The 72,089-nt window shown below is 37.8% G+C and overlaps 2 protein-coding genes and 3 pseudogenes across 2 annotated transcripts; all 5 read right to left on the bottom strand.

Moving 5' to 3' along the window:
• Positions 1–9,479: 9,479 nt before the first annotated feature.
• Positions 9,480–10,406, bottom strand: OR5H43 (olfactory receptor family 5 subfamily H member 43). Its single transcript, NM_001391768.1, has one exon. It carries the CDS (start codon positions 10,404–10,406, stop codon positions 9,480–9,482), a length of 927 nt encoding a protein of 308 aa, NP_001378697.1.
• OR5CZ1P (olfactory receptor family 5 subfamily CZ member 1, pseudogene) lies at positions 25,557–26,262 on the bottom strand (annotated as a pseudogene).
• OR5H47P (olfactory receptor family 5 subfamily H member 47, pseudogene) lies at positions 33,194–34,041 on the bottom strand (annotated as a pseudogene).
• Positions 39,928–40,857, bottom strand: OR5H40 (olfactory receptor family 5 subfamily H member 40). The gene has a single exon (NM_001391769.1). The coding sequence runs from the start codon at positions 40,855–40,857 to the stop codon at positions 39,928–39,930; it is 930 nt and encodes a 309-aa protein (NP_001378698.1).
• On the bottom strand, positions 63,918–64,845 carry OR5H45P (olfactory receptor family 5 subfamily H member 45, pseudogene; annotated as a pseudogene).

Genomic DNA, 72,089 nt, shown 5'->3' on the forward strand with positions numbered 1-72,089 from the left:
ATGTTGTCCTCCTCACGCAAACCGCAGCTCACATCCAGCCCTGGGCATAACTCCCCACTTTAAGCTGAAATCTGATGAGAAATCTTAGGCAAAGGTCAAGGGAGGAGCAAAGGAAAAGCAGAGCAAAGGACCACAGTGAGAGGAGGCCCAGATCAGAGCTTCCCAAACTTTCATGCCTGTGAATCACCTGGAGATCTTTTCTTTTTTTCTTCTCCCCAAAGGCCCCCAGTGCATAGTTGTATATGTTCTAGTTATATGGCCTAGTTTGCTATGTAGGGTGCCGCCTCAGCATGGCTTGATGAGTGGCACTAGATCCTTGCCCAGGATCTGAACTGGCGAAACCCCGGGCCACCTATGCAGAGCACATGAATTTAACCACTTGGCCATGTGGCTGGCCCCTGGAGATCTTGTTAAAATGCAGATTCTCTTTCACAGGTCTGGGTGGGGCCTGAGGTTCTTCATTTCTAACAAGCTGATGCCTGTGGACACATGGTATCCACAGGGCCTTCTTCATTGGAGGACCTAGATTATCAGACAGCTAGATAACTGGAGAAGCCTGATGTAGTCAGTGGAGCTGGCATGCCAAGAGAGAAGCAGGAGGAACCAGATGGGGCCAGGGAGACCAGCCTGGGTGGGATCACATGGGGTCAAGATGCCAGGTCAGGGCCTTTGTTCTTTACTCCAAATTAGAGAGAAGCTGCTAAGGGATTTTGAACATGATGGTAATGTGTTCAGATTTGCCTTTAAGCATTAACAGAGAGGTTGACAACAAACATTCATTCAGAAAACTAATTACATTCATTATGTCAAAATAGTATAATATGAAAAGTGACATTTTTATTTGATATCTTAAGTGCAACAAAATGTTTATCATTCACTTGGGATGTCATTGGCAGGTAGGGGGAAAAGCAAAGGGCATAGATTTTGGTAGACTCATTAATCAATTATCTTGTGTTCCTAGAATTTTGCTAGTGAAAGCCAAAAAGAGGAAGAAAAAACAACATAGATAAAAGAGAAGTCACTGTGAAAACCTCAGCAGATGAGTGGAGTAAGTGGTGTGATGTGCAGAGGTAGCTTCAACATAACCTAAACTTGACTCTAATTTACTGCCCCATTCAATTCTGTGTCATTATCTCCTAACTCATTTGTTTCCCTTTCTATGAGTACAGAGGTCTGTATTGCTGCTTATAGCATGAGCAGTCTTTTCAATTTTAATCATTTTAATAGGTGGGTTGTGATATCTCATTTGCATTCCCCAATGATGAATTATATTGAGGATATTTTTGTGTCCCTGTTTGACATCTGTATATCTTGTTTAGTGAAGTGTCTTTACAAATCTTCTGTGTATTTTTTAAATTGAGTATATATTTCCTTATTATTGAGTTTTGAGAATTTTCCATATATCCTGGATACAAGGCTTTCATCAGATACATGATTTGCAAACATTTTCTCAATGATCTTGATCTTCTTTTCCTCTCACAAGATATCATACTCATCCATTATGCTGACTGGACCTAGTGAGCAACTACCACAGACTTATCAGTAGACATTTACATGCCAGAAGGTGAGAAATAAATCCAGCAAAAATCTGAGGCCCATTGATCTCAGTGAAATTTCTAGGGGTCCAGTGATGTGAGTCATATGGAGACATCACTTCTAAGGTGAAGGACAAGTTGTTGCATCTAGCCCCTCTTGCAACCCAGAAAGACAAAATGTCTTGTGGCCCCTTTGGTTTTTGGAAGCAGCATCATCCTCATTTGGGTGTATTACTCCAACTTATTAAATGTCTGAATAGAACAGCTGCTAGACTTGAGTGTGGCTCAATATAGGAGAAGGATTTGCCAAAGGTCTAAGCTATTGTGCAAGCTTCACTGCAACTTGAGCCATAGGATCCAGCAGAAAAAATGGTGCTCAAAGTGGTTTCGGCTGATAGGGATGCTGTTTGGAGCCTTTGGCAGGCCTCTATAGGTCAATCACAGACAAGACCCTTAGGTTTTGAAAAAACTGCTCTATGTTTGAGAAACAGCTGTTGGCCTGCTACTGGACCTTAGTAGAGACTGAATGCTTAATCTCAGGCCACCAATTTCCCATTTGACCAGAGGTGCTTTTCATGAAGTGGGTGTTATCTGACCTATCAAGCCATAAAGTTGGGAGTGCACAACCACACCATCATCAAATGGAAGTAGTATATACACACTCTAGCCTGAACAGGGGAAGAAGCCACCAGTAAGTTACATGAAGAAGTGGCCTAAATGCCCATGGTCCCCACACCTGTTCTACTGGCTTCTCTATCCCAGCCTGCACTTATGACCTCATGGGGGTTCTAGATAATCCATACACAGAGGAAGAGATGACCTGGGCCTGGTTTACCAATGGTTCTGCAGGAAATGCAGACATTTGAAAGTGGACAATTATAGCATTACTACCAGTCTCTGGGACATACCAGAAGGATAGTGGTGAAGGAAAAATCTCCCCAATGGGCAGAACTTTGAGCAGTGCATGTGTTTGTTCACTTGCCGAGAAGGATAAATGACCAGATGTGTAATTATGTAATGGTTCATGAGCTTTGGCCAAGGATTTGCCTAGAAGGTCAGGGAATTAGAAGCAATATTACTGGAAAATTGATGATAAGGAAATTTGTAGAAGAGGTATGGGGAGAGATCCCCCTAATTGGGCAAAAAACATGAGATATTTGTGTCCCATGTGAAAGCACCCCATGTGACCTCAGCAATGGAGGATTTTAGTAATCAAAGTGGATAGGATGACCCATTCTATGGGCACCAGTCAACCTCTTTCTTCAACCACCCCATCATCACCAAATGGGCTCATGAAAAAAGGGGCTATGGTGGCAGGAATGGAGGTTATCCCTGGGCTTAGTGACACTGACTTCCACTCATCATGGCTGACTTCGCTAAGGCCATGGTGAGTGCCTAGTATGCAAGCTACAGAAACCAACCCTGAATCCCTGTTATATCACCATTCATTGGGTGATCAGCCAGCTGGTGGCAAGTTGATTACATTGGACAGATTCCGATGTAATGGAAGGGCTGTGTTTATTCTTACTAGAATAGAAACTTACTCTGGATATAGATTTGCAATCCTGCATTCAATGCTTCTGCCAAAACTCTATCTGGGGACTTACAAAATTTCTTGTCCACTGTCATGGTGCACTGTGTGCTGTCCACACAGCATTGCTTCTAATCAAGGAACTCGCTGCCCAGTAAATAAAGTGCAGCAATGGTCCCATGCTTATAGAATTCACTTGTCTTACAATTTTCCCCAACATCCTTATACAGGTGGTTTCTTGGACAATGTAACGCCCCTTTGAAACTCAGTTATAGCACCACCTAGATGGCGTTGTCATGCAGGACTAGGCAAGGTTTTACAGAAGGCTGTATATTTTCTGAATCAGCATCCAGTGCGTAGTTTCTCCCAGAGCTAGGATTCATGGTTGTAAGAATCAAGTGGTGAAAATGGGGGTGGCACCACTCACTATTACCCCTAGTGATCCACTAACATAATTTTTGCTTCCTGTTCTCGTGGCCTTTATGCTCTGCTGGCATAGAGGTCAAAGATCCAGAGGGAGGAAGCCTTCCACCAGTACACATAGCAATGATTCCATTGAGCAGGAAGTTAAGACTGCCTCTGGGCCACTTTGTTCTCCTCATTTCTCTGAATCATCATGCAAAGAAGAAGTTACTGTGCTGGCTGATGTGACTGATCCTGACTACCAAGAAGAAATTGAATTACTCCTACATGATGGAGATAAGGACAAGTATGTCTGAAATTCAGGTCATTTAGGTCCTTGTAATGAAAGTGAATGGAAACCTCAACAAACCAAGCCAGGCAAAACTTCTAATGGCCTGGGCACTTCAGGAATGAAGATAAAGAAAAATGACCAGATACCAAACTGACCAACAGAGGTGCTTGCTGAAGGCAAAGGGAATATGGAAGAGATAGTGGAAGGAGGTAGCTACAAATACAAGCTACAACCACATGACCCGTTACAGAAATGAGGACTGTAATTGCTGTGATTACTTACTGTTAAGTTTAGTAAGAATACATTTGTGTGTGTGTACATATATATGTGTGTGTGTATGTATATTTATGTGTGCATACATATATACTTAACAAATATCTTTATTTTCTTTCTACTCATGTACTCTTATTGTGTAACATAAAATGTATTGACATATAATAATTAAGTACTGTTAATTTTATGTCATACAATTTAAGTTATAAAACATCAATGAGAAGAGTAAACATCACTCAAGGATTTTACCTTCTCCTCTGTGGAAGGGTTTATTGCATCTTTGGCTGTATACAGCATAGTTGTATCATGTTAGTTGGACTTATGACCATCCTATTGTCTTCTTTGGAGTTGAAGTATGGTTTAGGGAATTGTGTGTGGGTGCCACTGTGACAATGGGTGGACTTGTGATGGTTCTTCTTGTGTGTCAACTTGACTCAGCTATGGATGTCGAGATGCCTGGTTAAGCATTATTTCTGGTTGTGTCTGTGAGGGTGTTTCTGGAAAAGACTGGAATTAAATTAGTAGACTAAGAAAAATAGTTGTTCCCCCTTAAGGCTGGTGAGCATCATCTAATCTGCCAAAGGCCTGAATGGAACAAAAAGGCAGAGAAAGGTTGAATTTGCTCTCTGCCTGACTGGTTGATCTATGACATTGATCTTCTCTGACCTTGGGCTCTTGTGGTTCTCAGGCCTTCAGACTTGCTGAAATATGTGCCATCAGCTCTCCTGTTCTCAGGCCTTAAAACTACTCCATTGGCTTTCCTGGGTCTTTACCTTGCAGAGAGCAGATCGTGGGATTACTCAGTCTCCATAATCATGTGTGCCAATATCTTATAATAAGTATCTTTAGATATAGATAGAGAGATTGATATAGATTTATCTATATGTTTGTGTGTGTGTGTGTGTGTGTATGTGTGTATATCTTATTGATTCTGTACTCTGGACAACCCTGACTAGTACAAACACTGGTTGTACATTCAGTGAACTTCTTTCTTTATCTTGAAATGTACATAGAAGTATCATGATGCAACTGTTAGCTGTTACCCTCCAATAAATCTGACTTAGAAGGTACCTTCTCAGGAGAGGTATCATCGTATCATGACAGCATGAGGATTATCTTGGATATGAAATTTCTTTGAGAATGATGGTCCAAAAGTTGATCCAGCTTGATAATTAAATTTTCTAATAAACATATGTGTCTCTCATTAACTTTATTGACATAAGACAATGGGATTTTGGTTGACTATCATAACTGTCAATCATGAAATAATTCAATCAAAGAATAATTCACTTTAAGTGTATGATACTTGTTATTGTCGTAAAAGAAACTTAAGGATGTGAGCTGGTGTGGAGCAGCCATCTCAGACCAAGTAATCTCCTGGGCTCATTACAAGTTTGAAAAAGAACGATTTGCTCTTACTGCAAAAGATAAAAAGAGTACTAAGACTTCTAAATTGTAACATAAAAAAGCCTGTAGGCCAAAAATAGGTCGTGTGCAAGGCCATTTGTGTCTTAAAAGAATAAGTAAACTCTGAATGTTGCAAATGATAGGGCATTCCTATCCTCTTCAAGGAGGTCTGGAAATGCATTGTGGAAGCTGTAATATTTGAGATAGGCCTTGAAGAAAGGATAGTATTTCAACTGAAAAAGAAGATGGGGGCTCTTGCCATTCCTATTCAACACAGTACTAGAGATTTTGGCCAGAGCAATTAGGCAAGAAAAAGAAATAAAAGGACTCCAAATAGGAAAGGAGGAAAGGAAACTCTCACCATTTGCAGATGACATGATTCTATATATAGAAAATCCTAAAGAATTCATCAGAATTTCTGACAAATTGGAAAACTATTAGAAATAATCAACAACTACAGCAAAGTTTCAGGGTACAAAAAAACTTACAAAAATCACTTGCATTTCTATACTCTAATAATGAACTAACAAAGTGAATTCAAGAATACAATCCCATTTACAATCGCAGCAAAAAGAATAAAGTATCTAGGAATATATACAACCAAAGAGGTGAAAGACCTATACACTGAAAACTATGATGTTACTGAAATAAATTGAAGAAGAAATAAAGAAATGGAAAGATATTCTGTGTTTGTGGATTGGAAGACTAAACACAGTTAAAATGTCAATATTACCTAAAGCAGTCTACAGATTCAATGCCATCCCAATCAGAATCGCAGTGACATTCTTCATAGAAATAGAACAAAGAATCCTAAAATTTATATGGGACGATGAAAGACCTTGAATAGCCAAAGCAATCCTGAGAAAAAAAGACAAAGCTGGAGGCATCACAATCCCTGACTTCGAAATGTACTACAAAGCTATAGTAATCAGAACAGTAAGATACTGGCACAAAAGCAGACACATAGATCCATGGCACAGAAATGAAAGCCCAGAAATAAAACTACACATCTATGAACAGTTAATCTTCGACAAAGGAGCCAAGAATATACAATGGAGAAAGGAAAATCTCTTCAATAAATGATGTTGGGAAAAGTGGACAGTCACATGCAAAAGAATGAAAGAATGCCATTATTTTGTACCATACATAAAAAGTAACTCAAAATGGATTAAAGACTTGAATGTAAGACCCAAAACCAATAAAACCCCTAGAAGAAAATATAGGCAGTACACACTTGGACATCAGTGTTGGCAGCATCTTTTTGAATACCATGTCTACTCAGGCAAGGGAAACAAAAGAAAAAATTAACAAATGGAACTATATCAGACTAAAAACTTCTGTAAGGCAAAGGAAACCATGAACAAAATGAAAAGACAACCCACCAATTGGGAGAAAATAGTTGTAGATCATATATCTGACAAGGGGTTAATTTCCAAAACATGTGACGATCTCATACAACTCAGCAACAAAAAAATATCCAATCAAAAAATGGGCAGAGGATATGAACAGACATCTTTCAAAGAAGATATACAGATGGCCAATAGGCACATGAAAATATGTTCAACATCACTAATTATCAGGGAAATGCAAATCAAACTACAGTGAGATATAACCTTACACCTGTCAGAATGGCTATAATTACCAAGATAAAAGATAACAAGTATTAGAGAGGATGTGGAGAAAAGGGAACCCTTATACACTGCTGGTGGGAATGCAAACTGGTGCAACCACTATGGAAAATAGTATGGAGATTTCTCAAAAAATTAAAAATAGAAATACTGTATGATGCAGCTATCCCACAGTGGAATACTACTTGGCCATAAAAAAGACAAAATTGTCCCTTTTGTAGCAACGTGGATGAATCTCGAAGATAGGATGTTAAGCGAAATGAACCAGACAGAGAAAGACAAATACTCCAGTGATTTCGCTCATCTGTGGAAGATAAACACACACACACGGATAAAGAAAACAGACTAGTGGTTGCCAGAAGGGAAGGGGGTTGGAAGGTGGGTGAAATGGGTAAAGGGGCACACATATATGGTGACAGATAAAAATTAGACTACTGGTGGTGAGCATGATGCAGTCTACACAGAAACTGATATATAATAATGTGCACCTGAAATTACACAATGTTTTAAACCATTAGACCTCAATAAAATAATTGAAAAAAAGAATAAATAAACTACTGAAGCTTCAAATGAGGGTGCAATCCTGTCCTCTTGAAAGTAATCTGGAAATGCATCGTGGAAGCTGTAATAGTTGAGAAATCCTTTAAGAAAGGATAGCATTACAATTGTAAAGGAAGATGGGGGCATTTAGGAGAAAGAGGGGGTGCATTTTTGTGGAGAGAACTGTCTTAACAAAAGTATGTACCAGAGAAGATGGTGTTTCCTGAAGGCTTCCAGTCGCTCCCTTTGGTATCGCACTGCATTAGGAGAAATGTAGAAGAGGAGATCTCAGAGTTTAACCAAGGTTTTATTGGAAAGAACTTCAAATAATGCCAGGAAGCAACTGTAGGGTAAAGTATATACATATATTTGTTTATATATATATATATGTGTTCATGTATATGTATTTTTATATATGTGTGTTTATGTATGTGTAGATATGTTTATATATCATGTAATATGAACATACACTTGAACAAATAAACATGAAGAAATGCATATATGTGTATGTATATACACACCGATCTAGATACATATATCATGTATGCATATAATCTGTTAGCAATGACAAACATTAAAAGTTTATCAAGAGGAATATGATTTAATCAGACTTCTCTTTATGAAGAGCAATCTGGCAGCAACGTTGGGGAAGTAAGAGTATCCGCAAGATGTAGGAGATAAGTTGCTAGAGTTTCGAAGTTCACAGGAGCTTTAGTTCTCAGGGTGAGGGCCTGAGTGGTATCGGCAGGAATGTGTGTGAAAACAGTGATGAGAGAGGAAGGGCAGGGGTGGACCTGAAGATGGTCGCTCATTATGCTCCCAGCATAAAATGTGATGGAGGACTTTTAGGGCACAAAACATCCAAACTCTTGCTCACTTTCATGTCTTCCCCAGACAGTCACTGGGCACTATGACATCATATGCTCCTAACATTATTTGAACTTTGGTAGCATGCATTTTGAGCCCTCACATTGTCAACAGCACGTTCCAATAACCTTTATACATTTCTGATTTCTTTATCTTATTAGTTTCCTTTTTTAAAAATTCTCAGAAGATTGAGACTAGTTCCTTCCTGTTCTCCCACTTCTTTTCCCACTCTATGTACATCCCAATTAAATTCTGCAATCTCATCTCTTAGCTTTTGAATCAGTGAAGCATTGCAGACTGTCCTACAAAATACAAGCAGCTGGAAAGTGCCTTTCAAGAAATCGTAGACAGTGAGAGGCAACTCCTCCTTCTTGTTAGTCTTGGAAGCACACTGGTATAAGAGCATCCTCTTACAGTTTGACCTGAACTTCACTGTCTTAACTCTCTTCTCATTTTTTTCTTCATTGTTTGTCCATTTCTTTTTATTTCTCAGTGTGATCTGTGAGTTAAATCCCTAGACAAAGTGAAATGTACCATGTACCAATTAAAGTGGAATCAAAGACCTTTGATGGCTAACAGAATTCCTGGGATTTGCCTGCACTTACTCAAACACTAACCTGCCTCCACTGTGGAGTTAAATATGATATGAGTCTCCAGGCTGCACAGCTGTATTCCTATCAAAGACATCGTGATCAAGTCCTATAGAGGAACTACATTATTTTAGTGCTTAAGACATTTATGAAGCCATAGTGAAAACAGACAGGCATGTAAAATATTTTGTTTTCCTCTTTAATTATTTTAATACACGATTAAAATTCTATGTTTTTGAATAACAGACACAAATATATTGAAGTGTTAATTAGGTACTCCCACTTGAATTCATTAAAATACTAGGACAGTTATAACTGCAAAAAACTTTGCACTCTAACCAAAACAGAGCCACATCTAATCTGCACAGTTGTATGACTGTTTTAAGAAGAAGAGAACAGATATTAGTATGTGACCTAAACATTTCTCTTTAACATTTTTTCAAGTGAGTCTGTGACTTTCTCATTTCTTAGGCTGTAGATAATTGGATTTAACAAAGGAATGATGACAGTATAAAATAGAGAGTCCATCATATCTTGGTCATCTGCTTGTGCAGATCCAGGGCGCACATACATGAAGAAAAGAGGACCATAATATAAAGAGACAGATAAGAGATGGGCTCCACAGGTGGAGAAGGCTTTCTTGAAGCCTCGTACAGACTTTCTTTTCAAGATTGTAAAGAGAAAAAGCATATAAGAGACAAGAACTGTCAGACTGGTGAACACCTGTATTAACCCAGAGAAAATAAAAATGATCAGAACATTAATTGAAGGGTCAGTACAGGAAATTTTAAACAATGGCATGATATCACAGTAAAAGTGATGTATTATGTTAGAACTACAGAAAGTTAATCTGAGTAAAAAAAATACATGAAATGCGGAATAAATAAGGCCACACACAAATAATGTGACTAACAGTCGGATGCATAGTGTATTAGTCATAATCACTGGATAAAGTAATGGATTGCATATGGCCACATAGCGATCATACGCCATTGCTGCCAAAAGAAAACATTCTGTGGTTGCACTGAATGCAAAGGAAAAAAATTGTATCATGCATTCAGAGAGAGATATCTTACCCTTGACAAAGAAGCTGACCAGCATCTTGGGGGTCACTGTGGATGATATCCAAGCATCCGTGAAGGCTAAACTCCCAAGGAGTAAGTACATGGGGATGTGAAGGTGAGGGTCATTGCAGATGAGTGCAATTAGTCCAAGGTTTCCCACAATGGTGATGAGATATATCACCAAGAACACCAGAAACAGGGGGATTTGCCACTCCAGTTGATATGCAAGTCCTGTGAGAACAAACTCTGTCAGCAATGTTGCATTTTTAGTATCCATATTGTTACTAGATGGCCCCTGAAATGAAATGCAGTAAATGTAAAAAGAACATTCACTAAGATTGTATAAAAAGGAAACTGGAGAAAAGTAGTTGAAATAAAATTAGTCAATTATTCAGTAATTTCATTAACTACTTCTATAATACATGGAAACTAATTTGGGGAATGATGTAATTGAAAATGTAATTATTTCAGTTGAAAAAATGTCAGGGTGAAATGGCCCATAGCCTACTGGTTACGTTTGTTGTGCTCCGCCTCAGCTGCCATCATTTGGTTCTGGGATGCACACCTACACTGCTCACCAATGGCCCTGCTGTGGTGGCAACCCACATAAAAAACAGAGGAAGATTGGCATGGATGCTAGCTCAGGGTGAATCCTCCTCTGCAAAAAAAGAAAAAAAAGTCAGAAATTAACAGATTTAGAAAAAAAGAAGACATTCTAAACATGAGCTAAATTTATGGGATACTTGAGTGTGTTATGGAAATTCTGTGTCTGGGATCTGGATGATGGTCTAGGGAAATGAAGTCTGAATTATTGTAAAATCAATTTAATGACATGTGAAGGATCTTGAACTTTATTCTTAGGGCAATAGGCAAGCACTGAAAACTTGTAAGACAAGGAATGGCATCATAATATGTTTTTTAAATTAAATATTTGGGAGTGTAGAAAATACTCTGCAAGGAGGGAAAACTAGAGTCAGGGATACTAATTAGGAAGCTGTTACTCTTGTCCAGTTGTTCCCAAACCAGATTGCAAATCGGAATAGTCTGGGGAACTTTTTATACTAAATATAGATGGTGAGATATCACTGTAGAAATTGAATCAGTGTGCCAAGAAGGAAGTCTAATAATCTGCATTTCAGAATTGCCTCCCTTGGTTCCAATGCATGAGAAGTTTTTAGTCCATGTGTGATATGATATTGGGAATGATGAGGAGGACAAAGAGATCAAAATAAATCATAATGTGGAGTTACTAGGACTCGGTGACGTATTAGCTCTGACAGGGATGGTGAGTGAAGGAAAGAGGAGACCCTTGGTGACTGCTAGATGGTCATCAAAAATTGAGTTTGAAAACTCCAATGAATTGGCCACTTTGTGGAGAGAGCATCCTCTGAACATCCAGATGAGATGTATTTAGTAGTATGAAGCTACTAGAGCTTAATAGCAACAGTGACTTAGGAATTACTGGGGTAGCTGAGGCATACTTATGGATGACCTATCCGTTGGAGAGTGTCTATAAAGTAAGGAGAAGAACAGCATGGAAAGAAACTTGAGGAAGTTATATTAAAGAGGTTGTAAGGGAGTGCATGTAATTTTTAGATGGCTAAAAACTGATCCTCTTTTCTACTAAGTCTTGATCTCAGGCAAAGGTTACCACTCACTCTAGAAGTCAAAGTGCTAGAAACTGACTTTCCCATCTGCCTTGCACTTAGAGTGGGGGACTTGACCTAGTTGACCAGTCAAACTCACCTACCCTGTATTTAGAATATGGAGACAAGGAGACAAAGAGACAAGGAAAAAAGAGAATTTTGGTTGCAAATTCAGCCAAGGCAGCAATATCTACACCCCAGCACATGCATCCTGCATCTGCACCAACCGCACCGTCAGCATGAGCTGTGCCATCCAGAGTTAAGCAGCAGTGACAGCAGCTCCTATTGAGCTAGTGTAGGGATTTAATTTTGGCTGTTGACTGACTGTATTTCTTCTTCCTGCTCCTGCTCATTTTTCAGCTAATACCTCCAATCTCCCTGGAATTTCTATGTTAGAGTCAATTTCCATTCAACTAAGTGATTTCCTCTTGCAACCAAGTGCCATGGCTCCAACCAAAGAGAAATAAGGGAGAGACCAGTAAAGGATACTGAAAAGAAGGACCAGAGGAGCAGGCAGGGAACTGGACAGCTGAGTGTTGCAGACTTGGAGAAAGAAAAGATGCTCAAGGTCATAATGAAGTACAGTGCTGATTGTGAAAATGAGTGCTGTGGTAGAAAAAGGAGCAAATAGGGGTCATTGAGGGTAGGAAATAAGAGAATTTTAGCATCTTTAGTGAGAGCAGATTCTATTTTATGATGGAGTTGAGGCCAAGGAATAATGAGAAGTGAATGGGAAACACGGTGCACAACATGATGGGAATGTTTTTGACTTCTCCAAGAAATGTGGAGAACCGTTAGCATGTGTCCACTGCCTGTAAACAAAAGTAATTTTTTTTTCTGTAGAGTGTCTTAATAAAAGTTTCCAAAAAAGAGGAGAGGAGAGGAAGAAGAGAAAGGGAACAGTAAATGTAGCAAGGGGAAATTTAGGTTAGTGAAGAAGAAAGAGTTGACGAAAGTAGGAAGAGAACAAGAGAGACACAGATGGATAACTGTGGGAAAGACAAGCCTGTGACGACAGTGGAAGTATCTGAGAAAGGCCAAGGGGAGGAAAGGGAGGCTCAGAGATTGGGGGTGAATGTTTGTCTTAACTCTGGTTTTCATAAAACATTGTCAGTATTGGGAATCCTTTCTTTTAGTCAAGATTTCAAGTTTATTTTCCTAAAGAATTTGTGTATGAAATATATTTTCATTTTACATTTTACCTTAGAAACTTTGCAACGTTCATAAATAGACTAGCAGCGCTTGAAAGTTCTTTCAATATTTAAAAGCTGCTTTATCTTTCTTATTACTTTCATTAGAACTGTCTTTCTCTAGAAACCCTGCTGGTTTTACCTGAGAGCACTTTCTTCTCCACTAGCTTTTTTAGTAAAATAAAATTGAGCCAAAGACTGAAACTTAATTCAATGATATAAATAATTCCAGTTGTTAAATGTATTTTTCTTTGGAATGGGCTTCCTTCTGTGTAACCCCAAATCAGTAAATAGTCGAAAATTCTCAAATTCAATATGCATATGGGTCTTATTAAGTAATAAAGGTGGAAAGAACAGTGGAGGAACATTTTCTGCCTGTTTCCTCCTTTATACTTATTTAGAATACTCAGTGAAATTATTGTCAGAAGTGAATGAATGGATACAGGAGTTAATTTGTAGATGAATTACCTTAAAAGTAGAATCAGAGAATGTGATTAATTAAAAATAATGGATCTTTTAATAAGAATAACCAGACAGATTTCTTACATAGGAAACATATGACATGCTATTTAAATCCAGTTTAAATTGATTAACATTCTAGTTCTCCAAAACTTATCTTATGAAGTCATTATAGTTATATTATAAAGACAATAAATTGTTAAGGGGAACAATTCAGTCCTAAAGATATATTGCTTCTCTAACTTAGTCACAAAAATAAGATAATTCACTAACTGTTGTACATTTTTCACCTGCCCTTTTGGCATCTTGTAAATCAACCTAATTTTATTATAAATTATAAAGTACTTTGACTGTTTTATATAAAAATACTGAATGTTATAAAATTCATATTTCTCTTACCCATGTCTTGTAAGTAATTGTGGAGATTCTTTTACAGTTAGGCCTTCTAAGGTAGAAAAATATACAATAGCGCAAGAATGACAATAACATAGGTAGCAGCTCTTTGCATGCTAATTCACTCTGGATCTTTCATTCCCAAGATCATGAAAATGTTGTTTATATTAATTTGCTTTGAACATGAGTCAACCAATTATACAACTGTGTGCTTAAGCCAGAAGAGGAAGGAGTGAAGAAATAAAATTCCCCTGATAGCACCCAAGGATTCCCTTTAGGACGTAGCTAAGCTTTTCTTCTGGGTAGTGTAGATTTTAACATGGATGAGAAGTCCAAGTTATCCCACAAGGCATTACAGACTCTGAAATAATAAACATCAAGTCATTGTAGACAGTGCTGGTTTTAATGATTGAAATTGCACTTTATGCCACTACTTTCCACCAGAGAAGACACTTTTGACATAGTTATGCAAACTCTAGTTTATCTACAGATTTTGATGCTCTGAGTACTTTGATTGGTATGGTCTTGTCTGAGCTGATCATGCATGATTTTAATGAGGCCAGAGTTCTAGATTCCCTTCAGGAGCCGACCCCAAGAAAGTTGTCCTCCTCATGCAAGCTGCAGCTCATGTTCAGACCTGGACCTAACTCCCCACTTTGAGCAGAAGTCTGATGAGAAATCTTACTAGGCAAAGCTCAGGGAGGAGCAAAGGAAAAACTGCAAAGGACCAGAGTGGGAGGAGGCCTAGATCAGATCATTCCAAACTTTAATACCGGTGAATATCCTGAAGATCTTGTTAAAAATGCAGATTCTGTTTCACAGGTTGACTGGGACCAGAGGGTCTTCATTTTTAACAAGGTAATGCCTGTGGCCACCTGCCAGTTACAGGGCCTTCTTCATTGGAAGGCCTAGATTATCAGAGAGCTGGGTCACTGGAGGAGCTCAACATGGTAAACGTAGTTGACATGCCAGGGGAGAGCAGGAGGAGCCGTATGGGGCCAGGGATGCCAGCATGAATTGGATCACATGGGATCTGGAGGCCAGATTGGGACCTTTGTGCTTTAACCCAACTTAAAAAGAAAGCTATTGAGGGATGTTGAACATGGTGCTAAGGTGTTCAGATTTGCCTTTAAGTATTAATAGAGTGGTTGACAAGGAATATTCCTTCAGAAGACTAATTATGTTATTTATGTCAAAATAGTATAAAATGAAAATATCAATATTTAATATCTGAAAAGTAACAAAATGTTTATCATCCACTTGAGACTTGATTCACAGCTGAGGAAAGCAAAGGGCATATCTTTTGATAGACTCATTAATCAATTACCTTACATCATTATTATGCTAGTGAAAATCTAAAAATATGAGAAAAACTGTACATTCATGAGCAGCATAATGATATTTCAGTCACTGATGGACTGCATATAGTACAGTGGTTTAATTAGACTAGTACCCTATAGCCTAGGTGTGTAGTAGGCTGTGCCATCTAGGTTTGTATAAGTACAATCTGTCATGTTTGAATAATGGCAAAATTGTCTCCAACTTATTTCTCAGAACATATCCCACTTGTTAAGTGGCCCATGGCTGTAGATAAAAGAGAACATAAAAGAAAACTCTTTAAATGGGCAAAAATATGAAACAAGTTGTGTTCCATATGAATATTCACTAAAGGGAACCTCAGCAGGGGAGAAGTTTAGTAATAAAGTGGATAGGATGACTGGTTCAGTGGAGACCCATCAACCTCACTCACCAGTCATACCCGTCATCACCAATGAGCTCATGAACAAAGAAGCCATGGTGGCAGGGATGAAGGTTATGCATGGACTCAGTAACAGGGACTTCAACTCACCATGGCCAACTTGGCTATGGCTATTGCTGATTACTCAATCTGCTAGCAGCAGTGACCAACACTGAGACCCCAATATGACATCATTTCATTGGGGTGGCCAGCTAGCTACCTGGTGGCAGGTTGTTTACATTGGAAATTTCCAATGTAATGGAAAAGGAAATGTTTTGTTCTTACTGGAGAATGAGGGGGATACAAGATTGCCTTGGTCTTACTGAATTCTTTATCCATTGTCATAATATTCCAGGCTGCATTGATTCTGATCAAGGAATTCACTTCACAGTAAACGAAGTGTGACAGTGGGCCCCTGCTTATGGAATTCAGTAGTCTTGCCATGTTCCCCCCCCATTCCAAAGCAGCTGGTTTGATAGATCCAGGGAATGGCTTTCTTAAAGACTCAGTTATAGGGGCCAGCCCTGTGACCAAGTGATTAAGTTTGCATGCTCTGCTTCGGTAGTCCAGAGCTTCACTGGTTTGGATCCTGGGCACAGACATGGTATTGCTTGTCAGGCCATGCTGAGGTGGTGTCTCACCTAGCACAACCAGAAGGACCTAGATCTAGTGTAGAAAATTATCTACTGGGGGGCTTTGGGGAAAAGAAGAAGAAAAAATAAAAGAAGATTGGCAACAAATGTTAGCTCAGGTGCCAACCTTTAAGGGACAAAAAAAGACTCATTTATAGCACTGACTAGATGGCAATACCTTGAAAAGCTAGAATAAGGCTTACCAGAGGATGTGTATTTCTGAACCAGCTTCCAGTATATGGTACTGTTTCCCCTATTGCCAGAATTTACAAGTCCAGGAATCAAGGGATGGTGATGAGAGTGGCACCAGTCCACTATTACTCCTAGTGACTGACTATCAAAATGTTTGCCTCCTGTTCCCATGACCTTATGTGCTGCTGGCCTTGAGATCTTACTTCCAGAGGGAAGAATGCTTTCACCAGGAGACATAACAATGATCCCATTGAGGTGAAAATTTAGATTGCCACTCAGTCACTTTGGGCTCTACATTCATTTGAATCATCAAAGAAGGTAGTTACTTTGAAGGCTAGGGTGATTGGTTCTTTCCCCAAGGGGAAAATGGACTAATAGTCCACAATGGAGGTTAGAAAGAATATGTATGTAATACAGGTGATCTCTTAGGGCTTCTCTAAATGTTACCATGTCCTGTGATTAAGGTCAATGAATAACTTCAACAAACCAATCACGACAGCAAATCTATTGGCCCACTCTTGAGGAATGAAGGTTTGGGTCACCCCACCAGGGAAAAATCAATGACTAGCTGAGGTGCTTGATGAAGGCAAAAGGAATACAGAATTGGTAGTGGAAGAAGGTAATTAAAAGTGCCAGCTATGGGTGAGTGGCATCAGCATCATGGTGGAGTGAGCTCTCCCTGTAAACTCTCCCTTCAAGGATACAGTGAAAAGGACATTCATATTCCAATAGAGGACATTCACACAACACAGAAGACGTCTGAGAGACCCATGCAGCCATACATCAGAAGGTGGAGTTGCTGGAACCCTCACCCTGTCCCCTGAGGGAGTGGAATGAGACAAGAAGGAAAATGACAAGTACCCAGAAATCAATTTTGAAGACATAGAATTCTATAACTTAAATGACAGAGAATTCAAAATAGCGATCATTTAAAAACTCAATGATTTAAAAGAGAATGTACATAGACAATTCAACGAGTCCAGGAGCTACTTCACAAAAGAGATTGAAACTATAAAGAAGAACCAATCAGAAATATTGGCGATGAAAAACACGATGGATGAGATAAAGCAAAATATTGGATTCCCTGAATGGTAGAGCTGAGATCATGGAGGAACAAATCAGCAACACTGAGGGCAGAAATATAGAAATGCTTCAGATGGAGGAGAAGAGAGAAATAAGACTAAAAAGAAAGGAAGAAAGTCTCCAAGAAATATCCTAATCAGTTAGGAAATGCAACATAAAGGTTGTAAGTATTCAAGAAGGAGAAGAGAGGAGAATGCAGCAAAAAGGTTGTTCGAAGAAATAATAGTGGAGAACTTCCCAAACCTGGGGAAGAAGATGGAAATTCACGTGAAAGAGGCCATCAGATCTCCTATGTTGATGGAAAAAGACCTACTGCAAGGTATATAGTAGTGGAGCTGGTAAAAGTTAATGAAAAAGAAAAAATACTAAGGGCAGCAAGGCAGAAGAAAATAACTTAGAAAGGAACCCTTATCAGACTTTCAGCAGATTTCTCAGTGGAAACGTTACAGGCTAGGAAAGAGTAGAATGATATATTCAAATCTTTGAAAGACAAACACTTTGAGCCAAGAATACTCTATCCAGCAAAAATATCCTTCAGATGTGATGGAGAAATAAAAACTTTCCCAGATAAACAAAAGCTAAGGGAGTTCATCGCCACAAGACTCTCCCTATAAGAAATCTTCAAGAAGGCCCTCATACCTGAAAAAAAAAGAAGAAAGGGTTACAAAGCCCTGAGTAAGGAGATAAATATATAGGCAAAATCATAAAATTGTAGCTATCCATCAGAATAGTTTACCAAATACTCAAGTAAAACATTAAAGATAAAGGCAAGGAAAACACCAAAAACAAAGATAATATTGTCATTTTAACCACAAATTCACAACACAATATGGAATAAGATGTGATAAAAGCAACTTAGGAGGAGAAGAGTAAAGGGACTGAATCGGCTTAGTCAAAGGAAATAAGAAGTCATCAGAAAATGGACTATGTCATCTACGAGACTTTGCATACAAACCTCCTGGTAACCACTAAACAAAAAAGTAGAACAGAGAAACAAATAATAAATAAGGAGAAAACTAAGAAATCCAGCATAAAAAATTACCTGACTGAATTGTTAGTTTGAAACACATCAAATGAGAAACAAAGGAAATGCAAGAGAACCGGAAAACATGAGATAAAGTGGCAGCATTAAGCCCTCATATATCAATAATCACTCTAAATGTAAATGGACTGAACTCTCCAATAAAAAGACACAGAGTGAAGAGTTGGATTAAAGAACTAGACCCAACAATATGCTGCCTCCAGGAAACATATCTCAGCTCCAACGACAAACAAAGGCTCTGAGTGAAGGGATGGAAGACTATACTCCAAGCTAATGGCAAACAAAACAAAGCAAATGTTGCAATACTTATATCAAAGTAGACTTCCAGATAAGACAGGTAAAGAAAAATACCAGCTATGACTTCATGACCAGCTACAAAAATGAGGATTGTAATTGCTATGAGAATTTCCTCCTTAGTTTGACATGAATACATTTGTGTGTATGTGTACAGCAAATATATTTGTTTTCTTTCCACTCTTATTCCCTTATCATGCAAAATAAAATGTATTGGGTATATATCATAGTATTTAAGTATTGTTAATTTGACATCATAGTGTTTAAGTCATCAGATATCAAGGAGAAGAGTAAATATCACTCAAAAATTTTACTTCCTCTTCTAGGGAAGGGTATAGAGCATTTTCATTTGCATAGTTGCATCATGTTAGTTGGAATTCTGACCTTGCTTTTGTCTTCATGTGGACAGTAAGCATGGTTTAAAAAAATTTAGTGGGTGCCAAGTTGACAAGGGGTGGACTTGTAATGGTTTATTTTGTGTGTTGTCTTCTCTCAGCCATGAGATGTCCAGGTATCTGTTTTAACATTGTGTCTGGGTGTGCCTGTGAGGGTATTTCCAGAAGTGATTGGTATTAAATTGGTGGACCGAGTAAAGCAGATGGCCCTCCCTAATGTGGCTGGGCATCATCTAATGTGTTGAGGACCCGAATGGAACAAAAAGGCAGAGCACAGTTGAATTCAGTCTCTCTTTCACTGCTTGACATTGATCTTCTCCTGCCCTTGGTAATCCCGGTTCTCAGGACTTCAGACTCTGATCGGAATATATACCATTGGCTCTCATGTCTCAGGCCCTTTGAACAAAGACACCTGCTGTCCTGGATCTCCAGCTTGCAAAGCGCAGATCTTGGAAGTTCTCAGCCACTATAATCATGTGAGCCAATATCTTATAATAAACGTCTTGATATAGACATAGATTTTTCTATATCTGTACTTGATGTAGACATAGATACACACATCTCTGTCTATATATCCTATTAGTTCTGTTACTCTGGTCAACACTGACTAATACAAAAGCTCACTGTACATTTAGTGAACTGCTCACTTTACATTGCAAAATGAAGGCACTATCATGACGTGACTGTTAGCTAGTGCCCTAATAAGTCTCATTTGAAAGTTGCTGTCAATTGCCCCAAGGAATTCAAGGGAGGTTTCGGAAGCATTTAACTGTTAAAGAGATGAATCACCAGCTTCCCTGAACCAGAGCAAGCCCCACCACAAGAGCGAGGCCTATGACCTTTCCCTCACTTTTAATGCTAAGATCTTCTCTGGGAGAAACTTAGGCCTTATGACCATAAGCTTCAGTGTGTGTAGAAGCATGTTTTCCAACTGAGACTGTGCAAGCGAATGCCCACCTCTCACTTTTGAATATTTATTCTCCATCAAAAATAAAAGGTCCCTGCTTTCTCGTGTTTGGGGACAGCCGCAATTTTGCAAATGATTCCATGTGGCCTCCTATTTGCTGCAAACAAGTTCTATTTTGTGACAACTACTTCTGGTCAAGAGTCTGATTTTAACTCACTAGGAGGCAAACCCATTTTTGGTTCAGTAACAGTACCTTCTCAGAAGAGGTAAATAACATATAATTACAGCACAAGGAACATCTCGTATATAAAATTTCTTTGCGAATGATTTTCCAAAAGTTGATCCAGTTTGATAATTTTCTTCAAAAGGATTATTGATGCCTCCCATTAACCTTAGTGAAATGAGACAATGTGGTTTTGACTGGGTATCAGCATTGCCAATCACGGTTCCCACAAAAACGTTATAAAGAAGTCCACAATATTTAATGCTTTGAAACAGATGCCCTATGTGTCTCCTGCAGTGCAAAACTGGGAGGAAAGAGAAAACAGAGGGTGAGAACTTTTGGAATGTTTTCATAGTGCTGCTTAATAAGGAATAGAAGACATGAGAAACTCCATTTTGTCTGGGGTCTAAATACCTTGATATTATAACAGTTTTGCTTCACTGATTTTTTTAAATCAGCATTTACCTTAGCTCAGGATGCAGTAACAAAATATCATAGACCTGGTGGCTTATACCACAGACATTTATTTCCTACATTTCTGGAGTATGAGAAGTTCAAGATCAAGGTGCCAGCAGATACTGTACGTAGTGACAGCTTGCTTCCTGTCTAGTAGACAGCTGCCCTGTCACTGGGCTCACATGAAATTTCCTGGATGAACACTCTTCTAGAGAGAGAGAGAGAACTCTCTTGTCTCTTTCTCTTCTTGTAAAAGCACTAATCCCATCATGAAGGCCTCGCTCTTATGACCTAATCTAACCCTAATTACCTCCCCAAACCCTCACTGCAGAGAGCACCACATTCAGGGTTTAGTGCTTCAGTGGATGAAATTTAGGAGGATCTAACATTCGGTTCACATCGGTGGTTCCCTGTATCTGGTCCCAAACCAACAGCAGTAATGCTGCTGAATCAGAAACTCCATTGACAATGCCCATCAGTCTGTGTTATCATAAGCTCCCCAGGTCATTCAATGCCCACTAAAGTTTGAGAACCGGTTACTTGAGAACCAAGTAAAAGAAAAACCATAAAGAAAGTCAATACCAGAGAGGTTTTTGACACATTCTTAACATGCACACTCAGTAAGATTTTGTCATAGCTAGTCAACACAGAAGACTTTAGATATACAGTTCTAGTTTTGATTGGTGTTAGTTTCTTTTTGCCCAATCCTAATTACATTGATTCTTTGAACAAAATCATGGATAATTTTACCAGCAATATTCTGAACAGCAGAAGGTACTGTAAAGTGATGATAAAAAGTGTATGTAGATGTATATAGAGAGAAACTATGAATTCTTTCAAGTCCCCAGATTTAAAAAAATGAATACCCTTTCATAATAAAGAATACTTCTATCAAATTATTACCATTCCATGCGATGGTTTAACCAACATCACCAGTATTCCAGGCAAGTGGGTGAACTTAGCATTGTGATATCATCCTTTACACCTAAATAACCATTAAACAATGCAGATGGAGTTTCATTGTTACTTTTTAAAGGAATCAGCAGAATGTCCTGTCCAAAATGTGGGCTCTGCATAGGTGTATATTTTACCTCTTTCCCAACATGCCACTGAAATGACTAAACTAATGTAAAAAATGAAAAATGTATAACAGAATTAAGAATGGGATCACATCAGGGGCTAGGGATTTTGTTCAATTCTGGAAGATGTGAAGTAGTTGGATTGTACTGAAGGTCAAAGCAGAGCAGAGGAATCTGTGGATCAGACATGCAGAGGGAAGGCTGCACAGTGATCTGAGTCCCTGAGAGGCTCTCAAGTGTCTGTTCCACACTCACCCAACCTAAAGTAAGACTGGACAGATTATACACCCCAGTCATAGACTCAGAGCCTCGCATCAAACTTATCATTCCAAAAAAAATCCATTAGGAAACAGGACTTTACGATGCTGGAAGACATATGACCAGTCGCTTATATTTTCAATTAGTTTTTATGTCATAGCATTGTATGAAGAAGGCAAATATAAATAATTGACAGGAAACTATCTGAACAATGGAAATATTATACAACAATAACAATCAGCAAACTATGCAACGACAATGATTCTTCAGGGAGAAAGAGGAAAAGCAACTGAAATATGATCAATTCACTTCCTTTCCTGGAGCTTGGGGGATCCCTCAGAGGAACAAAAAGAAGGCAGATGACCTGGTCTCATCTTGTGAACTGGACCTCCAGGAGTATGGAGTGATGATATTTGTTTTGAATACCTATATGTTTTGTGTATTTAAAATGAACTTCTAATGAAGGAGCTTCTCCCTGATATTTTGTCATACTCTATCCTAACAGCCAATCCTAGTGATAAGAAGATCAAGAATATTTCACTTTAGGTGTATGATGTTTGTGATTGTCATTAAAAAAACTTGAGAAGGTGAGCTGGCAGCAGACATCCCAGGCCCAGTAATCTCCCGGCTCATTACAAGATTGAAAGAGTGATGCCCTCTTACTGCATTCTGTGTATTTGTGCTGTCAAATTAATTTAATTTTACAAAAATTTCACAAATACTTACTTAGGACCTCATGTGTGTAAGCCACTGGGCTACCTGCTACAAAAGATAGAAAGGTTTCTAAATTATAACATAAAAGATCTTGCAGGCCAAAAATAAGTATTACAGAAGGCAAGTGTGGCCTAAGATAAATAAATAAACTGCTAAAAGTTTGAAATGAGTGAACATTCCTGTCTCCCAGCATAAATCTTGACATGCATCAGGGAAGTTGTACCATTTGAGAGAGACCTTGAAGAAGTGATGTCAGTTCAACTTCAAGTGAAGATGGGGTGGCTGAGCTGGGAGGATGCTCTGGAGAGACTTGGATGATCAAAGCCTTGAACCTGAGAGAGTGAGGTTTCTTCAGAGGCTTTCAGTACTCAATTTGGGTATAACAGAGTCCATTAGGAGAACTGTGGTGAATAGACTTTAGAGTTAAACCAAGATTTTATTTGAAAGAATCTCAAAGGGTAATGCTACAGTACACAAATGCGAGATGAAGTACAAATAAATTTAAAAATGTATTTAAATATCATGTAATCTCTCCAAGTTGATACAGTCATGCACTGATTAATGGTCTTTCAGTCAATGATGGGCCACATGTATGATGGTGGTCCCATAAAATTAATACCACATAGTCTAGGTGTGTAGTAGGCTATACCATCTAGGTTGTGTAAATGCACTCTATGATGTTCACACAATAGCTAAATTGCCTGACAATGCATTTCTCAGAACATACCCTCATCATTAAATGACTCATGCATGACTGTATATATATATAAAAACATATATGTGTATATATATATATATGTACATGTATTTACTTATCATGTAATCTCAACATACACATGAAGAAATAATCATATACATATTTATATATATACAGTTCTAGATACATTGACCATATATGTGTATAATCTGGTAGCAATGATGATCCATTAAAAGTTATTGAAGAGGGATATGATTTGTTCAGAGTCATGTTTACCAAGATTAATCTAGAACATATGTTTGGAAAGTAAGAGACTATCAGCAGGATGGCAGGGGTAGGTAAGTGAAGTTTTACAAAACATAGACTCAGATAATTTTGAGGGTGAGGGCTTCATTGGTGTCAGTAGGAAGTATATGGACACAGTCTTGAGAGAGGAAGGGCAGAGGTGGAACTGAAAATGGATCGCTTATTATATTTAAATAGTATGGCATGTGAGGAAAGCTGCCTTTCAAGGACTTTTAGGGCACAAAACATCCAAGCTCTTGCTCCTTTCATGTCTTTCCAGCCACACACTGGGCACTGTGACCTCATATCATCTTAATGTGATTTGAACTTTGGTAACATGCATTTAAAGCCCCTCCCTGTCAACAACACATTCCAATAACCTTTACATATTACTGATTTCTTTATATTACTATCTTCATTTTTTTTTGAGGACGATCAGCCTTGAGGTAACATCTGCCACGAATCCTCCTCCCTCTGCTGAGAAAGACCGGCCCTGAGCCAACATCCATGCCCATCTTCCTCTGCTTTATACCTGGGATGTCTGCCACAGCATGACCTGAGGAGCAATGCACAGGGCCGCACCCGGGATCCAAACCGGCGAACCCTGGGCTGCCGAAGCAGAATGTGCAAACTTAACTGCTGCTCCGCTGGGCCGGCCCCTACTAGCTTCATTTTTTAATTCTAGGAAGATTGAGACCATTTCCTTCCTATTCTGCTACTTCTCTCTTCTTCACTGCATCCATCTCAACTTAGTTCTTCAATCTAATCTGTCAGCTTTCTGAATTAGTGAAGCTTTTCAGATTACCCGACAACATACAAATAGAGCTAGAAAGGGCCTTGAAAGTCATCACAGACAGTGAGAGGCAACTCCCTTCTTCTAGATCCTCATGGAATCACCTCAGTTAAGAGCTGCCGCTTACAGTTTGGCACTCTCTTGTCTTTCTTAACTCATTTCTCATGTTTTCCTCATTGCTTTCCAATTCTGTTTATTTTTCTGTGTGTCATGAGAGTTGAATCCCCACAAGAAGGGAAGTTCACCATGTCCAAACAAAGTGGAATGAAAGACCTTTGATGGCTAGCAGAATTCCTGGGAGTTGCCTCTGTTCACTCAAACACAAACCTGCATGCTCTGTAGAGTTAAATGTGATATGAGTTCTCAACCTTCCCAGCTGTATTAATACCAAAGACATCATACTCAAGTACTTTTCAGAGGTACAACACTATTTTAGTGCCTATAAATGACTAATAAATGCATTTATAAAGTCACGTTGAAAAATATACAAGCATGTATAATGTTTTCACTTTGTTTTCTGCTTTAGGTATTTTAGTATGATAGGAACACTTGATTAAAGTTCCCTGTGTGTTGAGGCCAGCCCTGTGGCTGAGTGGTTAAGTTTGTGTGCTCTGCTGCGGCAGCCTAGCATTTTGCTGGTTCAAATCCTGGGCGCAGACATGGCACCGCTCATCAGGCCATACTGAGGTGGCATCCCACATGCCACAACTAGAAGGACCCACAACTAAAAATATACAACTATGTACTGGGGGTCTTTGGGGAGAAAAAGGAAAAAAATAAAATCTTTAAAGTTCCTTGTGTGGTTTTAAATAATACAGATATTTTAAGGAGTCTACCAGGTACTAACATCTTAAATCATTAAAATAATCAGAAAATTACAGTTCCAAAAACTTGACCACTAATCAACACATAGGAACTCTAATCTGCACAATTTTATGAGTGTTCTAATAAAAAGAGAACAGATATTAGTATGAGATCTAAACATTTCTCTTTAACATTTTTGCCAGGAAATCTAACTTTCTTATTTCTCAGGCTGTAGATGATTGGATTTAACAAAGGAATGATAACAGTATAAACTGGAGAATCTTTCATTTCTTGGTCATCTGCTTGTGTAGATTCAGGGCACACATACATGAAAAGAAGAGAGCCGTAGTATAAAAAGACAGAAAAGAGATGGGCTCCACAGGTAGAAAAGGCTTTCCTGATGCCTTGAACAGACTTCCTTTTTAAGACTCTAAAGAGAACAATTGCATAAGAGACAAGAAAAGTCAGAATGGTGAACACTTGTATTGACCTAGAGGAAATAAATAGCTTCAGAATATTAATCGAAGGGTCAATATAGGAGATCTTAAAAATGGCATGACATCACAGTAAAAGTGATGTATTATGTTGTAATAACAAAAGGTTAATCTGAATCAAAAACCTGTTACCATTCAAAAAACTTCATTACCAAAGACCTTCATACCGTTAAAGTATGAAGAAGGCCACCAACAAATAATGAGACTAACAGCCACATGCATAATCTATTGGTCATAATCACTGGATAAAGTGAAATTTTGCATATAGTGACATAGCATTCTTATGTCATACTTGCAAAGAGAAGACTTTCCATGGTTGCGCTGATGCTCTGGTAGGATAAGGAGTGGACTGAGATCATTGAGTGTGGAAATTAAGAGATTTTTAGTGTGTTTAGTGAGAGCAGTTTCCATTTTGTGATAGAGTTGAGGTCAGAAAATAAGGAGAAGTGAATGGGAAACAAGTGGCCGAGCAATAGGAGCATGAATAGAATTCTCCAAGGTGTGGACAACAGTTGGCACCTGTCCACTGTTCATAGACAGATCTGAACTTTCGCCTGTAGAACAATATCATGAAACTTTCACCAGAGAGAGGAGGACATTGATGGGACATAGGGGAAAGAAGTGGAATGGGAAATTTGGACCAAAAGAAAACAAGATGCAGGGGGAGAATAAGGTAGAGAATAACAGACAGAGATGGTCAGTGTAGGAAAGACAAGGCCAGGAAGAGGGAGAGGAAGGCACTGCAAATCTGAGGGGAAGCAAGGGGAGGCTCAGAGGGTGGGGTGAATATTCCACTTAACCCTGGTTTTCATTAAAAATTGTCAACACTGGCAATCCTTTCTTTTTCTTTTAGTCAAAATTTCAAGTTTCCAAGAGAATAAAATTTAACTAGAAAGCAATGCCAATAATTATAGTTGTGAAATGTGTTTTTATTTGGGTTGGGCTTCCTTCCGTGCAATCCCAAATCACTAAATAATGAAAAATTCTCAAATTCAATGTGTTTGAAGTTATTAAGTCATAAAGCTGGAGGAGAAGTAGAGTGACATTTTCTGCATTTTCCCTCCTCTTCATATGTATAACATATATTTATATTATATCAAAAATTATGTATATATAAAATAATGAGATTATTGTCATAAGTGAGAGAAAGGTAGAGGGATTATTACTTAAGTGATTTAACTTAAAATTTTAATCAGAGAATGTGGTTAAGTAAATGAAATAAATATTTTGACCATAATCCTCAGAAAGATTTCTCAGGAGCCAACCTCAACAAAATTGTCCTCCTCATGCAAATTACAGCTCACATCCGGACCTGGACCTAACTCCCCACTTTAAGCTGAAATCTGATGAGAAATCTTACTTGGTAAAGGTCAGGGGAGAGCAAAGGAAAACAGAACAAAGGACCCCAGTGGGAGGAGGCCTGCATCAGAGTTTACGAACTTTAGTGCCTGTGAATCTCCTGGAGATCTTGTTAAAATGCAGATTCTGTCTCAGACGTCTGGGTGGGGTCAGAGAGTCTTCATTTCTAACAAGGTGATGCTTGTGGACACCTGCCATCCACAGGGCCTTTTTCACTGGAGGACCTAGATTATCAGGGAGCTAGATCACTGGAGACGCTCAACATGGCAAATGGAGCTGGCATGCCAAGAGAGAAGCAGGAGGAGCCTGATGGGACCAGGGAGGCCAGCCAGTGGTGCAGTGGTTAAGTGCACACATTCTACTTCGGCGGTCCAGGGTTCACCGGTTCGGATCCGGGGTGTGGACATGGCAACGCTTGGCACACCATGCTGTGGTAGGCATCCCACATATAAAGTAGAGGAAGATTGGCATGGATGTTAGCTCAGGGCCAGCCTTTCTCAGCAAAAAGAGGAGGATTGGCAGCCGTTAGCTCAGGGCTAATCTTCCTCAAAAAAGAAAATTCTAAACACAATAGCATAAAAGATTATATAAGACAAAAGTCTATAAATATGAGTATGTCAAATGAAAATGTCAATTATAAATAATGCAAGCAAATATTAAAATACTATTAACATACAGAGAAATTATTTGCCACAAATAGTTGCAACATTTTAATATATTTTCTATGTAATGTGGTACATAAATGAAGAGATAGTAAGACTTAAAGGAAAAATGAACAGATAATTCATAGAAGTAAAAATGGCCAAAAGACACATATTAATCAATTTCACTACTACTCAAAAATATAAAAAAATAAAACCACAATGCCTTCCTTAATATGTTTTTAAAAGCTTATTGCAGTGGGCCATGGGATGTCCAGGTATCTGGTTTAACATTATTTCTGAGTGTGTCTGTGAGGGTATTTCCAGAAGTGATTGGTACTGAATAGGTGGGCTGAGTAGGGCAGATGGCCCTGCCTCATGTGAGTAGGCATCATCTAATCTATTGAGGACCTAAATGGGACAAAAATGTGGAGAAAAGTTGAAACCAGTCTCTGACTGATTGACATTGATCTTCTCCCCACCTTGGTAATCCTGGTTCTCAGGACTGCAGACTCAGATAGGAATCCATACCACTGGCTCTCGTGTCTCAGGCCTTTGAACTAAGACATCTGCTCTTCTGGGTCTCCAGCTTGCAGAGGGAAGATCACGGAAGTTCTTAGCCTCTATAATAATGTGAGCCAGTATCTTAATATATGTCTTGGTATAGATATAGAAAAATTTTTATGTATCTGTACTTGATGTAGATATAGATACATTTGTCTGTATATATCCTATTAGCTCTGTTACTCTAGACAACATTGACTACTTCAAAAACTCACTGTATTGGGGCTGGCCCCGTGGCTGAGTGGTTAAGTTTGCACGCTCCACTGCAGGCAGCCCAGTGTTTCGTTGGACATGGCCTACATGGCACTGCTCATCAAACCACGCTGAGGTAGCGTCCCACATGCCACAACTAGAAGGACCCACAACGAAGAATATACAACTATGTACTGGGGGGCTTTGGGGAGAAAAAGGAAAAAAAATAAAATCTTAAAAAAAACACCTCACTGTATATTTAGTGAACTGCTTGCTTTACATTGCAAAATGAAGGAACCATCATGATGTGACTGTTAGCTAGTGCCCTAAATAAGTCTCATCTGCATGATGCCTTCTCAGAAGAGGTAAATATCACATAATTACAGCACAAGGAACATCTTGTATACGAAATTTCTTTGAGGATGATTTTCCAAAAGTGATCCAGCTTGATAATTATTTCTCTTCAAAAGGAACAGTAATGCCTCCCATTAACCTTACTGAAATGAGACAATAAGGTTTTAATGGCTATTATCACTGTCAATCATGGTTCCCAAGCAAAAGTTATATAAAAAGTCCACAATATTTCATGCTTTGAAACAGATGCCTATGTGCCTCCTGCTGTGTAAAACTGTGAGGAAAGGATAAACAGAAGTTGGAAACTTTTAGAATCTCTTCACAGTATTGTTTCATTAAGGAATAAACAATATGAGAAACTCCATTTTGCCTGGTCTCTAAATAATTTCATATTGTAACAATTTTGCTTCCCTGATTATTTTAAATCAGGATTTACCTTAGCTCAGGACACTATAAAAAATATCGTAGAACTGGGGCCTTATACCACAGACATTTATTTCCTACATTTCTGGAGGATGAGAAGTTCAAGATCAAGGTGCCAGAAGATGTTGTACATGGTGATAGCTTGCTTCCTGGCTAGTAGACAGCTGCCTTCTGTTGGGGCCCACATGGCATTTCCTGGGTGAGTTCTCATGGAGAGAGAGAGAGAGAGAGATAGCTCTTGTCTCTTTCTCTTCTCATAAAAGCACTAATTCCATTATGAAGGCCCCACTCTTATGACCTAATCTAACCCTAACTACCTCCCAAAGACCTTACTCCAAAACGTACCACATTAGGGGTTAGTGCTTCTACATATAAATTTGGGGAGGACCCAATATTCAGTTCACAGCAGTGGTTCTCTACATGTGGTCCCAAGCCAACAGCAGTAATGTTGCTGGATCAGAAACTCCAGTGATGATGCCCATCAGTCTGTGTTTTCAGAAGGCCTCCAAGTCATTCTAATGCCCACTAAAGCTTGAGAACCATTGTTTTAAAAGAACAACAACCTAAAAAGAAAGCCTATGCCAGAGAGGTTTGACACATTCCTAATACACATGCTCAGTAAGATTTTGCCATAGTTAGTCAACAAATAAGACTTTAGATACACAGTTCTAGTTTTAATTGGCGTTTGTTTCTTTTTGCCCAATCCTAATTATGTTGTTTCTTTACAAACAATCTAGGATAATTCTATCAGCAATCATTTGAACAGCAGAAGGTAGTGTAAACTGATCAGAAAAGTATATAGATGTATATAGAGAGGAATATGAATTCTTCTAAGTCTCGATGTTAAGAAAATGAATACTTTTTCATACGAAATATTATTTCTATTACATTATTACTCTTCCATGTGGTGATTTAATCCAACATCACCAGTATTCCAGGCAAGTGGGTGAAATTAGCATTGTGATATCATCCTTTACACCTAAATAACCATTAAACAATGCAGATATAATGTCATGGTTTCTTTTTAAAGGACTCAGCAGAATGTCTTCCAAAAATCTGGGCTCTACGCAGGTATATGTTTTACATCTTTCCCAACATGCCACTGAAATGACAAAAATAATCTACAAAATGAATAAATCTATAATAGACGTGAGAATGGGCTTACATCCTTACGTGGACTAAGGATTTTGGTCAATTTCTGGAAGATGTAAAGTAGCTGGGATTCTACTGCAGGTCAAACCAGAGCAGACGAATCTGTGGATCCGACACGCAGAGGGAGGGGTACACAGGAATCTGAGTTCCTGAGAGGCTCTGAAATGTCTGTTCTGTACTTACCCAACATAAAGTAAGACCTGACATGTTACAAACCCCGCTCACATACTCATAGCTTGATGTCAGCTTCTTATTCATAAAAGCAAATCCATTAGTCCTTTATGATGGCAGAAGATATACACACCATTTCCTAATATTTTCCATTAATCTTTGGGTCATAACAATGTATGAACAAACAGAAATTTAAATAATAAACAGGAAACCATCTGAACAATGGAAATATTATACAGCTATAGCAATCATCAAACTATGGACATTTGCAATAACAATGATTTTTTAGGGAGAAACAGTAAAAGCAACTGAATTGTGATCAATCCACTTTTGTTCCTGGGGTTTGGGGGGCATCCCTTAGAGGAACAAAAAGAACGCAGATGACCTGGGGTCATCTTTGAACTGTACCGCAAGGGGTACAGAGTAATGATATTTTTAAAATACCTATATGGTTTACATGTTTAAAACAAACTTCTAATGAAGGGGCTTCTCCCTGATATTTTGTCATAGTCTATCCAAGAAGCCGATCCTACCGCTAAGATGATAAAGAATAATTGACTTTAGGTGTATGATGCTTGTGGTTATAATGAAAGAAACTTAAGAAGGTGAGCTGGCATGCAGCAGACACTCCAGGCCCGGTAATCTCCAGGACTCATTACAAGGTTGAAAAAGAGTGATGCACTCTTACTGCATTCTACTTATTTGTGCTGTCAGAGTAATTTAATTTTACAAATATTTCGTGAATACTTATTCAGGACCTCATGTGTGTAAGCCACTGGGCTACCTACTCCAAAAGATAGAAAGCCTTCTAAATTGTAACCTAAAAGAGCTTGTAGGCCAAAAATAAGTATTACAGAAGACCAAGTGTTGCCTAAGAAGAATAAATAAATTGCTAAAAATTTGAAATGAGTGAACATTTGTATCTTCTTAGAAGGAATCTTAAAATGCATCAAGTAAGTTGTATCAATTGAGAGAGACCATGAAGAAATGATGCCATTTCAATTTTGAATGATGATGGGGAAGTTGAGTGTGGAGGACTCTGTGGAGATTTTTATAGGGGCAAAATCTTGAAAGTGAGAGAGTGAGGTTTGTCCAGATGACTTTCAGTACTTAATTTGGGTGTAACAGAGTCCATTCGGAGAATTGTGGAGGAAGAGACTTAATTCTGAGACTTAAACCAAAGTTTTATTAGCAAGAACCTTAAATAATGCCAGGGTGAACAAACACAGAGTGAAGTATAAATAAATAAGTAAATAAATGTATTTCTATATCAATAATCTCTCCAGGTAGAGGTAGCCATGCACCAATTAACAACGTTCCTGTCTACAATGGAACACATAGTTGATGGTGGTCTCATAAGATTAGTACCATGTAGTCTAGGTGTGTGTTAGGTAAACTCTCGCTCATTTTCATGTCTTTCCCAGCCACATATCGGGCAGTATGACATCATATATATTAACATTATTTGAACTTTGATAATATGCATTTAAAACTCCTCCTTGTCAACAACACATTCCAATACCTTTACGTACTGATTTCTTTATGTTACTAGCTTAAATTTTTTAATTCTAGGAAAATTGAGAACATTTCCCTTCTGTTCTGAAACTTCACTCTTCTTAAGTATGCCCATCTCAACTTAGCTCTTTAATCTAATCTGCTAGTTTTCTGAGTTAGTGTAGCTTTTCAGATTACCCAACAACATGTGAATACAACTACAAAGGGCCTTGGAAGGCATCATAGACAGTGAGAGGCAACTCTCTTCTTCTAGCTTCTCATAGAAGCACCTCAGTGAAGAGCTGCCTATTATAGTTTGGCACTATCTTGACTGTTTTGACTCACTTCTCATGTTTTTCATTGATTTCCAATTCTGTTTATGTCTCTGTGTGACATGAGAGTTGAATCCTCACAAGAAGTGAAATTCACCTTATATCAAATAAAGTGGAATAAAAGACCTTTGATGGCAGCAGAACTCGAAGAATTTGCCTCTGTTCACCCAAACACAAACTTGCCTCCACAGTGGAGTTATATGTGATGTGAGTTCTCAGGCTTCCCAGCTTTATTAATATCAAAGCCATCATAACTGAGTCCTATTTAGAGGTACAACACTCTTTTAGTACTTAATAAGATTTTAATAAATGCATTTATAAAGCCACATTGAAGAATATACAAGCATGTACAATGTTTTCATTTTTTTTGCTTTAGTTATTAGCATATGATATGACCTGATTAAAATTCCTGGTGTGTTTTTGAAGAAGATATACAAATATTTTAAAGACTTTATCAGGTACTAACGCTTCAAGTCATTAAAATAATAGGACAACTATAACTGCAAAAAACTTTGCACACTAACCAAACAGAGCAGCATCTAATCTGCATAATTTTGTGACTGTTTTAATTAAAGAATAATATTTGTATGAGATCTAAACATTTCTCTTTAACATTTTGACAGTGAATCTATGACTTTTCCATTTCTCAGGCTGTAGATAATTGGATTTAACAAAGTAGTGATGACAGTGTAAAATAGAGAATCCATCATATCTTGGTCATCTGCTTGTGTTGATCCAGGGTGCACATACATGAAGAGGAGAGGGCCATAGTATAAAGAGACAGAGAAGAGATGAGCTTCACAAATGGAGAAGGCTTTCCTGATGCCTTGTACAGACTTCCTTTTTAAGATTGTAAAGAGAAAAAAATGTATAAGAGACAAGAACAGTCAGAATGGTGAACACTTGAATTGACCTAGAGAAAATGAAAACCAATGAACATTAATTGAAGGGTCAGTATAGGAAATCTTAAACAATGGCATGATGTCACAATAAAAGTGATGTATTATGTTAGAATTACAGAAGGTTAATCTGAGTAAAAATCCTATATGAATATAGGCATGAAAAAGGCTACCTACAACTGATGAGACAGTTGGTTGCATAGCCTATTGGTCATAATCACTGGATAATGTAAAGTGTTGTGTATGGTCACATAGTGACCAAATTTCACTGCTGAAAAAAATAAAACATTCTGTAGTTGCACTGAATATAAAGGAAAACAATTGTATTATGCATTCAGAGAAAGATATCTTACTCTTCTCTAGGAAGTTGAGAAGACTCTTGAGGCTTACAGTGGATGGTAACCAAATATCCACAAAAACCAAACTCCAAAGGAATAAGTACACGTGAAGGTGAAGGTGAGGGTCATTGCAGATACTGCAATCAGAGCAAGGTTCCCCACAATGGGCAAAAAGGATATGAGCAGAGTTATCAGAAAGATTGAAAGAATACCGAGCATCTTTTCTGACCACAACAGTAGGAAAGTAGAAATTAACTACAGGAAGAAAATTGGAAAAGCCACAAATATGTGGAAATCAAAATGCAGCTGAACAATGATTGGGTAAATGAAGAAATCAAAGGAGAAATAAAAGAAATACCTGGAGACAAATGAAAATGAAAATATGACATGCCAAAATTTATGGAATACAACAAAAGCAGTTCTAAGAGGGAAGTTTATAGAAGGAAGCCTACCTCAACAAACAAGAAAAATCTCAAATAATCTAACAATGCACTCAAAAGAACAAAAAAAGCCCCAAATCAGTAGAAGGAAGGAAATAATAAAAATCAGAGCAGAAATAAATGAAATAGAGACTAAGATGACAGTATAAAAAAATCAATGAAACTAAGAGCTGGTTCTTTGAAAACATAAACAAAATTGACAAACCTTTAGCTAGACTCACCAAGAAAAAAAGAGAGAAGGCTCAAATAAAATAAATCAGAAATGAAAGAGGAGAAATTACAATGGACACCGCAGAAATACAAAACATTATAAGACAATACTATGAAAAGCTATATGCCAACAAATTGGATAATCTAGAAGAAATGGATAAATTCTTGGAATCATACGAACTTGCAAAACTGAATCAAGAAGAAATAGAGAGTTTGAATAGACCAATCACCAGTAAGGAGATTGAAACAGTAATAAAAAACCTACCAAAAAATAGAAGTCCAGGACCAGATGGCTTCCCTGGTGAATTCCACTAAACATTCAATGAAGACTGAATATCTATCCTTTTCAAATTCTTCCAAAAATTTGAAGAGGAGGAGAAGCTTCCTCACTCATCCTATGAAGCCAACGTTACCCTGATACCGAAACCAGATAAGGACAATACAAAATAAAAAGTTACAGGCCAATATCACTGATGAACATCAATGCAAAAATCCTCAACAAAATACTAGCAAATTGAATACAGGAATACATTAAAAAGATCATACACCATGAATAAGTGCGATTTATTCCAGGCATACAGGGCTGGTTCAACACCCACAAATCAATCAATGTCATACACAACATTAACAAAATGAAGACTAAAAAGTACCTAATCATCTCAATAGATGCAGAGAAAACATTTGACAAGATACAACATCCATTTATGACCAAAACTCTGAATAAAATGAGTATATAAAGAAAGTACCTCAACATAATAAAGGCCATATATGACAAACCCACACCTAATATCATTCTCAATGGAGAAAAACTGAAAGCTATCCCTCTAAGAACAAGAACCAGACAAGGATGCCTACTTTCACCAGTCTTATTTAACATAGTATTGGAAATCCTAGTCAGAGCAATCAGGCAAGAAAAAGAAACAAAAGGGATCCAAATTGGAAAAGAAGAAGTGAAACTGTCACTATTTGCAGATGACATGACTTTAGATATAGGAAACCTTAAAGAAGCCACCAAAAAACTTTTAGAAATAATAGATGAATATCATAAAGCCGCAGGATACAAAATCAAGATAAAAAAATAAGTTGTGTATCTATACACTAATAACAAAGTACCAGAAAGAGAAATTAAGAATACAATCCCATTTACAATTGCAATGACAACAACAACAGAAATACCTAGGAATAAACTTAACCAAAGAGGTGAAAGACATACAGTGAAAACTATAAAACATTGTTGAAAGAAATTACAGAAGACACAATGAAACGGAAAGATATTCTGTGCTCTTGGATTGGAAAAATTAACATAGTTAAAATGTCCATAATTTCTAAAGCAATCTTCAGATTCAATGCAATCCATCTCAAAGTTCCAACGATATTTTTCACAGAAATAGAATAAAGAATCCTAAAATTTATATGAAACAAAAGACCTCAAATAGCCAAAGGAATCCTGAGAAAAAAGAACGAAGCTGGAGGTATCACACTCTCTGATTTCAAAACATACTACAAAGTTATAGTAATCAAGACAGCGTGGTACTGGCACAAAAACAGACACAGACATCAATGGGCAGACTCGAGAGCCCAGAAATAAACCCATGCATATGTGGACAGCTAATTTTTGACAAAGCAGCCAAGAATGTACAATGGAGAAAGGAAAGTCTCTTCAATAAATGGTGTTGGGAAAACTGGACAGCCACATGCGAAAGAATGAAAGTAGACCATTACCTTGCACCATACACAAAAATAAACTCAAAATGGATTAAAGACTTGAATGTAAGACCTGAAACCATAAAACCTGTAGAAGTAAACCTAGGCAGTATGCTCTTTGACATCCGTCTTAGCAGCATATTTTCAAGTACCATGTCTGACTGGACAAGGGAAACAATAGAAGACATAAACAAATGGAATTACATCAAACTAAAAAGCTTCTGCACAGCAAAGGAAACCATCAACAAAATAAAAAGACAACCTAACAATTGGGAGAAGATATTTGCAAACAATTTATCTGATAAGGGGTTAATATTCATAATACATAAAGAACACATACATCTCAACAACATGAAAACTAACAACCCAATTAAAATATGGGCAAAGATCTGAACAGACATTTCTCCAAAGGTGATATACAGATGGCCAACAGGCACATGAAAATATATTCAACATCACTAATTTTCAGGGAAATGTGCATCAAAACTACAATGAGATATCACTTCATGTCCATCAGAATGGCTATAATTAAGAAAACAGGAAATAAGTTTTGGAGAGGATGTAGAGAAAAGGGAATTCTCCTACACTGTTGGTGGGAGTGCAAACTGGTGCAGCCACTTTGGAAAACCATGTGGAGATTCCTAAAATATTTAAGAATATAAATGCCATATAATCCAGCTATTCCACTGCTGGATATTTATCCAAATAACACAAAAACATAAGTGCACCCCTATGTTCATCAACAAGAGATATGCACCCCTTTGTTCATTGCAGCATTATTCACAATATCCAAGACTTGGAAACAACCTAGGTGCCCAAGAAGGGACAAATGGATAAAGAAGTTGTGGTATACACACAATGGAATACTACTCAGCCATAAAAACCAATGAAATCTGGCCATTTGTGACAACATGGATGGAACTTGAGGGTATTATGCTGAGTGAAATAAGTCAGAAGGAGAAAGTCAAATGCCATATGATCTCACTCATAAGTAGAAGATAAAAACAAACACATAGCAATGGAGAATGGATTGGTGGTTACCATAGGGGAAGGGGGAGGAGGGAGGGTAAAAGGGGTGATTAGGCTCACATGTGAGGGGATGGACTATAATTAGTTTTTGGGTGGTGAACATGATGTAATCTACACAGAATTCGGAATATATTATGATGTACATCCGAAAGCTATATAATGTTTAAATTTAAAAAAAAATTTTAAAAAAAGGTGTGGTATATATGTACAATGGAATTCTACTGAGCCATAAAAAAGATGAAATCATCCCATTTGGGACAACACAAATGGACCTTGAAAGTGTTATGCTAACTGAAATAAATCAGACAGAGAAAGACCAATGCGGTATGATTTCACTCACATGTGCAAGATAAGCAAACAAACACATGGATACAGAGAACGTATTTGTGCTTACAAGAGAGGAAGGTGTTGGGGGGAGGGTAAACGGGGTGAAGGGGCACATGTGTGGTGACTGATGGAAACTAGACTTTTACTGGTGAACATGATGCAGTCTATACAGGAACTGATATGTAATAAAGTGCACCTGAAATTTACACAGTTATAAACCAATATGACTTCAATAAAAACATATTGAAAAAGGGCAACGCACTCACTGCATTCTATATACTTGTGTTCTCAGATTCAATTCACTTTTACAAATATTTCGCAAATACTTATTTAGGACCTCATGTATGTGAACCACTGTGTTAAGCACTGGAAAAGATAAAAAAATACTAAAGACATGTAAACTGTAATCTAAAAAAGCCTGTAGCCCAAAAATAGCTATTACACAAGGTCATTTTTGTCTTAAAAGAATACATAAACTACTGAATGTTTCAAATGAAGGAGTATTCCTATCCTCTTCAAAGTAATCTGGAAATGCATCGTGGAAGCTATAATATTTAAGATAGACCTTGAAGAAAGGATAGCACTTCAATCATAAAAGAAGATAGGGCACTTGGTGGTGGTGGTGGGGACATTTTTGTAGAGAGACCTATATTAACAAAAGTATGTACATGTATTAACAAAAGGATGGTGTGTCCACAAGGCTTCAAGTAATATACTTTGAATATAACCCAGGGTCCATTAGGAGAATTGTAGAGGAAGAGACTTGAGTTTAATCAAAGTTTTACTGGAAAGGACTTCAAATAATGCCAGGAAGCAAATGCAGGGTGATGTATATTACTTATATGTATGTTTAAATATATGTATTTATGTATAGGTAGATAGGTTTTTGTGTATGTAATCTTATCTCCATGTATGTTTAGATATATGTATTTATATGTATGTGTTTATATTTGTAGATATGTTTATATATTTTATAATCTGGACACACATGAACAAATAAACACAAACAAATGCATATGTATATATACACACACACAGATACCGTCTATGCACATAATCTGTTAGCAATGACAAACATTAAAAGTTTTTGAGAGGAATATGATTTAATCAGAGTTCTCTTTATGAAGAACAATCTGTCAGCAATGTTTGAGAAGTAAGAGAGCATCCACAAGATGTAGGAAGTAAATTACTAGAGTTTTGCAGCTCACAGAGGCTGTTAGTTCCCAGGGGGAGGGTCTGAGTGGTATCAGCAGGAATGTGTATGGAAACAGTGATGAGAGAGGAAGGGCAGGGGTGGACCTGAAGACAGTCGCTCATCATAGTTAGAGTATGGAGTGTGATAAAAACGAACAGTGAAGGACTTTTAGGGCACAAAACATCCGAACTCTTGCTCATTTTCATGTCTTCCCCAGATACCCACTGGACACTATGACACCATATCCTCTTAAAATTAATTGAAATTTGGTAGTATGCACTGTGAGGCCTCTCATTGTCAACAACACATTCCAATAACATTTATAGTTTACTGATTTCTGTATATTACTGGTTTCCTTTTTTTAATTATAGGAAGATTGCAACCATTTGCTTCCTATTCCACCACTTCTTTTTCCTCTCTATGCCCATCCCAATTAAATTCTGCAATCTCACTTCTTAGATTTCTGGATTATGAAGCATTTCATATTATCCTACAAAATATAGACAGCTGGAAGATCCCTTTCAAGGCGTCTTTGACAGTGAGAGGCAACTCTCTCTTCACACTACTCAAAGACACACACTGGGCTAAGAGCATCCTCCTACAGTTGAGCCCAAACTTTATTCTTAACACTCCTCTCTTTTTCTCTTCATTCTTTTCCCATTACTTTTTCTGTCTCTGTGAGCTGTGAGTTGAATACCCGCAGGAAGTAAAATACCCCCTGTGCCAAATAAAGTGAAATGAAAGACTTTTGATGGCTAGCAGAATTACTGGGATTTGCCTCTGTTCACTCAAACACAGACCTGCCTCCACTGTGGAGCTAAATGTGATGAGTCTCCAGGCTGCCCGGCTGTATTATTATCACAGTCGCCATCATCGAGTCCTGTTCAGAGGAACTACACTCTTTTACTGCTTAAAGCACTTATGAAGCCACATTGAAAACATACAGCATATAAAATGTTTAATTTCTTTTCTTCTTTAATTATTTTAATATGGCATGATCACCTGCTTAAAGTTGTTTCTAAGTTTTTGAAAAACAGATACATACATGAAGGTGTTTAATAGGTACTCCCACCTTGTCATTAAACGCTAAAGCAATTATAACTGCAAAAAACTTTGTACACAAAGCAAAGCAGAGCCACATCTCATCTTTACAATTGTGTGACTGTTTTAATAAAAAGAGAATAGATATTAGTATGAGATCTAAACATTTCTCTTTAGCATTTTTGCCAGTGAATTTATGACTTTCTTATTTCTCAGGCTGTAGATAATTGGATTCAACAAAGGAATGATGACAGTGTAAAATAGAGAGTCCATCATATCTTGGTCATCTGCTTGTGCAGATCCAGGGCGCACATACATGAAGAGAAGAGGGCCATAGTATAAAGAGACAGAGAAGAGATGGGCTCCACAGGTGGAGAAGGCTTTCCTGATGCCTTGTGCAGACTTCCTTTTTAAGATTGTAAAGAGAACAAGTGTATAAGAGACAAGAACAGTCAGAATGGTGAACACCTGTATGGACCCAGAGAAAATAAATACCACCAGAATGTTAATAGAAGGGTCAGTACAGGAAATCTTAAACAATGGCATAATGTCACAGTAAAAATGATGTATTATGATGGAACTGCAGAAGGTTAATCTGAATAAAAATCCTATATGAATTAAGACATGAAGAAAGCCACCTAAAAAGGACAAAACTAATAGCCTAATGCATAGTCTGTTGGTCATAATCACTGGATAAAGTAAAGGTTTGCATATGGCCACATAGCGATCATATGCCATCGTTGCCAGTAGAAAACATTCTGTGGTTACACTGAATGCAAAGGAAAAAAATTGTATCATGCATTCAGAGAGAGAGATCATCTTACTCGTGGCAAAGAAGTTGACCAGCATCTTGGGGGTCACTGTGGATGATATCCAAGCATCCACAAAAGCCAAACTCCCAAGGAATAAGTACATGGGGGTGTGAAGTTGAGGGTCATTCCATATAAGAGCAATCAGAACAAGGTTCCCCACAATAGTGGTGAAATATACAACCAAGAATACCAGGAAGAGGGGGATGTGCCACTCTGGTTGATACGTAAGTCCTGTGAGAATAAACCGTGTCAGCAATGTTGCATTTTCCTTTTCCATGTCCTCACTGGGTGCTGCCTGAAATGGAATTGAGTAAATGAAAAAAAATCACCAAGGATTTGTAATGTGAAAGTATAGAGAAGAGAGTTGAAATAAAATTATACACATCAGAATTTCTCCTTAAGTTTTTTTATTACCTCTATAATTGGTGAGATCTATTTTGGGGGAATTGAACAAATGGAAAAAATAGGGTAATTTCACTTAAAAATGTGCAGAAACAGATTTAGAAAAAAGGAAATTCATTCTAAGTATGTGTTAAAGTTTTGAGGATACCATTGAGTATAATAGGGAAATTCTGTGTGTGGAACATGGTCGTTGGGTCAAAGGAAAAGAAGTTGAAGGGCCTAGGTAATGAAGTAAATGCAAACGCATGTGAAGGATCTTGAATTGTATTCCTCAGGCAATAAGCATGCACTGAAAACTTAAAGACAGAGAGTGGTGTTGTAAGGTATTTTTAAAATTAAACACATAGTATTTAAGAAAGGTAGACTTCTGGAAGGGCAAGTTGGAATCAGGAATATTATGTGGGAAGCTAATACTCTTGTCCAGTGGTTTCCAAGCAGATTACACATCAGAATTGTCTGAGGAATTTTTTGCAAAATATAGCTTGTGAGGTATTACTGTAGAAATTTATTCAGTGAGTCAAGAATGGGGTCTAATATCTGCATTTTAAAAATTCTCTCCTAGTGATTCAAATGCATGCCAAATGCCTAGTAAATGAGTGACATGACATTGGGAGTAATGAGGAGGAAGAGAGATAGATGCAAAAGAATTGAGAACATATGCTCACTAGGACTTGGTCACATATTAGATAGGAAGGGAGTGAGCAGTGAAGAAGAGTGCAGTCACTTGGTGACTTGGCAGATGGTCATCAAAAATTGAGGTTGAGAACTCAGATGCAGTGGCGGGTTTGTGGAGAGAGCATCCCCTGAACGACCAGGTGAGATAGCTTAGGAGGATGAATCTACTAGCGCTTAATAGAAATAATGTTTTTTGAGTGACTGGGGCAGCTGTAGGCATGTTTATGGATGACCTATCCATTGCAGAGAGTGCATAAAGTAAAGATAAGGAAGGCATGGAAAGAAACTTGAGGAAGTTTATTAAGGAAATTGTAAAGTGGATACATAACATATATTCTATGGCCAACATCTTTTCTCTTTTTCTACCACATAATCTTGGTGGCCAGCAGAGGTTACCACAGTCAAGAAGCCAAAAGAGCTTGAAAATGACTTTCCCATCCAACTTGCACCCTGTGGAGTGAGGGTACTTGACCTAGATTTGGCTTATTAAACCCACTTATCTTACATTTGGAATATGGAGAAAGGGAGAAAAACATAGAGAGACAAAGAGAATATTGGTTGCCAAGGCAGCAATAGGAAGAGTGCAGCAAATGTACCCTACACCCACAGCAGTGGCATTGTCAGTGTGAGCTGCATTCCAGGTTCATCAGCAGTGACAGCGGCTCTCATTGACTTAGTATTGGGACATGATTTTGGCTGTTGATTAGCCTCTTTGCTTCCTTCTGTTCTGCCCATTTTTTCAGCTGATTTCTCCAGTCTTTCCTGCATTTCTGTGTTAGAGCCAATGTCCTTACAATTAAATCATTTCCTCTTCCAACCAAGAGGCCTGGCTCACAGCAAAGAAAGACTAGGGAGAGTCCAGAGAAGGATACTGAGCAGCACGATCAGAGAGCCAGGAGGGATACTGGACAGCTTAGTGTTGTGGACTTGGAAAGATGCTCAAGAAGAAAGAAGTGAAGTACATGTCAAATGCCAGAATAAATTTTCTATTAGGACAAGGAGTGATCAGATTTCCTTGAGTGTGGACATTAAGAGATTTGTAGTGGCTTTAGTGAGAGCAGCTTTCATCTTGTGATAGTTGTGGCCAGAAAATCATGAGAAGTGAAAGAGACACCTGTGGATGGAATGATACAGAGATCTCTAAGAAATGTGGAGAACAGTTGGGATTTCTCTAATTCTCCTTGACACCTGTAGGGTTTTTTTTTTTCCTCTGGAACATTTTAGTAAAAGTTTTCAAAAGAGAGGAGAGGAGAGTAAACTATGGAGAGGAGAGGGGGAACAGGAGAAGTGGGAAGGAAATATGTAAGAAAATGATGTGAAGATGAGTAAAGATGGAAAATAACAGAGACATACATGGTCAGTGTAGGAAAGACCAGGAAGAGGGAGAGAGGAAGTCACTGAAAGGCTGAGGGAAGGTTGGGAGGTTCAGAGGCTGGGGTAAATGTTTGTCTTCACCCTCAGGTTCCTTAAGGTTGTCAGTCCTGAGAATCTTTTTTTTGTTTTTTTGTTTTAAAAATCCAAAGTTTGTTTTTCTATGGAATCGGTGTATGGAAAAGAGACTTTGATTTTAAATTTTATTTTGTAAATTTGTGTTGTTCATAAATGTATTGGCACTGCTCAAAAGTTCTTTCCGTATTTAAGAGTTGCTATCTCTTTGTTATTATAGTGATTAGAACTGACCTTTCGCTTGTTCTACTTAAGAGCACTCTCCTCTCCACCAGCTGTGAGGTTTTGTTTGTTTTGGGAGTTTCTACATATCAGAATAAAACTGAGTCAAAAGTGGATATTGAACACAGGCAATATAAGAAATGAATGTCAACAATTCCAGTTGTTAAAAGTTGTTATATGGAATGGTTTCCTCCCTGCAATCCCATCTCTAATTGATTGAAAGCCCTGAAAATTATTTTGTATGTGGGCACTTATTGAGTCTTAAATGCTGAAAAGCATAGTGGAGGGACAATTTATACATATTTCCTGATATATAGATATATATACTTCATATATATAACTATGAATTAAAATACTTAAAGATCTCTATATACTTCCATTTATATTCCATAACACATATATAGTCCTATGTTATATATACAAAGACAATAAAATTATTGTCAGAAGTGGGTGAAGGATAGAGGAATTAACATTTCAGTATCTTCCTCAAAGTTTTAATCAGTGGTTAATTAAACAGAATGGGTCTTTCTGTTAGAATCATCAGAATGATTACTTATACAAGAAGCATATGACCTGAAACTTTAACCCCACTTTTAAATTGCTTAACTATCTAGTTCACCAAAATTTACCTTATAAAGTCATAATACTTAGGAAAACCAAAATAACAAAACATTTTTCGAGGGAACAATTCAATCTACAGCTATTTTGCATATCCCAGTTGTAGTCGTAAAATAAAATACATAATTAATTCACTATTTTCTTCCGATTTCCACATGGCTATTTTGATATCTAATAAATCCAATCTGATATTACTATAAACTAAGCAGTATTTTAATTTTTCTACCAAATAACACTGAATGTTATAGAATTCATCTTTGCCTTACCCATATCTTGTAAGAAATTATGGAGAGTCATTCAAAACTTAGGCTTCCTAAAGTAGAAAAATAGACGACAGTACAGGAATGACAATAGCGTAGGCAGCGACTCTGCGTACTGATTCATTTTGGAGATTTCATTCCTAAACTCAGGAAAACGTAGTTTATGTTAATTTCTTCTGAACACATGTCAACCAATTGTGCAACTGTTTGCTTTTGTCAGAAGAAGAAGGAGTGAAGAACTAAAACTCCCCATCCAAAGATTCCCTTTAGGACAGAACTAAGCTGTTCTTCTGGGAATTGTGGACTTGGAGATGTGTGAGAAGTCCAGGCTGTCCCACAAGGCATTACAGGCTCTGAAATCATGAACATCAAGTTATTGTTGACTTGAAATTGAGCTTTATGCCACTACTTTCCACCACAGACGACACTTCTGACGTGTATGAAAACTCCAGTTCATCCATAAATTTTAGTGCTCTGAGTGCTTTGATTAGTTTTGTTTTTTCTGAGCTAATCATACATGATTTTAACGAGGCCAGAGTTCTAGATTGCCTTCAGGAGCAACACCAAGAAAGTTGTCCTCCTCATGCAAACTGCAGCTCACATACCAGACCTGGATCTAACTCCCGCCTTTAAGCTGAAATCTGATGAGAAATATTACTGGGCAAAGGTCAGGGAAGAGCAAAGGAAAAGAAGGCAAAGGACCACGGTGGGAGGAGGCTTGGATCGGAGTTTCCAAACTTTACTGCCTGTGAATCTACTGAAGATATTGTTAAAATGACGATTCTGTTTCAGAGGTGTGGACAGGGCCCAAAGGTCTTCATGTCTAACAAGGTGATGCCTGTGGACACCTGCCGTCCGCAGGGCCTTCTTCATTGGAGGACCTAGATTATCAGAGCTAGATCCCTGGAGAGCTCAACATGGTCAATGGAGCTGGCATGCCAAGAGAGAAGCAGGAGGAGCCTGATGGGGCAAGGAAGGCCAGCCTGAGTGGGATCACACAGGATAAGGAGGTCAGGTCAGGGCCTTTGTTCTTTACCCCAAATTAAAGGAAAACTATCGATGGATTTTGAACATGGTGCTAAGATGTTTACATTTGCCTGTAAGCATTAACTGAGAAGTTGACAATGAACATTCATTCAGAAAAATAATAACATTATTTATGGAAATATATTATAATGTGAAAGTAGTGACATTTTTAATTGGTATCTGAAAAGTAACAAATGTTTATCATCCACTTGGGACTTGGTTGGCAGCTAGTGGGGGAGAAGAGGGCATATTTTTTGGTAGCTCATTAATCAATTACCTTGCGTCATTATTTTTCTAGTGAAAGTCTGAAAATTGGAGAAAAGAAAATAGTCATGTGAAGGGTAACTCTGTTTCAGTCAATGATGGACCACATATACGACATTGGTCCTATTAGATTAGTACCACATAGCTCAGATGTTATAGAAAGCTATTCCTTCTAGGTTTGTGTAAGTACATTCTATGATGTTTGCAAATAACAAAATTGCCTAAGTGCTCATTTCTCAGAACATATCCCCATTGTTAAGCAGCGCATGACTGAGATAAAAGAGAAGTCACTGGGAAAACTCTATGAATGGGCAAAAAACATGCAGTTATTGAGTCCCATTTGAATGCTCATGAAAAGGGACCTCATCAGAGGAGGATTTTAATAATCCAGTGGATAGGATGATCTATTCTGTGGAGACCAGTCACTCTTATTCTCAAGCCACCTCTGTCATCACCAAATGGGCTCATGGAAAAAGGGGCCATGGTGGCAGGGATGGAGGATATGCATGGACTTACTAACATGGACCTCAGCTAACCCTGGCCAACTTGACTGTGGCCTTTGCCGAGTGCTCAATCTGCTAGCAGCAGAAACTAATACTGAGACCCCAGTATGACATCATTCATTGGGGTTGCCAGCTAGCTACCTGGTGGCAGGTTGATTACATAAGACAATTTCTAATGTAATGGAAGGGGAAGTACTTTTTCTTACGGGAATAGATACTTTGGATACAGATTTGCCTTCCCAGTAGGCAAAGCTTCTGCCAAAATGACCATCCTTGGTCTTACTGAATTCCTTATCTGGTCATACTATTCCAAATTGCACCTATTCTTATCAAGGATTTCACTTCATAGAAAAAGTGCACTTCATAGAAAAAGTGCATGAACTCACTGACACACATGTGACACACACATAGAATTCACTGGTTTTACCATGTTCCTCACCACTCTGAAGCAACTGGTTTGATAGAACTGTGGAAGGTGTTCTTCAAGACTCAATTATAGTACTGGCTACATGATAATACCTTGCAAGTCTAGGACAAGGCTCTCCAGAGGATGTATATTTCTGAACCAGCTTCCAATATATGGTACTATTTCTACTATTGCCAGGATTCACAATTTCAGGAATCAAGGGGTGGAGATGGGAGTTGCACCAGGCACTATTGCCCTTAGTGACCCACTATCAAAATGTTTGCTTTCTGCTCCCATGACCTCATGCTCTGCTGGCCTAGAGGTCTTACATCTAGAAGGAGGAATGCTTTCACTGGGATACACAACTATGATTCCATTAAGCTTCGAGTTTAGACTGCCACTCGGTCCCTTTGGGCTCTGCATTCCTTTGAATCATCAGAAAAGGAAGGGAGTTACTATTTTGGCTGGAGTGATTGATCCTTACCTCCAAGGGGAAATTGGACTAGTAGCCCACATCAGGTAAGGATCAGGGTGTCTAAACTAGAGATCACCTCGGTGTCTCTTAGTATTTAATTCCCTATGATTAAAGGTCAATGGTAAACTTCAAGAACCCAATCCTGACAGGAGTACTAATGGCCCAGACTCTTCGGGAATGAAGGTTTGGAGCACCTTACCTGGAAAAAACAGTTGATCAGCTGAGGTGCTTCCTGAACGCAAAGGAAATATGGAATGGGTAGTGGAAGAAGGTAGTTAAAAACACCAGCTACAGCCACGTGACCAGTTACAAAAACCAGGACTGTAATTGCTATGAGGGCTTCTTCCTTAGTTTGACATGAATACTTTTGTGTGTGTGTGTGTGTGTGTGTGTGTGTGTTTGCATACAGCAAATATATTTTTCTTTCCACTCTATTCCACTATCATGTAACATAAAATGTATTGAATTTATATCATAGTATTTAAGTATTGTTAATTTGACGTCATAGTCTCAAGTGACCAGATAGCAGGAGAAGAGTAAACATCACTCAAAGATTTTACCACCCCTCTTGGGAAGAGTATATGGAATTTTCAGTTGTGTGCAGCACAGTTGATTCATGTTAGTAAAAATTATCCTCTTGCTTTTGTCTTTATTTGGGGACTAATTATGGTTTGAGTAATTTTGGTGGGTGCCAAGCTGACAATGGGTAGACTTGTGATGGTTAATTTTACGTGCCATCTTCACTGGGTCAAAAGTTGTCCAGGTAGCTGGTTTAACATTGCTTCTTGGTGTGTCTGTGAGGCTTTTTCCAAAAATGATTGATATTGAATTGTTGGGCTGAGCAAATGGCCCTCCCTCCCTAATGTGGGTGGGCATCATCCAATCTGCGTGAGGACCTGAATGGAAGAAAATGGCAGAGAACAGTTAAATTCAGTTACTATTTGACTAGTTGACATTGATCTTCTCCTGCCCTTGGTAATCCTGGTTCTTAGGACTTCAGACACAGAGAAGAATCTATACCATTGGCTGACCTTTCTCAGGTTTTTGAAGTAAGACACCTGTTGTCCTGGGTCTCCATGTGGCAGAGGGCAGATCATGGATGGTCTCAGCTTCTATAATCATGAGAGCCAATATCTTATAATAAATGTCTTGCTATAAATGTAGATAGACTTTTCTATACCTATACTTGATGTGTACATAGATACACTTATCTCTATCTATATATCCTATTAGTTCTGTTACTCTAGACAGCACTGACTAATACAAAAACTCACGGTACATTTAGTGAACTGCTTGTTTTATATTGCAAAATGAAGGAGCTATCATGATGTGGTCGCTAACTAGTGCCCTAAATAGGTCTCATTTAAAAGGTTCCTTCTCAGAAGAGGTAAATATCACATAATTACAGCACAAGGAACATCTTGTATATGAAATTTCTTAGAATGATTTTCCAAAAGTTCATCCAGCTTGATAATTAATTTTCTTAAAAAGAACAGCTAAGCCTCCCATTAACCTTACTGAAATGAGACAATATGGTTTTGATTTTCTATCCATCAGTGTCAATCATGCTTCCCAAGAAAAAGTTATAAAAATCCCACAATATTTCTTGTGTGAAACAGATGCCCTGTGTGCCTCTGGCTGTATAAAACTGAGGAAACAATAAGCAGAGTGTGGAAACTTCCAGAATATTTTTGTAGTTCTGTTTAAATAAGGAATAGAGGATATGAGAAACTCCATTTCGAGTCTCTAAATATCTCTATATTGTAATAATTTTGCTTCACTGATTATTTTAAATCAGTTTTTAATCCTAGTAAGCCGAAGACGCTATAACAAAATATTATAGACTGGATGGCTTATACCAAAGACATTTGTTTCCTACATTTCTGGAGGATATAAAGATCAAGGGTCCAGCAGGTACTGTACATAGTGACAGCTTTCTTCCTGTCTGGTAGACAGTTGCCTTCTCACTGAGCTTAGATGTCATTTCTTGGGTGAGTACTCATATATATATGTAGAGAGAGAAAGAGCTCTCTTGTCTATTTCTTTTCTTATAAAAGCACTAATCCCATGATGAAGACTCCACTCTTGTGACCTGAGCTATCCCTAATTTCCTCCCAAAGGCCTCACTGCAAACACCATCACACTGGGATTTAGTGCTTCAGCAGATGAAATGTAGGAGGATCTAACATTTGGTTCATGACAGTGGTTCTCTATATATGGTCCTAAACCAACAGCAGTAACACTGCTCATCAGAAACTCCAGGGACAATGCCCATCAGTCTGTGTTTTCATAAGCTCTTCAGGTCATTGTGATGCCCAGTGAGGCTTGAGAACTTGTTTTAAAAGAACAACAAAAAGTAAAGCCTATGCCAGAGAGGTTAGCATAGGCTTAGAAAGCCCATGCCACACACCCAGTAAGATTTTACCGTAGTTAATCAACAAAAAAGACTTTAGATACACAGTTCTTGTTTTGATTGGTGTTTGTTTCTTTTTGACTAATCCTAATGATGTTGTTTTTTTTTAACACTATCTGGGATAATTTTATCAGCAATCTTCTGAACAGCAGAAGGTAGTGTAAAGTGATGAGAAAAAAATGTATATAGATGTATTTAGAGAGGAACTATGAATTCCTTCAAATATCCTGGTTAAGAAAATAAACACTACTTCATAACAAAGTATATTTTTGTTATATTATTACTATTCTATGGGATGGTTTAGCCAACCTGACCAGTATTCCAGGCAAGTGGGCGAACTTAGCATTGTGATATCATCATTTACACCTAAATAACCATTAAACAATACAGAAATGGTAAGTTTCATAGTTTATTTTTAAAGGAATCAGCAGAATGTGTTGTCCATAATGTGGGCTCTGCACAGGCATATATTTTACCTCTTTCCCAACATTCCATTTAAATGATAAAAAATAATGTACAAAATGAATACATCTGTAACAGAAGTGAGAATGGGATCACAGCAGTGGGCTAGGGACTTTGGTCAACTTCTGAAAGATATAAAGTAGTTGGATTGTACTGAAGGTCAAAGCAGAGCAGAGGAATCTGTGGATCAGACACACAGAGGGAAGGCTGCACAGGAATCTGAGTTCCTGAGAGGCTCTCAAGTGTCTGTTCCACACTCACCCAACATAAATTAAGACTGGACATGTTATACACCCCACTCATATACTCATAACTTTATGTCAAGTTACCGATTCAAGGAAAAGACCAATTAAGGAACCAGGCCATTTTGATGGCAGAAGATACCAATTGTTCCTATCAATCTAGCTTTTGGGTTGTAATAATGAATGAACAAGTCAGAATCAGACAATTGACAGGAAACCATCAGTATGCTGAGAATATTAAACAGCTACACAAACAGTAAAAACTACAGAGATATGTGATAACACGGAGTTTGTGGGGGAAAAGCACAAGACCAGCTGGACTATGATCCATTTCTCCCTGTCTTAGGGTTTGGTCGTGTATTCCTCAAAGTAACAAAAAGATGGCAGATGACCTAGTCTAATCTTGTGAAGGGGACCTCCAGATTACAGAATTATTATGTTTTTTGAATGCTTATCTAGTTTAAACAAAGATTATTTTAAACCAAATAAGCATTTAAACCAAATATCTAATTGAATAGCTTCCCCCTGATATTTTGTCATACTGTATCCCAGGAGCCAATCCTAGTGATAAGAAGAACAAGAAAAATTCACTTTAGGTGTGTGATACTTGTGATCGTCATGAAAAACCTCAAGAAGGTGAGCTGACATGGAGCAACCATCCCAGGCCCAGTAATCTCCCGGTCTCATTACAAGATTGAAAATGAGTGATGCACTCTTACTGCATTCTATGTACTTCTGCTGTCAGATTAATTTAATTTTACAAATATTTCACAAATATTTATTTAGGACATCACGTGTAGACATTTTACTAATCACTGCAAATCATTGAAAGAGGCTAAGACAACTAATTTATAGTAATAAAAATACTTGTAGCCCCAAATAAGTTTTATACAAGGCCAAGTGTAGCCTAAGAAGAATAAACAGCTAAATTGTTCAAATGAGTGAGCTGTGTTTCAAGAGAGCACTACTATTCCTTTCAAGATAATCTGAAAATGCATCATAGAATCTCTAACATTTGAGAGACAAACATGAAGAAAGGACATCATTTCTGTGTTCCCCTTCCCTGTGGAGAGATCTATATTAGCAAAAGCATGTACCCGAGAGAGTACACGGTGTCCAGGAAGGTTTCTGCAACTCATTTTGTGTGTCACACAGGACTCTTTAGGAGAATTGTGAAGGAAGAGACTTCAGAGTTAAAAGAAGGTTTTATTTGAAAGGACCTCAAATAATGCCAGAATGGGCAAATCAAGGTGAAGAAGATAGAGATAGAGATAAAGACAGGAATAGAGATACAGATAGAGAGGTGATCAGATTATGGATAGAGATCTAGATGTAGATATATGTAAATATATGTATCATATAATCCAGCATACACATGAGCAAATAAAGATATATGTTTGTATGTATACAGATCAGATACATATACCATATTTACACATCATCTAGAAGCAATGACAATCCATTAAAAATTATGAATAGGGATGTGATTTAATCTGAGTTCATGTGAAGGATCTTGAACTTTATTTCCTAAGCAATGGGCAAACACTGAAAACTTTTAAGATAAGGAGTGGCATGGTAATATTTCTTTAAATTAAATATTTAGTAGTGTAGAAAATGCTCTGCAGGGTGGGAAAACTAGAGTCATGGATACTAATTAGGAAGGTGTTACTCTTGTCAAGTGGTTCCCAAATGAGATTACACATCAGAATTATCTGTGGAACTTTTTGTACAAAATACAGATGGTGCGGTATTACTGTGGAAATTAATTCCTTGGAGTAAGAATGAAGTCTAATAATCTGTACTTCAAAATTGCCCTCCCTTGATTGAATGCATGTGAAGTTCTTGGTCCATGTGTATATGATGAGGAGTGTTGAGGAGGACAAGGAGATAGATCAAAAAAAATCAGAATGTAGAGTCACTAGGACCTGTGTCATACTAGATGTGAAGGGGATGGTCAGTGAAGGAGAGAGGAGACCTATGGTGACTGGTAGACGGTCATCAAAAGTTGAATTTGAGGACTCAGATGAATTGGCCAGTTTATGGAGACAGCATCCTCTTAACATCCAGATGAGATAGCTTAGTAGTATGAGTCTACTAGAGCTTAATAGCAACAATGACTTAGGAGTCACTGGGATATAGCTGAAGGCATACTTATGAATGACCTACCCTTTGGAGAGTGTGCATAAAGAGAAGAAGGGTGTGGAAAGAAACTTGAGGAAGTTATATTAAAAAGGTTATAAAGTGGATACGTGTAATTTTTAAATGGCTAGAAACTGATCCTCTTTTCTACCAGATGAGTCATTATCAGGCAAAGGCCACCTCTCATTCTTGAAGTCAAAGAGCCAGAGACTCACCTTCCCATCCCCCTTGCACTTAGAATGAGAGACTTGACCTAGATTTGAGCAGTCAAACTCACCTATGTGGGATTTGGAATATGGAGAAAGGGAGACAAAGGGACAGGGAGAAAAGAGAATTTTGTTGAAAGTCAGCCAAGGTGGCAATATCAAGACCCTAGCAAATGTATCCTGCAAACACCAACAGCATTATCAGTGTGAGCTGTGCCATCCAGAGTTCATAGCAGTGACAGCAGCTCTTATTGAGCTAGTGGAGAGATTACATTTTGGCTGTTGACTGACTCTATTGCTTCCTTCATTTTCTGCTCATTTTCAGCTGATTCCTTCAATATCCCTGGAATTTCAATGTTAGAGTCAATTTCCATTCAACTGACTGATTTTCTGTTGCAACCCAGTACCCTGGCTCCAACCACAGAGAGAGATAAGGGAGAGACTAGAAAAGGAACTGAACAGAGTGGCCAGAGAAGCACAAGGGAGACTGGACAGCTGAGTGTTCTGGACTTGGAGAGAGAAAAGACACTCAAGGTTATAATGTAGTACAGTACCAATTGCCAAAATGAATGCTCTAGTAGAACAAGAAGTGAACAGAAATCAGTGAGTGTGGGAAATAAGAGATTCTTAGTGTCTTTAGTGATAGCAGTTTCCATTTTGTTATAGAGTTGAGGTCAGAGAATAATAAGAAGTGAATGGGAAACAAGTGGCAGGTCAGTGAGGAGAATGAATAGACTTCTCCAAGATGTGGACAACAGTCGGCAGCTGTCCACTTCCCATGGACAGATCTAAAGTTTCCTCCTGTAGAACAATGTCGTAAATGTTTTCAAATGAGAGAGAGGAAGGGCTTGAGAGGATAGAGGGAAAAGAAGTGGAATGGGAAATTTGGTGGGTGAAAAGAAAACAAGAGGCAGGAAGAGAAGAAGCTAGAAAATAACAGAAGACAAGGGAGAGGGACAAAGGAAGTCACTGAAAGGCTGAGGGGAAGCTCAGAATGTTTGTCCTAATCCTGGTTTTCATTACGAGTTGTCAACACTGGGAATCCTTTCTTTTTCTTTCAGTCAAAATTCCAAGTTTATGTTCCTATGGAATTTGCATATGAAAGAGATTTTCATTTTAAATTTCACCTTAGAAACTTTGTACTGTTAATAAATACACTAGTGGTGCCTGAAAGTTCTTTAAATATTTAAAAGTTGCTATATCTTTGTTATTACTGTCATTAGAACTGTCTCTCTCTGGAAATCCTGTTGGTTTTACTTGAGAACACTTTCCTCTCCACAGTTGTGTTAGCAGAATAAAACTGAGCCAGACTGGAACCTAATTCAGTCAATATAAATTACCAACGTCAATGATTGTAGTTGATAAATATATTTTTATTTGGAATGGACTTTATTCCATGTAATCTTAAATTACTAAATAATTAAAAATTCTCAAATTCAATGTGTGGGTACATATTAAGTCCTAAAACTGGAAAGAGCAGTAGACAGACATTTTCTGCATTCTCTCCCTCTCTATGTGTATAATATATAAATTTATATTATAAATATATATATGATACTAAATTAAATTATTTTCAGAAGTGGGTGAAATGTAGGGAGGTTGATATTTAAATATATATCACCTCAGCAGTTGAGGACTTTAATAATCAAGTGGATAGGATAACCCATTCTGTGGACACCAGTCAACCTCTTTCTCCAACCATCCCTGTCATCACAAAATGGTCTCATGAAAAAGTGTGTTGTGGTGGTAGGAGTGGAAGATATACCTGGGCTCAGCAACATGGACTTCCACTCATCATGGCCAACTTAGTTATGTCTGTTGTTGAGTGCCCAGTTTCCAGCAACAGAGACAAACACTAAGTCCCTGATACAGCCCTATTCATCAGAGTGATTAGCCTGGTGGCAGATTCCAGTGCAATGGAAGGGGCAGTGTTTTGTTCTTACTAGAATAGACACTTATTCTGGATATGGATCTGTAATCCTGCATGGAATGCTTCTGCCAAAATTCTATCTGTGGACTTACAGAATTCCTTTTCCAATGTCATGGTATTCCACACAGCATTGCTTCTGAACGAGGAAATCTCTTCATAGCAAATTAAGTGCTATAGAATTCATAACTTGTCATCAATTTCCCCACCATCCTGAAACAGGTAGTTTGATAGCATGGCCTTATGATGGAATGGCCTCAAAAACCCAGTTACAGTACCACCTAGATGATGTCATCATGCAGGACTAGTCAAGGTTCTCCAGAACGCTTTATGTTTTATGAATCAGTGTCCAGTACATAGTACTGTTTCTCCAATAGCTAGGATTCATGGGTCTAGCAATCAAGTGGTGAAAATGGGAGAGGCACTATTCACTATTACACCTAATGACCATTAGCATAATTTTTGCTTCCTGTCCCTGTACCTTTATGCTCTGCTGACTTGAGACCTTAGAGCCAGAGGGAGGATTGCTTCTATCAGAATACATAGCAATGATGACACTAAGCAGGAAGTTAAGACTGCTACTGGGCCACTTTGTGCTCCTCATTTCTCTGAATCATCATATAAAGAAGAAAGTTACTGTGCTGGCTGGTGAGCCTGATCCTGACTCCCAAGGGGAAATTGGATTAATCCTACACAATGGAGATAAGGGAAAGTATGTCTGAAGTTCAGATCACTTAGAGCATCTCTTCATAGTACCATTCTTTGTAATTCAGGTGGATGGAAATCTCTGGAAACCAATCCAGGCAAGACTTCTAATGGCCCAGACACTTCAGGAATGAAGGTAAAGAAAAATGACCAGGTAAACAAAACTGACCAACTGATGTGCTTTCTGAAAGCAAAGGGGATATGGAATGGGTAGCAGAGGAAGGACATAGTTTTATTTATTTATTTTTTGTTGTGGTTTTATTTACTTATTTATTATTGCAGTAACATTGGTTTATAACATTATGTAAACTTCAGGTATACATCATTATATTTTGCTTTCTGTGTAGATTACATCATGTTCACCACCTGAAGACCAATACTATCCATCAGAACACACACGTACCTAATCCCCTTTTGCCCTCCTCCATCACCCTTCTTCTCTGGTAACCACTAATCCAATCTCCATCTCTATATGTGAATGTTTGTTGTTTTTATCTTCTACTTATGAGTGAGATCATACGGTATTTGACTTTCTTCCTGTGATTTATTTTGCTTAGCATAATACCCTCAAGGTCCATCCATGTTATCACAAATGGCTGGATTTCATCATTTTTTACGGCTGAGTAGTATTCTATTGTGTATATATACTACATATTCTTTATCCATTCATCCATTGACGGGCACCTAGGTTTCTTCCAAGTCTTGGATATTGTGAATAATGTTGCAATGAACATAAGGTTGCATGTATCTTTACACATTCTTGTTTTCATGTTCTTTGGATAAATACCCAGCAGTGTAATAGTTGGATCATATGGTAGATCTATTCTTAATTTTTTGAGGAATCTCCATACTCTTTTCCATAGTGGCTGCACCCGTTTGCAGTCCCATCAGCAGTGTATGAGAGTTCCTTTCTCTCCACATCCTCTCCAACACTTGTTTCCTATTTTGTTAAGTATAGCCATTCTGATGGGTGTGAGGTGATATCTCATTTTAGTTTTGATTTGCATTTCCCTGATAGCTAATGATGTTGAACATCTTTTTGTTCCGCTATTGGCCATCTGTATGTCTTCTTTGGGGAAATGTCTGTTCAGATCTTTTGCCCATTTTTTGAGTTGTTCTTTTTTTGTTGCTGAGATGTTTGTGTTCCTTATATATTTTAGATATTAAATCTTTACCAGATATATGGTTTGCAAATATCTTCTCCCAATTGTTAAGTTGTCTTTTCATATTGTTGATGTTTCTTTTGCTGTGGAGAAGCTTTTGAGTTTTACATTGTCATGTTTGTTTATTTTTTCTGTTGTTTCCCTTACTTGGTCAGAAATGGTACTTGAAAATGTGCTGCTAAGACCAATGGTGAAGAGTGTACTGCCTATGTTTTCTTCTAGAAGTTTTACAGTTTCAGGTCTTACATTCAAGTAAAGACTTGAAAAGTAATCTATTTTGAGTTAATTTTTGTGTATGGTGTGAGATAATGGTCTACTCTCATTCTTTTCCATATGGCTGTCCAGTTTTCCCAACACGATTTATTGAAGAGACTTTCCTTTCTCCATCGTATGCTCTTTGCTCCCTTGTTGAAAACTATCTGTCCATACATGTGTAGGTTTATTTCTGGGCTCTAAATTCTGTTCCATTCATCTATGTGTCTGTTTTTGTGCCAGTACCATGCTGTTTTGATTACTATAGCTTTGTACTATATTTTGAAATCAGGAAGTGTGACACCTCCAGCTTTGTTCCTTTCTCTCAGGATTACTTTGGATATTTGGGGTCTTTTGTTGTTCCATATAAATTTTAGGATTTTTTGTTCTATTTCTGTGAAAAAAGTTATTGGAACTTTGATAGAGATTGCATTGAATCTGTAGATTGCTTTAGAAAGTGTGGACATTTTAGCTATGTTAAGTCTTCAAATCCAAGAGCAAAGGGTATCTTTCCATTTTTTTGTGTCTTCTATTTCTTTCAAGAACATTTTCTAGTTTCCAGTACAGATCTTTCACCTCTTTGGTTAAGTCTACTCCTAGGTATTTTATTCTTTTTGTTGCAGTTGTAAATGGATTGTATTCTTAATTTCTCTTACTGCTACTTCATTGTTAGTGCATAGAAATACAGCTGATTTTTGTATGTTGATTTTGTATCCTGCAACCTTACTGTATTAATTTATGATTTCTAAAAGTTTTTGGTGGATTCTTTAGGATTTCCTGTGTATAAAATCATGTCATCAGAAAATAGTGACAGTTTCACTTCTTCCTTTCCAATTTGGATCCCTTTTATTTCTTTTTCTTGCCTGATTGCTCTGGCTAGAACTTCCAATACTGTGTTAAATAATAGTGGTGAAAGTGGGCATCTTTGTCTACTTCTAGTTCTTAGAGGGAAAGCTTTCAGTTTTTCACCATTAAGATTGATATTAGCTGTGGGTTTGTCATACATGGTTTTTATTATGATGAGGTACTTTCCTTCTATACTTATTTTATTCAGTTTTTATCATAAATGGGTGCTGTATCTTGTCTAATGCTTTCTCTGATGTATTGAGATGTTCATGTGATTTTTATTCTCCATTTTGTTAATGTGGTGTATCACATTGATTGATTTGTGGAGAGTTGAACCATCCCCACATCCAGGAATAAATCCCACTTGATCATGGTGTATAATATTTTAATGTATTGTTGTATTTGATTTGCTAGTATTTTGTGGAGGATTTTGGCATTGGTGTTCATTAATGATATTGGCCTGTAATTTGTGTGTGTGTGTGTGTTTTCCTCATCTGGTTTTGGTGTCAGGGTTGTGTTGGCTTCACAGTATGGTTAGGAAGCCTCCCCTCCTCTTCAATTTTTTGGAGGAGTTTGAGAAGGATAGGTATTAAGTCTTCTTTGAATGTTTGTTAGAATTCACCAGGGAAGCCATCTGGCCCAGGACCTCTACTTTTTGTGAGGCTTTTGATTGTTGTTTTGATTTCCTTACCGGTGATTGGTCTATTCGAATTCTCCTTTTCTTCTTGATTCAGTTTTGGAAGCTTCTATGATTCCAAGAATTTATCCATTTCTTCTAGATTATCCAATTTGTTGATGTATAGCTTTTCATAGTTTTTTCTTATAATCTTTTATATTTCTGAAGTGTCCATATTAATGTCTTCTCTTTGATATCTGCTTTTATTTATTTGAATCTTGTCTCTTTTTTGCTTGGTGAATCTAGCTAAAGGCCTGTCAATTTTGCTTATCTTTTCAAATAACCAGTTCTTGGTTTCATTGATTTTCCTTTTTTTATTTTTTTAGTCTCTATTTCATTTATTTCTGTTCTGGCTTTTATTATTTCCTTCCTTCTTCTGATTTTGTGCTTTGTTCTTCTTTTTCCAATTGCTTTAGGTTCACTTTTAGATTGTTTGAGATTTTCTAGTTTGTTGAGATAGGCCTATATTGCTATAAACTTCCCTTTTAGAACCGCTTTTCCTGTATCGCACAAATTTTGGCATGTAGTATTTTCATTTGCACTTGTCTCCAGGTACTTTTTTATTTCTCCTTTGATTTCTTCATTGACCCAATTGTTGTTCAGTAGCATTTTGTTTAGTCTCTACATATTTGTGGCTTTTCTGATTTTCTCCCTGTAGTTTATTTCTAGTTTCATACCACTGTAGTCAGAAAAGATGCTTGGTATTATTTAAATCTTCTTAACTTATTGAGACTTGTTTTGTGGCCCAATATGTGATCAATCCTGGAGAATTTCCATGTGCATTTGAAAAGAATATGTATCCCACAGTTTTTAGATGAAATGTTCTGTATATATCTACTAAGTCCGTATGCTCTAATGTGTCATTTAAGGACGTTTCCTTATTGATCTTCTGTTTGGATAATCTTTGCATTGGTGTAAGTGGAGTGTTAAAATCCCCTACTATTATTGTGTTACTATCTATTTGTCCTTTTATGCTGGTTAATAATTGTTTTATATATTTAGGTGCTCCTATGTTGAGTGCACAGATATTTACAAGTGTTACATTTTCTTGTTGGATTGTTCCCTTTATCATGTGTAGTGCCCTTCTTTGTCTCTTGTTACAGTTTTTGTTTTAAAGTCTATTTTGTCTGATATAAGTATTGCTACCCCAGCTTTCTTTTTATTGCCATTTGCATGGAGTATATTTTTCCATCCCTTCATTTTCAGTTTGTGAGTATCTTTAGGTCTGAAGTGTGTCTCTTGTGCAACATTTATATGGGTCTTTTTTTTTTTTATCCAATTGGCCACCCTATGGCATTTGATTGGAGCATTTAGTCCATTGACATTTAAAGTAGCTATTGATAAAAAGGTACTTATTGCCATTTTGTTACTTTTTTCTGGGTGTTTTAGTAGTTCTTCTCTTTTCCTTTCTTCTTCTCTTGTTATCTTCCCTTGTGGTTTTGGCTTTCTTTAATATTAATATTATGTTGAGTTCCTTTATCTTATTTTTTGTGTATTTGTTATAGGTTTCTCGTTTGTGATTACCATGAGGTTCATATATGACAACGAGGAATCTGTATTAAGTTGATGATTTCCTTAGTTTGACCTCTTGATAAAAGTTCTACTCTTTTACTCCTCTTTTCCCACATTTTATGTTTTCGATGTCATATCCAACCTCTGTGTGTGTGTGTGTGTGTATATTCGTTACCCTCTTATCATGGAAATAGGTAATTTTTTTTTAAAGACTTTATTTTTTCCTTTTTCTCCCCAAAGCCCTCCGGTACATAGTTGTGTATTCTTCGTTGTGGGTTCTTCTAGTTGTGGCATGTGGGACGCTGCCTCAGCGTGGTCTGATGAGCAGTGCCATGTCTGTGCCCAGGATTCGAACTAACGAAACACTGGGCCGCCTGCAGCGGAGCGCGCGAACTTAACCACTCGGCCACGGGGCCAGCCCCAGAAATAGGTAATTTTAATACTTTGGTCGTTTGACCTTCCTATGTCTTCATAGGTGGTTGATCAGCTACCTTTATTGTATTTTTGTCTTTAATAGAGATTTTATTGCCTTTTTGGGGATAATTTTCTTATTCCTATTTGTGATCTTCCCTTTCCCACTTAAATAAGTCCCTATAGCATTTCTTGTAAGACTGGTTTCTTGGTGATAAACTCCTTTATTTTTGGCGTGTCTGGGAAATCTTTGTCTCTCCTTCCACTCTGAATGATAACCTTTCAGGGTAGAGTATTCTTGACTGTAGGTTTTTTCCTTTCAGCACTTTAAATATATCTTTCCATTCCCTTTTAGCCTGTAAATTTTCTCCTGACAAGTCAGCTGATAGCCTTATGGGGTTCCCTTTTTATGTAACCTATTGCCTTTCTCTTGCAGCTTTTAGGATTCTCTCTTTATCTTTAATTCTGGACATTTTACTTTTGTGTCCTGGTGTGGACCTCTGAGTTTCTCTTGTCTGGTGCTCTCTGTGCCTCCTATACCTGGTTATTTGTTTCCTTCCTTAGGTTAGGAAAGTTTTCAGCTGTTATTTCTTCAAATAGATTTTCTGCTCCTTTGTCTCTCTAGGGGAAGTAGTTTTTAAATGCAGTCTACAACCACATGGCCAGTTACAAAAATAAGGATGGTATTGTCATGACTATTTCCTCCTCTGTTTGGTAAGAATACATTTGTATTTGTTTACATATATATACACCTGTGTATATAATATATACACAGAAGAACAAAGCCCATATATATATATGCATACATAATACCAAATATCTTTGGTGTTTTTCCATTCCTATTCTCTTGCCATGTAACATAAAAGGTATTTACTTTATGTCATATTAACTAACTATTGTTAATTTTACATCATTGTATTTAAGTTACCAGATATCAAGGACAACAGTAAACATCACTCAAGGATTTTACCTCCTACTCTGGGGAATGGTTCAGCTTATTTCTGGTTGTATGCAGCATAGTTGTATTATGTTAAATGGAACTATGACCTTCTTATAGTCTTATCTGGAGTTTAAGTATGGTTTGGAATTGTGTATGGGTACCACGTTGACAATGGTGGACTTTTGATGGTTCACTTTTTGTGTCAACCTGACTCGACCATGGAATGTCCACATATCTAGTTAAACATTATTTCTGGTTATGTCTGTGAGGGTGTTTGTGGAAATATTAGTACTAAATTAGTAGACTAAGTAAAGTAACTTGTCCTCCCTAATGCTGGTGGGCATCATCAAATCCGTTGAGGGCCAGAATGGAAGGAAAAGGCAGAGGAGGTTGAATTTGCTCTCTGCCTGACTGGTTGATCTGTCACATTGATCTTCTCCTGCCCTTGGCTCTCACAGTTCTCAGGCCTTCAGACTTACTGGAATCTGTACCATCAGCTCTCCTATTCTCAGGTTTTAGAACTACACCATGGGCTTTCCTGAGTCCCTACAATGTGAACAGTACATTCCAGGATTACTCACTCTTCCAAAAGTCATGTCAGCCAATATCCTACAATAAATATCTTTAGATATAGATATACTTAAGATATAGATATAGAGACATAAAGATTCATCTAGGTATTTGTATTTATATACATCTTATTTGTTCTGTACTCTGTACAACCATGACTAATACAAAAACTAGTTGTATGTTTAGTGAACTTCTTTCTTTGTCTTGAAAAATAGAGGGAATCATCATGATGCAACTGTTAGCTGTTACCCTCAAATAAGTCTGACTTAGAAGGTACCTTCTCTTAAGAAGTATTATCATAAGATGACAGCATCATGATTACCTTGTGTATGAATTTTTTTTGAGAATGGTGGTCCAAAATGTGATCCAGCTTGACAATCAAATTTTCTAGTGAACAGATGTCCCTCTCGTTAACATTATTGACATAAGGCAGTGATGTTTTGATTGGCTATCATCACTGTAAATCAAATAATAATTCGATCAAAGAATAATTCATTTTAGGTGTATGATACTTGCAAAGTCATGAAAGAAACTTAAGAAGATGTGTTGGCATGCAGCATTCATCTCAGGCCTACTAATCTCCTGGGCATATTACAAGATTACAAAGAGCAATATACTCTTACTACAAAGATAAGAAGAGTACTAAGCCTTCTAAATTGCAACCTAAAAGAGGCTGTATGCCAAAAATAGGTATTACACAAGGCCAGTGTGTCTTAAAATAATAAATAAACTACTGAACGTTTCAAATGAGGGATAATTCCTATACTGTTTAGGGTCATCTGAGAATGCCCTCTGGAAATTGTAACATTAGAGATAGACCTTGAAGAAAGGATAGCATTCCAATTGTAAAAGAAGATGGAGACATTTAGCTGTGGGCAGGCATTTTTGTGGAGTGACCTGTACCTGAGAGGATGGTATGTCCAGAAGGCTTCCAGTCACTCATTTTGGGTATCACACAGTGTCCATTAGGAGAAATGTTGAGGAAGAGACATCAGAGTGTAACTAATGTTTTATTGGAAAGAACTTCAAATAATGCCAGGAAGCAAATTCAGGGTAAAGTATATATATATATATATATATATATATATATATAACATATGTTTACATATTTCTGCTTATATATGTATTTTGAATTTTTCATTATATATGTAAATATGTTTATATATCATTTAATATCTACATACACATGAACAAATAAATATAAATAAATGCATATATATACGCACTCAGATCTAGATACACATACCATGTATACATATAATGTTCTCAATAATAATACCTTGAAAGTTATTGAGAGGAATATCAGAGTTCTCTCTATGAAGAATAATCTGGCAACAGTGATTAGAAGTAAGAGAGTATCTGCAAGATGTAGGAGATAAGTTACTAGAGTTTTGTAGTTCACAGAGGCTGTTAGTTATGAGGGTGAGGGCTGGAGTGGTACCTCAGGAATGTGTATAGCAACAGTGATGAGAGAGATAGGGCAGAGATGGACCAGAAGATGGTCTCTCATTATACTTAGAGTATGGAGTGAGAGGAAAGCTAATGTTTAAGGACTTTCAAGGCACAAAACATCCAAACTCTTGCTCATTTTTATGCCTTCCCTAGACAGGCACTCAACACCATGACTTCACATCCTCCTAATATTATTTGAACTTTGGTAGCATGCACTTAAAGTCTCCCATTGTCAACACATTCCATACCTTCTGTATCTTACTGATTTCTTTATCTAATTAGTTTCCTTTTTTAATTCTTGGAATATTGAGAGTATTTCCTCCCTATTCTATGACTTCTTTTCCTATATGCCCATCCCCCTAAAATTCTGCAATCTCATCTCTTAGTTTCTGAATTATGAAGCCTTTCAGATTATCCTACAAAATACAAACAGCTGTAAAGTGCCTTTCAAGGCATCATAGACAGTGATAGCCAAACGGCCTTCTCATTACTCATCAACACACTGGGCTAACAGTATCCTCTCACTTTTTGGCCCAAACTTCACTATCTTAACACTCTTCTCTTTTTTTCCTCATTGTTTTCCCATTTCTGTTTATTTCTCTGTGTGACATGAGAGTTGAATTCCCACAGAAGTGAAATTCACCATGTCCAAAATAAAGTGGGATGAAAAACCTTTGATGGCTAGTAGAATTCCTGGGATTTGTCTCCATTCAGTCAAACACAATCTTGCCTCCTCTGTGCAGTTATATGTGAAATGAGTCTCCAGGCTGCCAGCGATGTTAATATCAAAGACATTATAATCGAGTCCTTTTTAGGAACTACATTATTTTAGTGCTTAATGCATTTATAAAGCCACATGAAAACAGACAGGCATGAAAGATTTTGTTGGTTTTTGTCCTTAATTATTTTAGTATGACATGAACACTTGATTAAATTTATATGTTTTTGAGTAACATATGCATATATGTTAAGATGTTTACTAGGTACTCATACTTTAACTCATTAAAACACTAGGTTAATCATTACTTCAAAAATCTATGCACACTAACCAAGACAGAGGCACATATAACCTACACAATTGTATGACTGTTTTAATAAAAAGAGAATAGACAGTAGTATGAGATCTAAACATTTCTCTCTAACATTTTTGCCAGTGAATCTATGACTTTCTTATTTCTCAGGCTGTAGATGATTGGATTTAACAAAGGGATGATGATAGCATAAAATAGAGAGTCCACCATATCTTGGTCATCTGATTGTGCAGATCTAGGGCGCACATACATGAAGGCAAGGGGGCCATAGTATAAAGAGACAGAGAAGAGATGGGCTCCACAAGTGGAGAAGGCTTTCCTGATGCCTTGTATAGACTTCCTTTTAAGATTGTGAAGAGAACAAGTGTATACGACACAAGAACTGTCATAATGGTGAACACCTGTATTGACCCAACTAAAACAAATAATATGAGAAAATTAATAGAAGGGTCAGTACACGAAATCTTAAGTAATGGTATAATGTCACAGTAAAAGTGATGTATAACGTTGTAATTATAGAAGGTTAATCTGAATAAAAAACCTACGTGAATTAAAGCATGAAGAAGACCACCAAAAATGATAAAACTAATAGCCTAATGCATAATCTATTGGTCATAATCACTGGATAAAGCAAGGGTTTGCATATGGCCACAAAGCGATCATATGCCATTGTTGCTAAGAGAAAACATTCTGTGGTTACACTGACTGCAAAGAAAAAAAATTGTATCATGCATCGAGAGAGAGATATCATCGTACTGTTGGCAAAGAAGTTGACCAGCATCTTGGGGGTCACTGTTGATGATAACCAAGCATCCACAAAAGCCAGGCTTCCAAGGAATAAGTACAAGGGGGTGTGAAGTTGAGGATCATTCCATATGAGAGCAGTCAGAACAAGGTTCCCTATAATAGCTGTGAAATATATAACGAAGAACACCAGGAAAAGGGGGATTTGCCACTTGGGTTGATAAATAAGCCCTGTGAGAGTAAACTCTGTCGGCAATGTTGCATTTTTCTTTTCCATGCTTTCACTGAATGCTGCCTGAAATGAAATGGAGTAAATGAAAAAATACGTCACCAAGGATTTATAATATGAACATCTGGGGGAGGAGATTTCAGATAAAAATATATACATCAGAATTTCCTCTTAAATTTTTTATTATTTCTATAACAGATAGAATCTATTTTGGGGGAATTGAACAAATGTAAAAAATGCCATAATTTTAGTTGAAAAAATGTTCACAGATTTAGAAATGAACAGATTTAGAACAGGTTTAGAAAAAAGGAGTCTTTCTAAGTATGAGCTAAATGTCTGGGGATGCCATTGAGTGTGATAGGGAAATTATGGAAAGAAGTTTGAAGGGCCTAGGTACGGGAATGAATACAATGACATGTGCAGGATCTTGAACTTTATTCTTCAGGTAATAACCATGCACTGAAAACTTAAGAGATGGGGAGGGGTGTTTTCAGGTATTTTTAAAAATAAATGTATGGCAGTGTAGAAAGCAGGCTTATGGGAGGAAAAATTGGACTCAGGAATACTAGCCAGGAAGCTGATACACTTGTCTAGTGGTTCAAAAACCAGAGTAAACATCAGAAATGCCTGAGGAATTTCTTTTGTGAAAAATATAGATTGTGAGGTATTACTGTAGAAATTGATTCAATGTGTCAAAAATGGTGTCTAATATCTGCATTGTAAAAATGCTCTCCTACTGATTCAAATGCATGTTGAGTGCCTAGTCAATGATATGACATTGGGAGTGATGAGGAGGAATGAGCGAGAGATGAAAAAGAATTCAGAATATAGAGTCACTAGGACTTGGTGACATAGGAGATGTGAAGGGGGTGGTCAGTGAAGGAGAGAGCAGCCATCTGGTGATTGGGCAGATGGTCATCAAAAATTGAAATTGAGAAATCAGACGCAGCGCCCAGTTTGTGGAGAGAGTATCCTCTGAACATCCAGGTGAGAGAGCTTATGAGGATGAGTCTGCTAGAGCTTAATAGAAATAATCTCTTTGGAGACACTGGGATAGCTGAATGCATATTTATTGATTATCTAATCATTGTAAAGAGTGCACAAAGTAAAGACAAGAAGGACATGAAAAGAAACTGGAGGAAGTTTATTAAAGAGATTATAAAGTGGATAATTGACATATATTACATAGCCAACATCTGATCCTCTTTTCTACCACATGGTCTTTGGGGCCAGCAGAGGTTACCACCATTCAAGAAGCCAAAAGAGCCAGAAGTTGGCTGTGCCATTCCTTGTGTACCTGGAGTGAGAGGACTTGATCTAGATTTGACAACTCAAACCCACTGAAGCTACAAGTGAAATATGGAGAGAAGGAGAAGTGGTACAGGAACATAGAGAATATTGGTTGCAAAGGCAGCAATAGGAAGAGTGCAGCAAATGCATCCCGCACCCACAGCAGTGGCATTGTCAGTGTGAGCTGCATTCCAGTTTCAGCAGCAGTGACAGCAGTTCTCATTGAGTTAGAAAGGGGACTTGAATTTGGCCATTGGTTGGCTCTTTGCTTTTTTCTTTTTTGCCCATTTCTTCAGCTAATTCCTCCAATCTTTCTTGCATTTCTGTGTTACAGTAAATTTATATTCAATTAACTCATTTCTTGTTACAACCAAGAAATCTGGTTCTCACCAAAGAAAGACTAGGGAGAGACCAAATAAGATTAGTGAGCAGAGTTATTGGAGAAGGAAAAGGGATACTGGACAGCTGAGTGTTGTCTACGTAGAGAGAAAGATACTCCTGAAGAATGAAGAGCAGGTCAAATGCCAAAATAAATGCTCTAATAGGACAAGGAGTCCTCTGATTTCACTAAGTGTGAGCATTAAGAGATTGGTGGTGGCTTTAGTGAGAGCAATTTCTGTTTTGTGATAGAGTTGAGATCAGAAAATCATAAGAAGTGAAAAGGAAACCAGTGGGTGGAATGATACAGAGAACTCCAAGAAATGTGGAGAACAGTTGGCATTTCTCTACTTCTTATATAAAGGTATAGGGTTTTTTCCTCTGGAACATTTTAATGAAAGTTTTCACAAGAAAGGAGAGGAGAGTAAGGAATGGAGAGGAGAGAAGGAACAGGAGAAGGGGGAAGGAAATATGTTACAAAACAATGTGGAGGAGAGTGCAAGTGGAAAATAACAAGAGACAGAGATGGTGAGTGTAGCAAAGACCCAGATGAGGGAGAGAGGAAGTCACTGAAAGGCTGTGGAGAAAGATGGGGGGGAGGCTCCGAGGTTGGGGTGAATATTCATCTTCACCCTGAAGTTTCTCAAGGTTGTCAGTCCAGAAAATATTTTTTCCGTTTTTTAGAAAAGTCTAAATTTTATATTCCTATGGAATTTTTGTATGAAAAATACATCAATTCCAAATCTTACTTTGTAAATTTTGTGTTGCTCATAAATATGTTGGCACTGCCTGATAGTTCTTTCCATATTTGAAAGTTGCTTTCTCTTTGTTATTACAGTGATTAGAACTCTCCTGCTGCTCCTTTTACTTGAGAGCACTCTCCTTTCCACCAGTTGTAGGGGTTTTTGTTTTTTTGGGGGGTTTCTTTTTATCAGAATAAAACTGAGCCAAAACTAGATCCTGAATACAGGCAATATGAACAATGAATGTCTATAATTCCAGTTATTAAGTAGATTTTTATATGGAATGGCTTTCTTGCCTACAGTCCTAATAAATAATTAATTGAAAGCCCTCAAGTTTACTTGATATATGGGTACTTATTGAGTCATAAATTCTGGAAAGCATGGTGGAAGGACAATTTCTACATATTTCCTGATATATATAGATATATGTAGTTGACGTATATCATTCTCTACATACATGCTTAATGATATCCTTATATTTCGATTTAAATTCTTAACATGTATATATAATTCCATGTTACAGATACAAAATATTCTTATAAGAATCATATGACCTGAAACTTTAAGCCCACTTTTAAGTTACTTAACTTTCTCATTCACCAAAATTTACCTTAGAAAATCATTATACTTAGGTTAACAAAATAAAATACCCAAAAAGAGAAGAATTCAGTCTTAGAGCTATTTTTCATATCCCAATTTTAGTCTTAAAATAAAATACACATTAAATTCACTATTTTCTGTTCATTTCCACATATTTTGATATCTTACAAACCCAATCTAAAATTATTGTAAATTAAACTATATTTAAAATTTTCTATATAAAGAATACTGACTGTTATAGAATTCATTTTTCTCTTACCCATATCTTATAAGAAATTGTAGACATCCCTTCAAAGAGACAGGCTTTCTAAGTAGAAAAATATTCTGTAGCACAGGAATGGTGATAACGTAGGCATCAACTCTGCACACTGATTCGTTTTGGAAGCCTTATTATCCAACCTCAGGAAAATGTGGTTTATATCGATTTTCTCTGAACACGTTCAACCGATTGTACAACTCTTTGCTTTTTCCAGAAGAAGAAGGAGTGAAGAACTAAAATTCTCCTGATGGCACCCAAGGATGCCCTTAAGGACAAAGCTAAGCTGTTCTTCTGGGCACTGTGGACTTGGACATGTGTGAGAAGTCCAGGTTGTCCCAAAGGGCATTACAGACTCTGAGATCATAAACATTAAGTCACAGTAGACAGTGCTATTTATTTTAACACTTGAAATTGCCTTTTATGCCACTATTTTCCACCACAGATGACACTTCTGACATTTTTATACGAACTCCAGTTTACCCATAAATTTTGATGTTCTGAGTGCTTTGATTAGTATGGTCTTGTCAAGCTAATCATACATGGTTTTAATGAGGCCACAATTCCAGATTCCCTTCAGGCACCGACCCCGAGAAAGTTGTCCTCTTCATGCCAACTGCAGCTCACATCCAGACCTGGACCTCACTCCCCACTTTCAGCTGAAATCTGTGCCTGTGAATCTCATGAAGATCTTGTTAAAATGCAGATTCTATCTCAGAGGTCAGGGTGGGGCCTGACTGTCTTCATTTCTAACAAGGTGATGCCTGTGAGCGCCTGCCATCCACAGGGCCTTCGTCACTGGAGGGCCTAGGTTATCAGGGAGCTAGATCCCTGGAGAAACATAACATGGTAAATGGAGCTGGCGTGCCAAGAAAGCAGCAGGACGAGTCAGGTGGAGCCAGGGAGGCCAGACTGGGTGGGCTCACAGTGGGTCTAGAGGACAGGTCAGGGCATTTCTTTTCACCACAAATTAAGGGAAAACTATTGAGGGATATTAAACCTGGTGCTAAAATTTTCATATTTTCTTTTTGTGCATTAACTGAGAACATTGTTGAGGGACGTTGATTCTGAAAATTATGACATTATTTATATGACATTCATATGGTGAAAACTGTAATATTTTAGTTTCCTAACTGAAGAGTAGAAAAATGTTTATCATCCACATGGGACTTGATTGGCAGTATGGGAAAAGAAAAGGGAATGGTTTTTGGTAGACTGATTACTTATACCATATACTTAGAGTTTTGCTAGGAAAAGTCAAAAAATAGGAGAAAAAACAAGATAGGTAAAGGATGATTCACTGTGAAACCTCAGGAGTTGGGTGGAGTGAGTGGTGTGATGTACAGAGGTAACTTCAACATAACCCAAAGTAGACTTAAATTTACTGCCCCTTAAATTCTGTGTCATTATCTCCTAACTCATTTTGTTGCCTACCTGTGATTACAGAGGTCTGCATTGCTGCTTCCAGTATGAGCAGTCTTTTCAGTTTTATCATTTTAGTAGGTGGTTCGTGATATCTCATTGTGGTCTTAATTTACCTTCCCCAATGACAAATTTTATGGAGCATATTTTTGTGTCCTTGTTTGACATACGTATATCTCATTTAGTGAAGTATCTGTTGAAATCTTTTACCCATTTATAACTGATTATACATTATCTTATTATTGAGTTTTGAGAATTCTTCAAATATCCTGGACACAAGGCTTTCATCACATACACGATTTGCAAACGTTTTCTCAAGGATCCTTATCTTCTTCCCATTCCACAAGATATCTTACTGATCTGCTATGCTGACTGGAGCTAGTGAGCAAGGGCTACAATTACCATAGACTTATTGGTAGACAGGGCATGTCAGAAGGTGAGAAATAAATCCAGCAAAAATTCAGGGCCCACTGATCTCAGTGAAATGTCTATGGTCCAGTTGTGTGGGTCACGTGGAGACATCCCCTCTGAGGAACAGGAAAATTTGTTGTATCTGACCCCTCTTACAGTCAAAAAGAGGCACAACACCTAGTGGTCCCTCTAGTTTTTGGAGGCAACATCATCCTCATTTGTATGTATTACTCCAACTCAATGAGCAAGTGACCAGAAAAGCTGCTAGTTTTGACTGTGGCTCAAAACAGGAGAAGACATTGCAAAAGGTCTAGGCTGCTGTGCCACTTGGGCCATATAATTCAGCAGAAACAATGATGCTTGAAGTTGTGATGGCATATAGGGATACTGTTTATAGCCTTTGGCAGGTCCCTATAGGTAAATCACAGGACAGACTCTTAGGTTTGGAGCAAAGCCCTGAAACCCAGCGCAGACAACTGCTCTGTTTGAGAAACATGTATTGGCCTGCAATTGGACCTTACATTGGCCTGGGACTGGACCTTAATAGAGATTGAATGATTAACCATAGGCCACCAATTTCCCATGGGACCATGAACTGGGTTTTATCTGACCCACCAAGCCATGAAGTTGGGAGTGCACAGCCACAGCATCATCAAATGGAAGTGGTATACACATGATCTAGCATGACCAGGCCCTGAAGGCACCAGTAAGTTACATGAAGAAGTGGCCTAAATGTCCATGGTCCCCTCACCTGCTCCACTGGCTTCTCTGTCCCAGCCTGTACTTATGGCTTCATGAGGGGTTCTAGATAATCGATAGAGAGAGGAAGAGTTTACCTGGGCCTGATTTACCAGTGGTTCTGCAGGAAATGCAGACACCATTTGAAAGTGGACAAGTGCAGCACTACTGGAACTCTCTGGAAAACCCTGATGGACGGTGGTGAAGGAAATCCTCCCACTGGGCAGAACTTTGAACAGGGAACCTGGTTGTTCACTTGCCCATAAAGAGAAATGGCCAGATATGTCATTATGCAATGATACATGGGCTTTAGTTATGGTTTGGCTAGATGGTAAAGGAGTTTGAAGCATCAATACTGTAAGATTGAAGACAAGGAAATTTGTAGAAGAGGTACGTGGATAGATCTCTCCAAATGGGCAAAAGGCATGAAGATATTTATGTCCCATGTGAATACTCAATATGTCACCTCAGCAATTGAGGACTTTAATAATCAAGTGGATAGGATTACCCATTCTGTGGACACCAGTCAACCTCTTTCTCCAGCAACCCCTGACATCACCAAATGGGCTTATGAAAAAAGGGGCTATGGTGGCAGGAGTGGAGGATATGTCTGGACTAAACAACGTGGACTTCCCTCATACTGGCTGACTCAATTAAGGCCTTTGGAGAGTGTCTAATCTGTCAAAAACAGAGACCAATACTGAGACCTTGACATGGTACCATTCATCAGGTTGACCAGCCTGCTACCTGGCTGCAGGTAGATTACACTGGACAGGTTCCAGTGTGATGAAAGGGGAAGTGTTTTGTTCTTACTAGAATAGACACTTATTCTGGATGTAGATTTGCAATTCTATATGCAATTCTTCTGCCAAAACTCTATCCAAGGATTTATAGAATTCCTTATCCAATGTCACGGTATTCCACACAACAATGCTTCTAATAAAGGAACTCTCTTCATAGAAAACTAAGCCTAGCAATGGCCCCATGCTTATAGAATTCCTAGTCTTACCATTTTCCCCACCTACCCGATAGAAGTAGTTTCATGGAATGATCGAATAGGCTTTTGAAACTCAGTCACAGCACCACCTAGATGGCATTACCATGCAGGCTAGGCAAGGTCTCCAGAATGCTGTATGTTGCCTAAATCAGTGTTCAGTACATAGTACTGTTTCTCCCATAGCTAGAATTCATAGGTGTAGGAATCAAGTGGTGAAAATGGGAGTGGCACCACTCATTATTAGCCCTAGTGACCCACTAGCATAATTTTTGCTTCCTGTTCCCATGGGCTTATGCTTTGCTGGCCTAGAGGTCTTAGAGCCAGAGGGAGGATTGTTTCCAATAGCACACACAGCAATTATTCCATTGAGCAGGAAGTTAAGACTACCACTGAGCTACTTTGTACTCTGTACTGCCCATTTCTCTGAATCATCATGCAAGAAGAAAGTTACTGTGCT

This window comes from Equus caballus, chromosome 19 (genome assembly GCF_041296265.1).
Source record: "Equus caballus isolate H_3958 breed thoroughbred chromosome 19, TB-T2T, whole genome shotgun sequence".
Lineage (NCBI taxonomy): Eukaryota > Metazoa > Chordata > Mammalia > Perissodactyla > Equidae > Equus > Equus caballus.

Coding starts and splice junctions, on each gene's coding strand:
- OR5H43 (NM_001391768.1), bottom strand. CDS start 10,406: ATGGATACTAAAAATGCAACATTGCTGACAGAGTTTGTTCTCACAGGA.
- OR5H40 (NM_001391769.1), bottom strand. CDS start 40,857: ATGGAAAAGGAAAATGCAACATTGCTGACACGGTTTATTCTCACAGGA.